This window comes from Xenopus tropicalis, chromosome 2 (assembly GCF_000004195.4).
Source record: "Xenopus tropicalis strain Nigerian chromosome 2, UCB_Xtro_10.0, whole genome shotgun sequence".
NCBI classification, from domain to species: Eukaryota; Metazoa; Chordata; class Amphibia; order Anura; family Pipidae; genus Xenopus; species Xenopus tropicalis.
The window spans coordinates 67,022,696-67,094,784 of record NC_030678.2 but is presented as its reverse complement, the minus strand read 5'-3'; the positions used below and the strand labels follow the sequence as shown (position 1 = coordinate 67,094,784).

The window sequence follows — 72,089 nt, the reverse complement described above, 5'->3', positions numbered from 1 at the left end:
TATTCTGGGTTTGGAATTTTTCCATATAAATTTTGAAAGTTTCGTTTTAATTTTAGTAAAAAATATACCTGGGATGTGAATCGGTATACATTGTAAGATATAAAGGATTTTAGGGAGAATTAGCATTTTTACTATGTTAATTCGCCCTATCCATGATATACAGATGTTTGAACACTTTTGTGTATCTTTATCTATCATTTCAAATACTGGTGCATAATTCTTGGGATATAAAAGTTTTTCGTTCTGGGTTAAATATATCCCCAGGTATTTGATTGCGTCTTTGGCCCATTTAAATGAAAAAGTTTTTTTAAGATTTTGCGCTTTATATTGAGGTATGGTGATGTTTAGGATTTCCGATTTATTAAAGGGAAAGATCTTGACTTGCATGTTGTGTATTATAATAGTTGGCAAAATTATGCCAATTCTAAAGTGATTACTTTACCTCTTACTTATAGTCATGGTTTATCCCTATCAGCTGACTCAGATTCAGCTCCTGCTATAAGTAAGCTATATTCTGTCCTTAATATGGATGCTAAAGGGCAATTAAATCAGGCCCTGAGCACCCCAGTACAAGACCAAATGGAGTCTCCTGGTTCTAAAATTCCAGAACTTTTTGTTCCACAGGAGATACAAGGTTCCTCCACCCTATGGGGTGTAGAAGCACCACTTTACAGGGAGGGAAGATTTTTAAACTTAATTTCACACTCAGAAATCCCAATCCACATTGCCTTTCTAATGAAGGTTTTTGGGCAGATTTATCAGGCAGCCTTAAGTTTGCCAAATCTGTTCCCAATTTCTTTGTTACAAATGCTCAGACCAGGTATAACAACCCCATTAGAAGGAACCCTGGTAATTCTCAAAACAGTTACAGGAGAAATGTGGTTTGCTGCTTCTATTTCAGTTTATCTACTCTCCACCCTGGGCTGTGTCTGCATGAACAGTCTATCTGCACTGTTGGTTTGTGGCTTTGATAGGGAAACCACAAACTACTTACTGTATCTTTCTGCTAAAACTCCTGTCACTCTCTCTGACTCTAAAAACTGAAGTTTTACTCTCCTATATGTCTGACATATTGCACACCCCATCTTTATCTCCCTAACAAATGTGTATCTATTGAATTATATGTCTTTTCCAATGAGTACTGCTAGACTGCAGTTGCAACCCAACAAGAGGGGTGTATAGTGGGACATTTCTCTAGCACCTTTTCACCTATTGAACAAGCCTTCACTTCACGTGAACGCAATATTTGTGCCTGTGCTACAGACATTGAAAAATCGTGTGCTCATGTTACTGTCCCTAGTGTCATCATATATACCTCACATAACGTGCCAGCACTATTGAAAAGCAACACATTACATTTTGTGTCTGCATGTGTAGGGCAATACACAGCTGTGCTAAAATGAAGTCACATTTTTTCAAAGGTATGATATCTACTAATCCCTTTGCCATTCTAAAAGATTTACTATTGTTCTTAACTGAGAACCATGGCTATTTACTAAATGAGCATCTAGAAGAACAGGCCTTCAAGGGAATAATTCCTGTTACTGATTTACCATATGTAATAATCTTTAGGGTTCCTAAACAGAAATGCATTCTGGCTTTGCTGTTTGCCAAGTAAACACTAACAGCCCCACTAGTACATTGAAAAGATTTAGGTAGCCCACCAACTAATGAAGATTAATCTCTTTAGGGCACCTGTTGTTATCACTTCTTTCCTTTGTATTACAGGTTGATGATCTGATCCATAGATGAAACTTTACCCACAGTTGAAATCTTCCAATGAATGCTGGTCCTTTCCACACTAAACAAACTTTTGCCTGCTACTACTCTATTAAATGGACATTCACATGGATGCAATTGGAGGACTGTTTACAATCTCTACACTTGGCTTCTTTACTTTTGCCCAATCCCAACAACAGCATTGTGGGCTAACTATGAACTCTTACACCTACATAAAACTACAGCAATAGCTGAGAATCAAAGTGACTGTTGGGGATGTTTTTGAATCTCAATTCATAGTCTTTGTACTCTGTATAATCTATTCAAATGGTTGGGAAATGTGGGAAGTGAGGAGTAATTTTCTTGGAAATCCATACTATTGTTTGTTGCTTTTGTTATCGGTATATACCTACCCATAAGAATATTACTATGTACCAAAAGATGCTGTACCTCCTATGCTTTAGCAATAATTTGAGTTAATATAGCATAGTTAAAGGAGGATTGTAGAACTGTCTAGCCTTGCAATATTGATGAAACTACCAGTATATCTGCATACATGTTAAATGTCTCTTTATCACTAATAGGTGCTAATGATAAATTGCTTCTATAATTCAACCTGATATAATATGCTTAAGATGCAAGTTATGTAATAACTTCTGTGTGTCTCTGTGGATAAGCTGATAAAAGGTATGGGGGGCAGAACTTAAGACCCTAGTGTTGCTGTTACAGTAGGGGTACTGTATATTGATAAAGCTAGTCACCATTGTCAGAATGTCCTTACCCTAACATCTAATTTTAGATTGCTTATGTTTATTGCTATACCACACCTAATTTCTATATGCTCCTTTGTCTCCGGGGGTTCCCAATCCATATGATAATGTAAGCTGTTTCACAGCTTAAGAGGGGATGTTGAGACACTCACTAAGACGGGTAAGTTCTGTATAAAGGGACACATAAAATCCCCCAGTGTCCCCTATAAAGACAACCCAAGGCAGGTGAGGTAGGAGATAAAGGTATATAAATATACTATATATGCAAGGTATAAAAGAATATAAAAGCCTAGTATACCATCTTATAAAATCACAAGGGCCAGACATGATAGTGCTGACTAGCTAAGACCCTACATGCACTTTGCTATTTGCACAGCTATGACCACAGAGCACACAGACAGTTGTAAAAAGGGAATCATATACTTTTTAGATAAGGCATGTTCTCCTCTATAAATGGCTAAGACTTTCAGGGTCTCATTTGAAGCTGTTAGTGACACATTTCAGTTACTGTTCTGTGTTGCTGATAGCTTCCACAAGACTCTGTGTTTGATTAATAAAGAAATACTTTGATATATTGAGAACCTTGTCTCAGGGTCTTGTTGTATAATAAGGTTCTGGTTGGTTAAAATTACCAACAATCCCAAATGGGAAAAATTCGGATTGGATACGATAATTTCTTTAGATCGCAAATATCATGAAAATGCTTGAAAAAATCGTATTAGTCAGGATGATATTGTATTGGCGATCCGAAAGTCACGGAATTTTTGTACCAAACGATTGTAAACATCGGCAGAACCTTTCCGAATTATTCGCGCAAGCATACAAAAAAGTCGCGCGGGCATACGAAAAAGTTTCGCAAGCATGAAAAAATCGGCGAAAATACGCTCTGAGCATTCGTGTCTTAATAAATCTCCCCCATAGTGTTCTTTAGCATCAAACATGATATTTCATTGTGGTTTCAAATAAGCATTTAAACTGCACTTTGGATGGTAGAGCCCAATTGAAACCAACATAGCTTCTCTCTGCTAAGATCCAAATCTTGCAGTTGTATGTTGATCACCCCCAGAACGATATTTTCCCGGAATCCTTCTTCACTAAGAACAGATAGCCTTATTTCACGTTGATGGAGGTCTCCTTTAGGAATACCATTGTATATTAGCTGTAAAAACAGCAATAGGAGAAGGTAATCATTGTGAATTGCTATTGACAACCATTATAACAAATATAATCTAGATCAGTGCTGTCCAACTTCTGTTGTACCGAGGGCCGGAATTTTTCCAACCTACGTGGTGGAGGGCCGATAATGAAAGCCAGTTTTGACCACTCCCCTTTTTGAAACCGCACCCACTTGAAACCACACCCATGTTATCACATGACCATACCTATATTAATAGTTGTAGTACAGCAAAAACCTGCCATACTCTGCCTGCCCTACCCTGCCTGTGTGTGCCATACTCTGCCTTCCCTACCCTGCCTGTGTGTGCCATACTCTGCCTTCCCTACCCTGCCTGTGTGTGCCATACTCTGCCTTCCCTACCCTGCCTGTGTGCCATACTCTGCCTTCCCTACCCTGCCTGTGTGCCATACTCTGCCTTCCCTACCCTGCCTGCGTGTGCCATACTTTCACTGTGTTTGCCATTCTTGGCTGGTTTGTGCCATACTTGGCCTGTGTGTGCCATACTCTGCCTGCCCTATGCTGCCTGTGTGTGCCATACTCTGCCTTCCCTACCCTGCCTGTGTGTGCCATACTCTGCCTGCCCTATGCTGCCTGTGTGTGCCATACTCTGCCTTCCCTACCCTGCCTGTGTGTGCCATACTCTGCCTTCCCTACCCTGCCTGTGTGTGCCATACTCTGCTTGCCCTACCCTGCCTGTGTGTGCCATACTCTGCCTGCCCTATGCTGCCTGTGTGTGCCATACTCTGCTTGCCCTACCCTGCCTGTGTGTGTATGGCACACACAGGCAGCCTACAGTGACACAATGCTGGCACTGCTCCTACAGTCTGCACAATAACTAAATATTAAAAAACGTTTTAATTGTAGTACCACCTCAGTATATGTTCTTTTTGTAGAGTGCAGGGATTATTTGTGGGTTTCTACTGCTCCTGAGGTGTGAACAGGGGAACAATGTGGGTGATTACAGCCTGAGCAGGAGGTGTGAACACTGCAGGGGGTAAACAACGCAAGGATTAAAAGGTGTGAACAACACAGAGGATTACCTATTTAAACTATACAGGGGGATTACAGCCTGAATCTGAGGTGAGAACCATGCAGGGGGGGGGGGGGGGGGCAGTTAATCACAGTACTGATACCATTTAAAGCTTACACAAGAGTAAGCCATCAAAGCAGCCAGACAGGTGGGGGGCCACACAGAGGGGGCCGCCAGTTGGACAGCACTGACCATGCAGGGGGGGGGGGCAGTTAATCACAGTACTGATACCATTTAAAGCTTACACAAGAGTAAGCCATCAAAGCAGCCAGACAGGTGGGGGGCCACACAGAGCGGGCCGCCAGTTGGACAGCACTGATCTAGATTATAGGGTTAAAAACATTTTAACGATGTGAAATCTCTCAAAAAAACGTGTAATCTCTCAGTCAACAGACATGAATGTTTTTGCAATAATGTTGTAGTTCACCTTCAAATTACTTTTAGTATGTTAGAGAAAGTCTTCATTTTTTTTTAATAGTTTTTTAATTATTTGCCTTGTTCCTAAGACTCTTTCCAGCTTTAAATAGACACTGACAAATGCACTGTGTAACTGCAATTATATTGTTACTTCTACTTCTTTTCATTTTCTTCTATTCATATTCCAATCACTTATACCACTGCTTGGTTTCTAGGGTAACCTGGACCCTAGCAACCAGATAGTTGCTGAAATTTCAAACTGGAGTGCTGCTGAACAAAAAGTTAAATAACCAAAAAAAACATAAAAAAATGAAGACCAATTGCAAATTGTCTCAGAATATCATTTTATACATATATCATACTAAAATATATATATATATATATATATATACACATCATACTAAAAGTTTATTTAACCTTTTTTCTGCAAACGACGTATGAGATACGTCGTGGCAGAAAAAGGCTTTAACTGCCAACGTGTCTCATACGTTTGTTGGCAGATAAAGGCATCCTGGGCAACGAGCCAGGGAGGCTGTCATGTCGGTCCTGCAACGCGATCGTCGTAGGACCATCCCAGAAACAGCAGATGCAATCACATTGCGTCTGCTGCTTCCTGCTTCCCCCAGCGCCGCCGCCCATTTGCCATTCCTGCAGCGTGGTGGACACAGCCAAGCGATTGGTGCTTCAGGACAGGTAAGGTGTTTCTTTTTTTGTACTTACACACTTACACGCACACTTACATACATTTATACACACTAACATACATTTACACACACTTACAGCACACAATTTAACAGGTTTTTTTTCATTTTGCACACTTATGTACACTTATATACACACTTAAACACACTTACACACTATCACACAACTTTTACATATGTACGCACATGTATACACAAACACTTTTTTTTTAATTTTACCACTTTGTTTTTAGTTTCTTTTCCATAAAAACTGTTTATTTTGACAGCGTGACTATTGGATCAGATATTCTGACCACTAATTGACATCTAATTAGTCGTGTGACTTATTTTGTTGTTTCATTGATTTGCACAATTTTTGTGGTTTTATTGCATTTTTATCCCTGTATAAGTGTTCCTGATCTGTTTTTAGCATAGCTTTGCCATGTGTAACTTTGTACAAAAATAACTTTACCTAATTTGAATTCATCATAATGCGTACTTTACAAAAATATATGGTTTTCTGGGGGTCTCTGTATAGTTAGGGGGTGTTACGGCACACAGTATGCTGACAGGGGGCTCTGTGTGCAACAGCTGAGTTGGCAGGCGAGAAATCCATATGCGCTATTTTCATTTTGGGGTCAGTATACACCACAGACCTTCGTATATATATGCATATTGGGCATCAAACTATTCAGTAGACCTTAGGTGTTCCTAATAGGGGTGATGTGCCTTTGTATGCAAGAAATTGTGTGAGATAAATGCGGCAAACTGCAACATTTGTAGGCGATTTTCTGAAATGTCATAAAAAACAATAAATTTAGGAAAGCTTTGCAGATTGGTACTTTGGTGTAGAAAGGACTCTTTACGCATGTTGGATTTGTCAGAATGTGTACTTTCCAAAACGATATGGTTTTCTGGGGGTCTCTGTATAGTTAGGGAGTGTTACAGCACATAATACGCTGACGGGGGCTCTGTATGCAAAAGCTGAGTTGGCAGGCGAAAAAAAACATATGCGCTATTTTCATTTTGGGGTCAGTACACACCACAGACTTTGGTATATCTATGCATATTGGGCATACAACTGTTCAGTAGACCTTATGTGTTCCTATTTGGGGTGATTTGCCTTTGTACGCAAGAAATTGTGTGAGATAAATTGCGGCAAACTGCAACATTTTTAGGCGATTTTCTGAAATATCATACAAAGCTTTATGGCTTTGTACTTTGGAGCAAAAAGAAATGTGTACCTATTATAGATTTGGGGGAATGTGTACTTTCCAAAAATATATGGCTTTCTGGGGTGAGTGTACTTTTTGGAGCATTATCCCACATAAAGGATTTGTGTTTGCAGGAGCTGAAATGATAGATCATATGGGGGTATGTTCCCATTGGGGCCCCTACATGCCACATACTTAGGTAAACCTATACATATTGGGCATAAAACTGTTCAGTGGACCCCTGGCATTCAAATTTAGGGTGTTTTATCTTGGTACCTAATGATACAAGGGGGATAAGATACTTCAAAGTGGAAGCTTTGAGGGGATTTTTGGAAATGTTATCGAAATTGCCAATTTTAGGAATGCTTTACAGCTTGGTACGTTGGAGTAGAAAGGCATGGGTACCCATTTTAGATTCGGGGGAATGTGTACTTTCCAAAAATATATGACTTTCTGGGGTGACCATACTTTTTACTAGCTTTATCTCACATATAATGATGTAAATGTGTTGATTTTGCTGGAGCTGAAATGACAGAAATGATAGATCATATGGGGGTATGTTGACATTGGGGCCCATACATGCCACATACTAAGGTAAACCTATACATATTAGGCATCAAACTGTTCAGTGGACCCCCGGCGTCCAAATTTAGGGTGTTTTATCTTGGTACCTAATACTATGTTGGAGATAAGATGCTGCAAATGGAAGCTTTGAGGGGATTTTTGGAAATGTCATCAAAATCGCCAACTTTAGAAAAGCTGTGTGGCTTGGTACTTTGGAGTAGAAAGACATGGATACCCATTTTAGATTCAAGGGAATGTGTACATTCCAAAAATATATGGCTTTCTGGGGTGAGCGTACTTTTGTAGCTTTCTCCCACATATAATGATGAAAATGTGTTGATTTTGCAGGATCTGAAATGACAGAAATGATTAATCATATGGGGTTATGTTCACATTGGGGCCCCTACAGGCCACATACTTAGGTAAACCTATACATATTGGGCATCAAACTATTCAGTAGACCCCTGGCATTCATATTTAGGGTGTTTTATTTGGTTACTTTATGACTTGTAGGAGATAAGATACTATAGACTGGAAGCTTTGAAGCGATTTTTTAAAAAATTCAAAGATTTTGATAAAAACCAATAACTTTAGGAAAGCATTGCGACTTGATAGTTTGGAGTAGACAGACAGTTCTACCTATTCTGGATTCCCCAGAATCTGTTCCAAAAATGTACAATTTTCTGGGATAAACCTTCTGTTAGTGGAATTTTTGGCCTTGAAATCTAAAGTATGCAGCTTTCTGAAGCAGTGCTTTGGAAATTTAGTAGTGTACTGCTGGGAGTTTTTGACCAATACAAGTGAGAAATCTCCATAAAACCATATATATTTGGTATTGCCACGTTCAGGAGACATGGGACTTTCCAAGTCAGTTGTATATTCGTGCATAAAATAATTTATTCTAAATTAGACATTTAGAAGCCTATATCTTGTTACAGAATTGGAATTACACCAAAATTCTACCATATTTTGAAAGCTTAGGTTGTCCTGAAAAAAACAATATATTGTTTTCCTGGGTAAACTAAAAGTCCCCCTGTCACGATTACGCCACTTCAGACGCACGTGACTTTAGGCGTGGCTGTCTAGAGGGTCCCCTGCTCAGTCTCACACACCTGACACACAGGTCAGACTAGCATCACAGCACCCCAAGGACCAACCAACGCTCACAAACTCATACACAACTTGCTGCCACCACTCTCATACTTCTTACACTGGCGATGAGAGATGCCAAGCACACTGGTAGAGAAAGGGTTAATGTAAAGAACCGACACACACACTCTCCTTACCAGCAGTCAAAGGGTTAATCAGCATACAGTTACACACTCGGAGGTTAGGTACGTTTTAGAGCATCAAGGACAAACTTATTAAATTTTATATTTAATATTATAAAAAGTATAACAGTGCAAGTTAAAACAAGATGTTACAAAAAAAAGGACATACAATAAAACAAGTACAAACAGTTTTAAAATAAAAGGGAAAAATATAGAAGTCCTATACTATACCTAGCAAAGTCCTTCTAGTCCTGGAGGCAAGGGGAAACCACAGGATAAACTTCCAATAGAAATTGGTCCTCCACAGAATATCAGCGTATAGTCAGAAGAGCTGACTATTTATCCCAGTTTGCAGGGGATCAGGTAACTGGACACTCCCCCCTCCCTCAGGAATGCAAGGGGTGTCACCATTAGCAGGACACAGTGTGAGTTTTACGGCCTCCTGTGTATGGACTGAGTGTATGGACTGGTCCAATGATACCAATGTCCATAACTCCTTGTGGGAACATAATAGAAAGATGAAATTAGATTCATCAATTCTAAATGATTCCACCGGTCCCATACAGACTAAAAATCACCACTGTGTGACCTGCCCCTACCCAGATACTCCTATCTGACAAACCGAGAACCCAAATCCAGTCATGTTTGGACCCGTATGAAAGGCCACCTTAAATGAAACATATACTCAGGTTTTGGTACCTCTAGTATAAATAGTATGGGTTCTGGGACAATAAATGTTTGTGAGTTTGGGTTATGGTGTGACCTCCACATCACCTATGATGGGTCCCATGGTGAACTCTAATTCACCCCCATGTGGGCTTTCACTCCCCCATATGGCATGGCTCTTATCAGCCAGGGATTAGAGTTGGGCATTCCAGGATGTGAGGCCTTTACACATGGCTGGTTCCAGACCCTAGTGACCAGAGGCCTGTTATACATCTGTTTCTGTCACATGGGGGAAGATTTTTGTGATACCTTGGCCTGCTTGAGTAACCCTTACAGGCCTATATCATGACACCCCCCAAAGAAAGGCTCTTAAAGTGAAAAAACTGTCTGGCAATAAAAGTTCCGCTTTGACCAAAACAGCTGGCAGTGAAAGGTGAAAACCCCTTTTAAATGTATGTTATGATAAGCATCATCAACATTTCCTCAGCTTTCCTCTGGAACAACAGAAGGTAAAAGTTAATGACGTGTTTGATTTTTTTTACTGCAAAGAAACTGATGAGTGCTGTTAGAGGTAGCACGCCATTAAATTAACTTTTAGTATGATGTGGTGAGTGCAATTCTGAGACAATTTGCAGTTGGTCTTCATTTTCTTCTGTGGTTTTTGAATTATATGTATTATTATATATATGTTTTTTCTACAGTTTGACAGCTATCTGGTAGCTGGTAGTTTGACTGAAAAATTAATAGGGAAGGGCCTGAACAGACTAAAATAAAAGTAACATTAGCATTGCAACCTCACAGAACAGTAGATGCCATGGTCAGTGACCACCAATTTCAAAAGCTCTAAAGAGGCAGAAGAGGAAGGCAAACTATTATAAACTATTAAAAATGAAGGCAAACTAAAAAGTTGCTAAGAGTAGGTTATTCTATAACATACAAAAAGTCAACATAAAGGTGAACTAATGTTAACTTTTACTAATAATGAACAGCAAATTAAATAATCCATAAAATACTATTGTGTGTCTTTTAACATGCTTTTTACGCAGTTAACTTTATAATTATTATTTACAATAAATTAGTTTTAATTATTTACAAATCCATTTATTTGTATTTACAACTACAAACACATTTCCAGCAATTCCTTGAATACTCTTAATGTTTTGTTTTAGTTAATTTCCTTTTTACCATTTCATTGTAAGTTGGGTTGCAGGTTTTCCGAGCCACCTTAGTTTTCCTCTTGGTTGCTTTCTGTGAGTCAGGCAGAAGATAAGTCTTTACATATGGATTAGGTTCATTGTTATTGTGAAGATTCTGTCCAAATGGGATTTAGAGAAAATGAAAAGAAAATAATGAATGATTTATGCTCACAATAGCAAAAAGACACATTTCCTTCTGTTCCCATATGTCCTTTTAATTGCTGGCCCCTTTTCTGAAACAGGGCATCCTGTTTCCTCTATAATCCCCTCTTCTCTAGCAGCCCCACTGGCATTTTACTTTAAACTTAAACTTATTGTGTTAGCCTTCCAGTACCATTATTACAGATAACAATGCAGACCTATCTATACACTCTAGGGATGCACCAAATCCAGAATTTGGGTCGGAATTTGACCAAGATTCTGCCTTTTTCAGCAGAATTTGGGTTAGGCCGAATCCAAGCTCCTGGCCAAACTGTATCTGAATCTTTTAAATCACATGACTTTTTGTCACATAAACACAGAAATCAAAATTTTTTTGACCCTGTTTTTTTTTACCCTCTGTTCCCATATGTCCCTTTAAGTGCTAGTCCCTTTTCTGAAACAGGGCACTTTAAACTTAAACTTACTGTGTTAACCATTATTACAGATAACAATGCAGACCTATCTATACACTCTAGGGATGCACCAAATCCAGGATTTGGGTCGGGATTCGACCAAGATTCTGCCTTTTTCAGCAGGATTCAGGTTAGGCCGAATCCAAGCTCCTGGCCGAACTGTATCTGAATCCTTAAAATCACATGACTTTTTGTCACATAAACACAAAATGTTTTTTTTTTTTTTACCCTTCCATATCCTAATTTACTTACTGGTATGCAAATTAGATTTGGATTCGGTATTTGTCTGAATCTTTTACAAATAATTTGGGGGTTCGCCCGAATCAAAAAAAATAGTGGATTCAGTGCATCCTTAATACACTCACACACATAACTGTTGATTTTAAATCCCAATAGTCTTCAATATTACGCTTGTTCAAGAAATAATCCAAACCACTAGTATTAATAGAATCTGATGTCAGAACATCACACACAATAGAGCATTACACAACCTCACTGCCAAGAACCATCTTTATTTCCTTAAAGGATATGTAAACCCCACACACAAAAATTTAATCGTTGAACATCCTCCTTGAAATCTTTTAATACCTGCTACACTGGTTGTCCAGAGGTTAATAGTAAGGCTGTAACATCCCCTTAATCACTTAGATTTGCTTTTCCTCCTGTAACCCACTTGGCCCCCTCCCTCAGGAATTTGCTTTGGCTGTTGGCTTGTGGGCATGCTCAGTTGTTCTAAGCTCAGATTGCTAAACACGCCCTCCAGTCTAATAGCCAATAAAGAGATGGCATTGCTGGTTCCCATAGAAACTCAGCTCTAGCGGTCTGCTTCAATTTTTTTCTCCCAACCAACTCTCCTGAGCTCAGCTCAAACAAAGCAGAACTTTTATCAGAGACAGTTGTGCCTGTGTGAGCTTGTATTCTTGATGAATTGTATGCTGAATAAGGGTCTCTGTGTGTGTATGCTGTTTGCAGATTTAAATGTATCCAATTATGTATCAGAGGAAAAATGGCCACCAGGTGAAAGTTGCTATTTGGTTTAGGAAAATGTGATGGCAAACGGGGGAGATATATGCAGTACAAATGATGCCATTTGTGTGGGGAGACGTGCCCAACTGATATACATTGTAGGCAAATGTAGGCTTTACATGTCCTTTAAGTCTAAAGGGGTGGCTTCTGGTTTGTTTATCCCCCACTATCTGTTTGTAATGTCCTCTAGTGTACTTGTAATCATGTCCCCTCACAAGTGCCTTTTCTCCAAAGAAAAAAACCCCAATCATTAATTTTTTCCTCATAGTTTAATATTTCCATTCTCTTTACCGAACTAGTTGCAGTTCTCTGCAATCTTTTCAGCCCATTTATATCTTTCGTAAGCAATGGAGGCTAAAACTGCACTGTATATTCAAAGTAAGGCCTTACCAAGAACCTATAAAATTATGTTTCCATCTCTTGAATTAAGGCTCTTTTTTCTGCAAGACGGTACTTTATTTGTTTTATTAGTCACTAAATGACTTTGCCTTGAATTACAAATAATAATAAAATAAAAAAACAACAAAACACAAATACAAGATTATTGTAGAAATGATACCTATATTGGCTAACAATAAAAATACATTGCAAGCTTTCGGAGCTCTAAGGCCCCTTCATCAGGCAAAATACAAATGAGAACTGAAATGGCACAACATTTATACTGATACATCAGAGAGAAGTGTTTACAAGCATTAAATTAGGAAGTTACAGATAGATAGAGATAACTTGTGAAGATAGTGAAAGTAATTAAGGTTTATTAGGGTGGGTTGTAAATAGTCCAGGGCTCTGGATTCAGTCAGATCAGATAGTGTGACATGAAACCTGACCCCAAATTAAGGCCCTGTCTATGTGTTAAATAACTCCATACATTTGAATTCATAGATCTTCCTTTCTCGTTCAGATCCAAAGTTCCCTTTTAGAATTAACACCTTCATGTCCTGAAGTATTTGTGTTTTGTTGTTTTTTTTTTTTTTTATTATTATTTTTGACACTGGCTAACACGGTACTACAGTTTTTGTTCCTTGAATTACACAGCTTGTTATCCACAAAACTCCTCAGATCTTTCTTAGGCACCCCTAATGACTTTAATCGCTTACCTCGTACCCCAGGCTGGTGCCCCTGTTAGGAGAAAACAGCACCAGCCCGGGGTACCTGGAACGACGCGATTCCTCCTTCCGGCTTCGCTTCGCTGCGACTACACAATAGGCGCATGCGCAGTAGAGTGAAAAGCCGACTTCTCTGTTAAAGTTCGGCTATTCACTCTATTGCGCATGTGCGCACACGCGAGCGATACAGGAAGAAGGAAGCGCTACAGGTACGGGCTGGTGCTGTTCTCTCTGAACAGGGGCACCAGCCCGGGGGAAAAGGTATGCGATTCAAGTCACTTGGGGGTGCCTAACATGGGCGCGACGGATGGACGGATCCCATACCTGTACTGAAAATTATGATTTGGTGACCTGGTGTGGTGACACATGCAACTGGGCTGTGAATTTAAATTGTTACAAAGGGACAAAGGTATTAAAAAGAGTGGAGGGGTTTGTCTTTATGTAAAGCCAGATTTAAAGCCATGTGCTAAAGAAATTGCCAGAGACAGCGATGGGGAGGGTGCAGAATTCCTTTGTAATTTTCTTTCTTTTTAAGCTGTGCTGAAATTTCTACCCAAAGAAAATTATCATTGGTGTACACTACCCAATATAAGCAAGGAGGATGAGGCCCAGCTGCAATTGCAAATGGAGGAGGCCTCACAACTAGGTCAAATTGTTATTATGGGGGACTTTAATTTTCCAGACATTGACTGGAGAAATGGGGTGGTCAGGTCAGTATTTCAGCCTAGTAGGCATGATTCTCTTTTGTACCTGGTGATATCTAATAACTCTCTAATGAACTCTACCTATTATTTGTGTGGGTGAGCATTTAGGGAACAGTGATCATAACATGGTTTCTTTTGAGTTAATTTTGCAGAGACAGCTCTATAAGGGGTTAACCAAAACACTACATTTTAGACATACAGACTTTGCCAGTATAAGTGCATCTCTGCAATTTATCAACTGGGAGAGGGTTTTCTTGGGGCTAAACACAAGGAAAATGGAATATCTTCCATTCCATATCAGGTCAGTATATTCCCCTTGTAAGCAAGGAAAGACATTGCAAAGCCAAACCTTTATGGTTGAATAAAAGTGTTAGTGTTGAGGTTGGTAACTTTAATCAGATGAAAAGGGGTATTGCTGCAAGGAGTAAAAGGAATCCAAATTTATTTTTTTAAATTTGTAAATAGAAAAAATGAAGCAAGAAGGGGTCCCTCATTATCGCAGGGCATAACAGATCTTGCCAGACTGATTTAATTGCCTTTTATGAGAAGGTGAGCAGGAACCTCAATACTGAAATGGCAGTAGATGTCATCTACTTGGACTTTGCTAAAGCATTTGATACAGTACGGCACAGAAAGTTCAAGATAAAATTGAGGAATATTGGCCTGGAACATAGTATTTGTACTTGGATAGAGAACTGGCTGAAGGATAGATTACAGAAAGTGGTGGTAAATGGAACATTTTCTAATTGGGCCAGTGTTGTTAGTGGAGTACCACATGGGTCAGACATTGGTCCTTTGCTTTTTAACATAGAAAGTCCTGTTTCTATTTTTGCTGACAATACTAGTTCCATGCAGGATGCTGCCACTTTGCAGAGCTATTTGACAAAATTGAAAAACTTGGCAGCAATATGGAAAATGGTTCAATGTTGAAAAGTGCAAAGTTATGCACTTTGGTAGAAATAATATAAATGCAAGTTATACACTATCCTTAATTGAAAAGGATCTGGGGATTCTTGTAGACAAGTTGTCTAATTCCAGGTAGTGTCATTCAGTTACTACTAAAGCAAATAAAGTGCTGTCTGAGGGCAGTGAGGTTGTAGAATGCCCTTCCATGTGGTGTTGTGATGGTAGATTCTGTTAATGCCTTTAAGAGGGGCTTGGATGATTTCTTGCATAAGCATAGTATCCAATGTGTCTATGAAGATTTTCATTCATCCAGGTCATGGTACCATGACCTGGATGAATAAAAATCTTCATAGACATATTGCCATTCATTTTGGAGAGAATACTCTAAAACTGGTTCGGGAATATGAAAGAACAGCAAGAAAACTCGCAGACTATCGGAACCATCTACGCTTCAATCTCAGATGCAGACATCAGGGACTCACTCCTTGTAGCCTACGCCTGGGTTCCACTGTAAAAGGTCACAGAGCCAGCAATATCTTACAGAAGGCCCATAGTATCCAATGCTATTGCCATACTAAAATCTACAGTTAGTATTGATGTTGGTATATATTGTTTATGTATGTGAGTGTATACCGTGTTTCCCCGAAAATAAGACACTGTCTTATACTTTTTTTAAGCTCCAAAATATGCACTAGGTCTTATTTTCAGGGGATGTCTTATTTTTCCATGAAGAAGAATACAGTACACATTTATTCCATCGTTTGGGTGAGATTTATCGCCCAGCCCTAGGTGGGTGTCTTATTTTCGGGGGGTGCCTTATTTTCCGAGGGGGGTGAAAAATCGGGGGGGTGTCTTACTTTCGGAGGATGTCCTATTTTCGGGGAAACAGGGTAGATAGGTCAGAATAGGTTTGTGTGTGTGCTAGGGTTGAACTTGATGGCCTTTTTTCAACCCTGTGTAACTATGGTCAGTCTAATTAGAAGACAATTAACCTTCCTTTGTGTTTCTGGAGTGTGGGGGAGAACACAGTACCTGGAGAAAAATCAAGCAGCCAAAGGAAGAATATATAAGTTTGTGGCTAGACCTGAAATTAGGAGCCTAAGCAAATCAATGAATAAGAAATCATTTCAATATCAATGAAATTATTTTATGGAGTATTTACCAAGCCACGGATGTGCATCACCATAATCAAAAGCTTGTCATTCTTGTAAGATATGGAGAGTTTGACCTCTCCTCCAACTGCCCCTAGGGATACTGACCATGTGGCATCTGCAAATCAAACACATTAAAAATGGGGTGTTTTATAAAATAACTCTAGTACTGAAATTTTTACAATGAATACATATTATTATATTTAAGGACATGTAAACCCCACACACAAAAATATAATCAGTGAACAGCCTCTTTGAAATCAATACCTGCCACACTGGTTGTCCAGAGGTTAATAGTAAGGCTGCAACATCTCCTTAATCACTTAGATTTCCTTCTCCTCCTGTAACCCATTCACCCCCCCCCCCACCCCTCAGGAATTTGCTTTGATTCCTGGCTTGCCAGACATACTCAGCTGTTTTAAGCTCAGATTACTAAACACACCCTCCAGTCTAGCAGCCAGTAAAAAGATGGCATTGCTGGTTTCCCATACGTCATTGGCAGTAAAAGAGTTAAATATGTATCAGAGGAAAAATGGCCACCGGGTGAAAGCTGCTATTTGCTTTAGGAAAATGTGATGGTGCTAGCAAGCTGAGGGGATATATTCAGTACAAATAATGCCATTTGGGTGTGGAAGACGTGCCCAACTGATATACATTGTAGGGAAATGCAAGCTTTACATGTCCTTTAGTAGGGTTTGTGCTAAACATATTTTTCCTATTAAATAGGAAATATGTAAGGTTATTTATTTTTTGTATTAAACAGGGCATACATTGATAATGAAACTAAAGATATGTTTTACTTCCTGATCCCTAGAAGTACAGGTATAGGATCTGTTATCCGGAAATCCCAAACTTGGCTGACCACATTCATGGTTAGAACAAGTGGGCGGAGCCACCAACAGCCAATCCATTTCCACCCATTAAATTTTATTGGTTTATATTTAAACAGATGCCATTATTTAAGTATTAATTCCAGGGTTGTTAAACTTTCCAGAGTTAGTCACTGGGTATTTGCTGTTCAAAGTTAGAAAAAAAGTGGGCGGAGCCACCAACAGTCCCCAAACTTTGCAAAGTTGGTCACTGGGGACTGCAGTTCAAAAATAGGAAAAGTTGGTTGGGCCACTAACAGCCGATCAGATTTCATCCATTGAATTTTATTGGTTTAAATTTAAACTGCTGCCGTTCTTTAACTATTAATCCTAGGGTCCCTAAACTTTGCAGAGTTAGTCACTGGGTTACTGCAGTTCCAGGTTAGAAAAAGGGGTGGAGCCACCAACCGCCAATCAGATGTCACTCGTTGACTTTCAGTGGGGAAATTTAAATTGCTGCCATTCAGACACTGTTAAAACCAGGGTTCCCAAACTTTGCAAAGTGGTTTTTACTATATAACTGTGGTCCAAAGTTAGAAAAAGTGGGCGGAGCCAACAACAGATCAGATTTCATTCAGTGACTTCACGTCTTTCAACCCAACATGAAGTTTGTTCTCAAAATTCTCTTTCTAGTTATTCATGAAATTATTCCTGTGGGCAGTGTTTAAACATATGTTACTATGTGATGTATTTCTACACCTCTAAACCAAAACACCTTTGTATAGACACTGTTATAGTTGTACAGTATTGCACTGTTCATGAAACTATCTCTGTGGACAGTGTTTGGACATTTGTCAATTATTTGTTCACCTATCATTTCATTCACCCGTAGATTGTGTCAGAAGTGGAAATAATGATTTGTAAATTTTATGAAAAATTAAACTTTATTGAGGTATATAACCTCTCTTTTAGAATACATAGTTAATTGTAAGGGATTTCTGTTATAGCCCCCTGGGAATGCTTAGTAATGAACAAAACCTATGATAACTAACTTGGGAAGCTGTCCCAAAAAGAGATTTTCTTGGTTGCAAACCTGACTACTTGCCGGTATGCTGAAAACATTCATGCTGGCGCGGTTAATAACATATTTTGCATTGTTGCTTAAAAGCCCCAGTGTGTGAGCAGGTATGACCTATACTCACAGCAGGCAGGTATTTGAATCTTAGAGGGTTCAGCCTCTGTCGACATTAAACAGAAAAGATCCTTATTTGTTCCTAATAGAATACATTTGTATATAGTTGTCCTTTGAATTCTATGGCCCAACCATATTCAGTGAGACGTGCATTTTGTGAAACCTTCATTATGGCCATCTAGAACTCGCATATTATGATGCCCCACTGTGTCCTTATGGTAATAATGTATGATATTGATAATACATCTGAGCTATAATTAAGAATAGTCTCGACGTAAGCCCTATAGGTATACAGGGCCGGATTTCTACTTGGGACGCCCCAAGGCCGCCCCCATTCGGCGCCCCCGCCGCCGCGAATGCGCATGCGCATGCGCCTAACTTGCGCATGCACGAACAAGCCCCCCCCGCCGCGACCGCTAATGCGCAAGCGCCAAACGTAGACCTTCCATACGGAGCAGTGGGGAGCAAAATGTTAAAATTTGCTTGCGGCGGGGCGGCATGCCGCCCCTGTGTATGTGCCGCCCTAGGCCCGGGCCTTTTACATGGGTGAAACTGTAGTTTCACAATAGCTTTCCAATAATTAAATGACAAATTTATCTTCTTATCATGATTTATATCTACTGTAATGTGGGCAAAACTGCTGAGTGACCATTTCATTGTTGCTACCTAATAAAAGCACTCGTCAAAGAAGCGTGTTATAGAAATCACCAATCTTCTATGGTCTGATGACTGTGTATACACAGTAATCTTCAGACCATAGAAGATTGGTGATTTCTATAACACGCTTCTTTGAACAGTGTCTGTATTAGGTGTAAAATCCGGCTTTTATATCCATGAATAATCGTCCATTGACACTTTTATTAAACTGGTTAAAATCAATACCTAAAATAGCACTCAATTTATTACTAGCTAAGAAGGTGTGTGTCCCTTTTACAGATATTGTTCTTTCTATCTAGTCATATCTCAGCTTCACATCAAACACCAGTGTCTTTTGACTTTCAGTTTTATCATTTATAGTTTTTACCAAGATCTTTATTAGTGCTGTACTGTTTCATATTTAACTCTTTCAGGGGGCCTCCAGGAAATCCAACATAGACTAGACCTTCGTCTGCCTCAATAGTATGGGTATGTGACTATTATATTTCTGCCAAATTCCCACTCACCTTTCAGCATCAAGGGTTTAGATAATTTCACAGTGTAGCTGGATATTTTATTTTGCAGGTAAGTGATAAACAAAACCTTACTGGGTAGTGTTAAATAAAAATCTCCTTCCTCCATTGTTGCTAAAATTTAAAAAAGAGTTACGGTAGTTGTCGCTTCTCAATCCAACTATTAAATTTTGCAAGATATCCCAACCATTTGCTGCAGTAAAGAATCTGGGCTCTGACAATTTTCTGGTTTAATATCTTCAATTCCATAGACGTGGCTCTAATTTTTAGGTATCTTCTGTGCTTTTTTTTTTTTGTAGACCAGTCTCATGCTATTAGTGTTTAAATCTTTATTTTGAAATCCTCATGTAATCACTGATTTTAAAGTTAAGCTTAATTTTTTTACATTTAAAATAACAGGCATATATATTTTTCCAGTGAGTGAGTCTGTGTTACATCCACAGGCCTGGTATACTGTGTTTGATGGATAGTATGATTGTAACTGTAGACTAAATCCTTTAATATGTCTGTTTAACGATATATATTGTTTTTGGTAAAATAACTCCAAATGTCCTATTAAATTGTTTCACAACTGTGGCTTATACAGTAGTTAGTTACAAAACGATGTACAACATGCTTTTTAAATAATTTTTAATGTAAACATTCTTTACCTTGATTAGTCTATGAGGTATACTGACACTGAAAAATATAGTTTCAAGACCATTTGTAACAAGTTTGCCTGTTTTATCATACAATATAACAGCCCATATGTAATTTGACAACTATGACAGTTAGTAAGTATTTGACACCCTTGTTGTACTTAACAAAATCCGTCATAGACACCAAGGGGCTGATTTACTAAGACACGATTTCGAATCCGAATTGGAAAAATTCCGATTGGAAACGAACATTTTGCGTTTTTTTCGTATTTTTTGCAATTTTTTCGGCGTCTTTATGATTTTTGTGTAAAAACGCGAGTTTTTCGGCGTCTTTACGATTTTTGCATAAAAACGCAAGTTTTTCGTAGCCATTACAAAAGTTGCGCAAAGTCGCGATTTTTTCGTAGCGTTAACACTTGCGCGCAAAGGCGCGCCTTTTTCGACGTTTCGCGCAAGTTTTAACGCTACGGAAAAATCGCGACTTTTTGCAACTTTCGTAATGGCTACGAAAAACTCACGTTTTTACGCAAAAATCGGTAAGACGCTGAAAAACTTGCGTTTTTACGCAAAAATCGCAAAGACGCCGAAAAACTCGCGTTTTTACGCAAAAATCGTAAAGACGCCGAAAAAATCGCAAAATTACCGATCATTACGAAAAAAACGCAATCGGACGCATTCGGCCCGTTCGTGGGTTAGTAAATGTGCCCCTAAGTCTGTCTGCCATTGTATGTAAACACAAATTCTATTTATTTCTTCCACACTGATTTGTGCTGTGTATGTGGATCTTGCATGATCAACCTCTGCTTTACAGTAAATCCTTTACTTTTAAAACTCTGATATAAGTTTTGAATGCCACCAACACTACCTGAGATTTTATGTTGAGTATTATGTTTTCTTTAACATATCATCTGTGCATTTAAAAAATGGCAATATTTCTGGAAAGTTCACAACTTCCGAGCTTTGAAATGTGTCAGTTCAATCATCACCACAAAAATTATTGTTAAAAGAATTCAGCAGCAAAGGACATCAGGGCTCTCAGAATCAGGTGTAGGGGACCTCATCCGGCTTAGCTGCAGACTGGGGAGGGACCCGATTGGCTGGATGCCCCAGTGCACGTCTGGGAGAGGTGTGCCTAAGGTTTGGAGCCAAAAATGTAGGGGCGGGCCCAGGGTTGGACTGGGCCGCCGGGGCACCAGGAAAAATCCCTAGTGGGCCCCAGCGGCCCAGTCCGACCTTTGCCTTCGCTCCCCCTTCTGACTGTTCCTCCCCTGACGCGTTCAATTTATACGCGCTCGGGGAGGACGTCAGGTGGGGGCCCTGCGAGGGGGTTAGGGGGGGCCCTGCGGGGAGGGTTTGGGGGGGCCCTGGGGGGGTAGGGGACACGGCTGGCTGGGACACCTCAGGGCCCCTGGGGCGGGAGCCCCGGTGGGCCCTGCACCCCCAAGTCCGACCCTGGGCGGGCCCAGCAGTTTATAAAGGGAGCCCCTGCTGTTTTTTGCCAGTGTTTAAAAAGAGATCCAGAGTGAGCAGCCAGTACAAAGTGTTGTGAGTTTAGACTGCAAAGATAAAAGTCTGCTGGGCTGCCAGAGAGTAGAAGTCCTCTGTGGTATCTCTGTGTGTCCCCTGGAGTGAACAGGTATTGTTTGTTTGCCTGCTACGTGGGAGCAGCCACCTTTTCAAAGGGGAAGGTACTCTGGGGCAGGTAGCGCTACCTAGGGGGAATTAAGAGCTCTTGGGGAAGGGACTGAACTGATTTAAAGGAGAAGGAAAGGCAAAGTCACTTGGGGGTGCCAAAATGTTAGGCACCCCCAAATGACTTTAATCGCTTACCTCGTACCCCGGGCTGGTGCCCCTGTATGGAGAAAACAGCACCAGCCCGGGGTACCTGGAGCGCAGCGCTTCCTCGTTCCTGCTTCCTTTCTGAAAATGCCAGCAGTCGGCGCATGCGCAGTAGAGTTAAAAGCATACTTTTCTGTTAAAAGTTCGGCTTTTTACTCTACTGCGCATGTGCGCGCAGGGAACCCAGACGGAGGAAGCGATCGCTGCTACCCCGGGCTGCTGCGGTTTTCTCCGTACAGGGGCACCAGCCCGTGGTATGGGGTAAGAGATTAAAGTCACTTAGGGGTGCCTAATATTTTGGCACCCGCAAGTGACTTTACCTTTCTTTCTCCTTTAAGGGTTGGGGTCTATCCAGATCCAAGTTGGGGCTGGGCAAGTACAGAGACTGTGCCAGCAGTGGATAGACTACACAAGTTCCTCGGGACAGGATTATCAGTTATCCCTAAAGCTGTTCTACCTTCTATTTCCAAAGTTATATAAAGTTTGATATTGCTGCAAACCGTGTGTGATTATTTCCTAGTGGAAATCCCCTTGAGGTGTGCTCCTCAGTGTCCACTAGGTGGAGGCACTGCGCTACATCCCAGTTCCCCGTATCTATTATTCAAGAGAACAACAAATCTCCTGTTTTTCTAAGCCTATACACAGCCAAATTTAGTGAGTGTGCCAAGAAAGGGCTACACAGGCAAAGTAATATTTGTGTTTATTTTTGTCTGCATCAGAGAGACAAGCATGCATCAATGGTTGTCGGTCTATACATAACATGCTAGGCTTTTTATAGTCTCAGTACATAAACACTCCCATATTTCCACCCACAAAGACCCTGTATTTGTTAGTTTATTGGGGTCTTTACTGGATGTCACATTCTTATATGGACAGAGAGTTGGTACTTTCCAAATGTCAGTATCTAGAATTATGTTTGTTATCTTAATAGCGGTCAGCAGAGTCTGAGAAAACAAGAAGTAACTTCTTACCACATTTCATAACATTTCAGCACATTATTTTTCTGTACATTATGCATACTTCAATTATTACCTCTTAATTTTCCTTACATCTCCACCCTTTTAATACTTATGGATGCATTATATGTTACAGAAAAATATCAGTTATTAGAACTAGCATTGCTTTTCATCCTAGACTTCAAATACCTGTTTCACAAACATTTGCACTATCATCAGGGTGAGTGTAAAGTGAACATACATAGTTTCTGTAAGTGCAGTATCAATAAGACATTGCAAAAGGCCACGAATACAAGGGATGCGACAGCACCCACAAGTGACCAAAACAGCGGTACTTACAGCAATTCTACTCCACTCCATTGTTAAACCAGTCCTGCAAAAAGTCAACAAAAGGATTAGAGACACCAGAGTTCTCGGCAAGTTCATTCGATAGCATTGTTAGTTATTGAAGAGCTTTGGTGATGCTGCCATCAGTTGCGGTGTTATTTGGGATGAAAGTGCAACACAGGTTGCCAAACATTTTGCATACTCCTACTTTCTCGGCCAACAGCATATCAAGGGCAATTCCATTCTGCCATGCGACTAAGGATGCCAAGTTGGCTGGCAACTCCTTTGAAGCCGTCTCTAATGAAGTTCACAAGCCTTTGCTGGTTGTAGTAGGTATAGTTGATCCAGACAACGTTCTTATTTATGGTTTACCACCAAGCAAATAGAGATTTGAATCCGGCAGTGATCTGATTTCTTGCTTTGAATTCATCTGGGACTCCACAAGGTACTCCAATACTATCAATATAAACAGAATTATCAAACGACCCTTTAGGTGCATTGGTGTCTCGCTTAATTCGAAGTTGGAGTGTGACCTTTGTTATCTGTAAGGTAGATTGCAATAGGAAAGTATAAAATGGTAGTATTAGCTAACTGAAACAGCAACTCCTGATCCGTTTGGGAGGGAGCTGTATTGGAAATTTATTACTGTACATACATCAATTTTAACGCTGGTATCTAGGCTGTCAGGAACTTTAACTATCAAGGGTTTTGTAACTTGATATGTAGAAGTAACAGGTGTATACAATAAGGAGCACTTATGTCTTATGTGGGAGCTGTTATGTGCTATTATTATTTTATTTTTTATTAATTTTATTTATTTTTATGTATGGGGCAGAGAGTTTCCACTCACCCCAGGGTAGTAAGAATATCATGATTATGACAGTAAAGAAAATGGAAAGTATTGCAACCTCATACCTAGAACTATTATTATACATACTACTATACATGCTATAGTAATCTTTTCTTTCCCTGTCTTTCTTAGTACCCCCGAACAAACCCATGGTTCTTCCGCTGATGTTGAGACGAACCCTTCTAGAATGGTCCCCCTTTGTAGTCAGACTTCTCCCAAGGGGTTATTCAGGTTCCCTACATTCTGTCCCTTCCTGAAAAGGTTTTACCAGGTTGCAATTGGCTTGTGTGTATGCAGGAAATTCTGCTATTGTAACAGCTGTTGGTGTTAGGTTATATAGAATATTAATATTTGTGGCAAAAGTTTTATGGACTGACATGTAGATACCATTATACTATAAGCCAGTCACAATAAGAAATGGTAAACCTCAGAAATTAAATACCGTATATACTCGAGTATAAGCCGAGGTACCTAATTTTACCTAAGAAAACTGGAAAAACTTATTGACTCGAGTATAAGCCTAGGGTGGGAAATACAGCCGCTACTGCTAAGTTTCAATAATCAAATTATTTAATAAAAGGACACTCACAAGTGCTTACATGACTACCATATTAATAAACACAAGGTATGGGCTGGAAAATGAGGCGCATCCAACATAAGATAACCACATGCAAGGTTGTACAGGTTAATATCTCAATTTAATTGCTACATTTTTGCACACAGGCACCCAGCACCACACACAACTACACACAGGCACCCGGCACCACACACACACACACGACAACACACAGGCACCCGGTATAACCCACAGTATAGCTCACAGTATAACAATTTGAGTTAACTGGATAATTAAATAATCCTAGTTTTTAATTAATTTGCTGCAAATCCATGCCTGCCAAAACATTTCACCCATCACTATAGAGGAGTTCTGTCTCCACTAAAGGGATCTTTGTCCTAGGTCAAATAGTGTATTTAAGCAGCCCTGGTATTAGTATTTACACAAGAGTAAGAGCTATAATGGCCTTCCTCTTTAGCGCACCAAGTTAAACAATGTCCTCATGTGGCCAAATAATCTTTTGTAGAATGCTGGCTTAGCATTACTGAATCATTCGTTTTAAGCACAGCAAGACACTAATACTGTTAGGGTCATGGCACACGTCTTCTTTACTCCCCTGCTGCTTGTCACTTGCTACAGAACTCTGTATGACATTTTTGGTACCTGTACAAGAGAATTTCCATTGTAGGCAATGATAGGCAGCATGGCAGGGTTCAGGCATTTTTCCATGGAGGAGAAACAGCCATGTGTGCCATGAGCCTTAGCTTAATAAATCATTGGGATGCTTGAATACATAACTTGCCTGCACTGATCTCTTATCAAAAATCAGCCACATCATCTCCTACACATGTTAATCCTTGAGAAGCACTGGACAAAATGTCCTTAAAATGTTATTGTAATTTTTTTAAAGGGTCAAACATAAAGTATATGATATATATATGAGCTGTGATTTTGGCGCCACTCCTGAAGTTGTATCTGGCAGTAGTCAAAATGCACAGTGCTCTTTGACTGATCACTGGTTCATTCTGTCACAGAAGTCAAGGAAAACAAAGCAAGAGGAAAATAACTAGCATTCACCTAGCATTGACCGCACCACCGCACGTCACACGTAGCGCCACCGGACCCTGCCCGGGCACTTCATGACTACTCGTCACAACAGAGGATCCGTAGATCCGTAGCCCAAGCGCGCCGCGCGCACTCCTCCCATTGCACGAACGAGACGTGCCGCGTGTGCGCGCTTGCCCGAGGCAGGGGGGGGTGCGCATATCGACGGATCCGCCGCTGTGACGAGTAGTCCTGCAGTGCCTGGGCGGGGTCCGGCGCTACGTGTGACGTACGGGGCGGGGGCGGTGCAACATGCTTGTGTGTCTGCCTGCTACATGGTATGATCATTTTGATTTCACAAAATTAGTTGCCTCGAGTATAAGCCCAGGATTCCTTTTTTAGCACATTTTGAGTGCTGGAAAACTTCTGCTTATACTCGAGTATTTATGGTAACCTATCAGTATAGCTTATCAACAGAGTGTACTCCTTTTTGATCTATTATTTACCATACTTTTCTTATAATACTGCACATGCTATGAGAATAAGTATATATGTATATTAATCAGTTATAAATATAAACCAAAAATGTCCATGAATAACAGGACTTGATATGGATCTCCCCAACCTGTAATCTGTTCTTTCTTTAGATTATTTTAACCGAAACCATTTTCCAAATTTCACAACTTTCTCGGGAATAAAGTAGGAGATAAAAGGTCTCTTTTTTGTTAAGCATTTTGCACATGTACTTAGCAAGTGTTTGGTCTGCTTCATCTCTGAATGTGAGGAATTCTGTACAATTAATCATACAATATTTCCAAGGGGTGAAAACTCTTTGTCATCCATTGACTATCTAAGCTTACTTTTTACATATTTTACAAAGTCCTTTTATATATTTCATGATATGAACAAGACGGAGTACAGGAAATAAAATGGTTCCGGTTTCTTGTGCTGTTCCTCCGTGTTGTTCATAGCTGAATGCAAACACAAATTTTTCTTTCCCAGACCTCTTCCCTGCTCATGTACCTCTTAACAGCACATGAGTTACATATCTGGCAGTACAGAGTTACATATCTGGGTTCCCATTCAAATCAGTGGTCTCCTCCTCATCCTACTCAAACAGGAATGGGATCCTTCTGGGGATAAAGTTGGCCAAAGCACAGAGGCCGCTGACTAGAAGAAGAATGTATACCTCTTATTCAGGTTCTACCTATCTATCTATCTACCTACCTATCTAGTAAAGACATCTACAATTAAAAGACATTATTTCCTATTTACGCATTTAATCAGATAAAATCTATGCATTTTGTTTGAAAACAATATTGGGCTGTGGGAAAGCGACTTTGTTCGGGGCATAAGGCCCTTTGGGCATTAAATGTATTATGCATATAACCTGCTAAACAAAATTTTTTTTACAATAATAATGTGAAAATCCATATGTTGTGTTAGTTTCATTTAAGTTAACATTATAAGGTTTACCATTCCTCCCATTGAGACATAGCTATGCCTATGAATGCCTATGACTCAATATAGCAGCATACCTGAACAAGGTAGATGGAAGAGGATAGGTTGATTATAACTGTACATGTATATATGTTCTTTATTTCTTTTATTTGTATTAATATCATTGTATTACTTTAAGTTACTATATGTTACCCTTCCCCCTGTTGAGACATAGTTAAACCTATGGCTCAAAAATAATTTTATAATGAAATAAATAGTGGGTAACATGGATTTACTTTTACCTTCAAAACATATGTTATAACCTGTACTGTTAAAAGTCACAAAGCTGGAATGCCTTTAAATGGGAAAGAAAAGAGAAAATTACAAAAAGAATTATTTTTTAGAAATTGTTATAGACACAGACTCAAACAATCATTTAATGGTATAGCGCATTGTAAGGTGACTGGCAGAAAGTTATCCGAGTTACAAGCAAACAGTTAACCGTTGTGTAATAGCTACATGATAACTTGAAACTAAAACAACCTACGCGAAGGGAGAGACTTAAGAGCTATAAATATCAACAATAGTTTACTAATATTATTGCTGTAAAACAGCGGTAGAAAACAGCTTGATGTAGCCAGATTAATTGCTTTTGAATTGTGCACAGGTATCATAAGTATACAAGAACCCTGTTAATGTTGGAGGCTATGTATGAACTTGTACATATTTCAAGAATAGATAACACTTTTGTTATAGAGGTCGAATACGAATTTATTTATTACGCACTTTTGCTGCTATGATAACACCCACTGAAGGGGTAGGGCATGTAAACAGATGGGCATACTTGGTAACACACTAGCAATGGAGGCAGGATAGCTTAAACAACAGAGTTGGGTGTGGTGAGTGGCACTGGCACCATTTTGATTCAATACTTTAGAATACAACTTATCAACATTAATATAACAATTTGTATTTAATAATTCCATACCCTAGTTAATATGTCATACATTATCCATATTGCCAACTTTTATCAATACATATAACAATTGTCATTTGTAAACAGAAATAATTTACTAAAACATTATTAATTCTTATTAACAAAATCATCATCAACCTTTCATAACCTATCAAATTAAGATATAACTTATAATTCAAAAAGAACCAAGGGTGTCTTCACTGGGTTGCGGGCATCCCCACAGTTAAGTTTCCCAATTAAGTTTCTTGTTTAAAAACATCTATTTCTTTAAGTTCAGTTATGGTCTTAAAGGACATGTAAACCCCACACACAAAAATTTAATCAGTGAACAGCCTATTTGAAATCTTTCAATACATGCCACACTGGTTGTCCAGGGGTTAATAGTAAGGCTGCAACATCTCCTTAATCACTTAGATTTCCTTCTCTTCCTATAACCCACTCAGCCCCCACCCTCAGGAATTTGCTTTGGCTGTTGGCTTGTGGGCATGCTCAGTTGTTCTAAGCTCATATTACTAAACATGCCTTCCAGTCTAGCAGCCAGTGAAGAGATGGCATTGCTGGTTCCCATAGTTTTTTCTCCCAACCAACTCTCCTGAGCTCAGCTCAAACAAAGCAGAACTTTTATCAGACAGTTGTGCCTGTGTGAGCCTGTATTCTTGATGAAATGTATGCTGAATAAGGGTCTGTGTGTGTATGCTGTTTGCAGATTTAAATGTATCTGATTATGTATCAGAGAAAAATGGCCAAAGCTGCTATTTGCTTTAGGAAAATGTGATGGCACTAGCAAGTGAAGGGGATATATTCAGTACAAATAATGCCATTTGGGTGTGGGAAACATGCCCAACTGATATACATTGTAGGCAAATGTAGGCTTTACATGTCCTTTAAGGCGCCACTGGGACACAAGGTCTCCCAGATTTATTCACTTACATGTTTTTATTTTTGGAGAGTGTGACATGTGGTGGTGCTATGAAGGACCTGTGAAATTATCTGAATATAATGAGTAGCCTACAGGTGGCAACGCAATCTCCTAGCTCAGGGGTCAGGAACCTTTTTGGGTGAGAGAGCCATAAACACCACATGTTTTAAAATGTAATTCCGTGAGAGCCATACAATATGTTTGGCCGCGGATGCTGTGGGGCAAGGTAGGGTGGATCCCAAGGATGCCGGATGCGGAGGAGGGCGTGGCCTGTGCTTGGCGGATAGAAGACATGTTCTAAGGCTTAGAACATGTCTGCTATCCGCCGAGCACAGGGGCAAAGTAGGGTGGGTACCAAGGATCCCGGATGCAAAGCGGAGGAGGGCGTCTTCAATCCGCCGAGCGCAGGCCACGCCCCCTGTTATTTTTTTATTAAAGATTTGGCAGTGAGCCAGATGCAGCCATCAAAAGAGCCACATCTGGCTCCCGAGCCATAGGTTCCCTACCCCTGTCCTAGCTTATTATAATGAACAGTCTTTTACAAAACTTACAAACTATGATTCACAATAGAAGTTTATACATCTTTTACACATTTTCCATGCAGTTACATCAAATACCTTAAATCAAATCATGTTGCTTCTAATCTAGTTAATTTTTAAACAGGAGATGCTAAAGATCTACTAAATTGCACACATGTTTAAGGATTGCTAACGTTTTGGTCTAGCTGGGGTTGTATGAGCTATGAACAAATAAGAGACCTTGAACAAAACTGAGAAGTACTGTATTACAGTACGGCACGTCTTGAAAAAAATATGTCTAAAATTATGTGTGTTCCACGGGTTATGTTGCTTATGTGTTATGATACAGAGTAGAATTTTAGTGTTTTTTTTTTTTTTTTTGGCAGGGGCTGTTTCTCTCTATTGGAGTTGTCAGCACTGCGGCCTTTCTATTCTTGTTATCTAGTCACAAATCATAATTCAATCTAATACTTAGTTCACTCTCTGATTGACAAGCTTATATATAATAACTTACTTTTTCCTTCTTTAGAACATTCATATATCTATCTTTTACTACCAATATCTTTCTCATTAGCCTCTACGTTATCCTCTGCCTCTACTCGCACATCTGCAGCTTTTCTGTTCAACAGCACACACCTCTAAACTTTTAACAACAACAAACACTTGCATTTTCCTTTCCAAACACTTGCATTTTCTTTCATTATTCGTAAAATGTCTCTCTACATACCTTGCATGTTCCAATAGTAATTTGTTCACACGTTAATGTAGGTTTTGTTGTAATGCGACCAGTTATTTTGTTTAAGATGGGAACTAACTCTGACAAATATGCTTTACGCAGGAAAAACTTCTGCATCTTTTAAGAAGATGTAGTCTTTTTTTTTTTTAACTTTTTTATTGAAAATGATAATTGTATAACAATTTTGTCACCATTGTGTAGTATTACATTTGGTACATCAATAAACTGTTCATTTGTTAACTATACATATTTGGTATGCTTCATTCTTTAAATGGGGAAGGGGGCATGGGGGGTGGGGAGGAAGGGAAAAGGTAAGGGAGGGGGGTGAGAGGTGGGCAAGTCGGGATCTTGCTTTTTCAGGGTCCCGGCTTGCTGGGAAGTGAAAGGTGGAAAACAAAACTTGGAATGGTGGGGAAAAAACTGGTGTTATAACAAAACATTATATCAAGTTGATCCTGTTGGGAGGCTTCTGTATTCTTCTCACCGAGATCCGGGTACTACCTATAGGTTTTCTTTACTCATGTGTCTCTTGGGACTTTTCAGTAGATTTCCCCCATCATACAAGTTTCCTACTATCTTATATTGGAAGTGAGGGCATGGTTCAGCTCAGAGAGATAGAATATTGTAGCCATGGAGCCCATATTTTTTGAAACTGTTCTTGCCTATCTGTGAGAATACTAGTTAATTTTTCGTTAACTAGTATCCAGTTAATCTTATTTTTTAATTGTGGTATGGGCAGAAGTGGGGATTTCCACGCTTTGGCTATGGTTAATTTAGCTGCTGTGAAAATTTGATTTATTAACGTTCTTGCGTTTTTATTTATGTTGGGGATTTTCATTCCCAATAGTGCATGCTCTGGTGATTTGGGCAAATTTATACCTGTAACAGAATATATCATTTGGTATACTCTGGTCCAGAATCTCTGCACTCTAGAACATTGCCACCATATATGGTGAACCGTGCCTTCACTTCCGCATTTTCTAAAACATTGTGGGTCACATTGGTTGTTAATTTTATGGAGTCTGGATGGGACCAAATACCAGCGTAGCAGAACCTTGTAACCTGCCTCAAGCAGGGAGGTATTAATTGAGTTATGTGCAGTTTGATCCCATATTACAAACCAGTCTTTTTCCTCTAGTGTTTGACCCAGGTCTCTTTCCCAGGCTCTTACGTAGGGCAAGGTTGGTGGGAGGCTGGTCTCCGATAAGAGACTATATAACTTTGAAAGTACTCCTTTTGAATAAGGATATTTTGTGCATACGATTTCCAGGTATGTGGAAGGTGGTACCTGTATGCCTTTAAATTTAGATTTCAGGTAATGTTGCACCTGCATGAACCTGAAAAGTTCTCCCGGGGGAGGGGAGTATAGTTGTTGGAATCTGTCCCAGTTCAGGGGGCCAGCAATTCCATACATGTGTCTCAATACAGTCAAACCTTTGGCCTCCCACCATTGGAAAGATACCTTGTTCAGTCCTGGCTGGAATTCGGGATTTCCTATTATGGGGACTGCTGGGTAATGGGGAGAGAATAGTTTCGCTTTGTGTTTTACCTTATCCCAGACACCTAATATATGTTCTAACATGGGGGTTAAACCATCTGGTCTATGAACATAAGGTGTCCATAGGGTTGCTATTAGCTTTACCGGGTGGATAAGCGTTTCCTCCATGGTAACCCATTTTGGAGGAGGGTTAGCATACATCAGAGGGATGGATGCTAATTGGGCTGCCTGGAAATATTTCCCCATATTTGGGGCACCTAAACCTCCCTTTTGTCTTGGTGCAAGCACTGTCGCTTTAGAAACCCTGGGAGGTTTAAAGTTCCATATAAATTTCATTACCTGTTGTTGTAGCTTTTCAAGGTCTGCATTTGGTATAGGAATTGGTAAAGTTCTAAAATAGTATAGTACTTGCGGTAGGATGACCATTTTAACTGCATGTATTCGGCCGATCCAGGAAATATCCTGTCTTCGGCTACCTTTTTCCATAGGGGGGGGTAGTTAGTCTTATAAAGGTCTCGTATATTTGGGGTTATTTTGACCCCTAGGTATTTTAAATATGTTGTTTGCCATTGAAAGTCAAAATTCAATTTAAGAAGCTTAATTTGTGGAGGAGGGAGATTAATGTTAATTGCACAGGTTTTGGTATAGTTTATCTTGAGCCCTGAAAGTCCTGTAAATTTGTTAAATGTATCTATCAGATTAGGTAGAGTAATTAATGGTCTAGTTATTAGCATAAGAATATCGTCCGCAAAGAGACATAGTTTGTGGTGGGTTGAGTCTACGTTTAGCCCCGTTATATTTATATTGTTTCGGATTTGTGCAGCCAGTGGTTCTAGGGCCAAGATAAACAGTATCGGAGATAAGGGGCATCCTTGCCTTGTGCCTCCTGATAGTTGAAAGGGATCTGTAAAGTAAGGGCCCCATCTGACATATGCCTGAGGGTTATTGTATAGAGCTTTAATAACGTGTCGAAATTTCTGTTTAAAGCCCCATCTCTCTAAAATGTAGTGTAGGTATGGCCATGACACTGAGTCGAAGGCTTTACTTAAATCAATAGATACGAGTAACCCAGGTATAGCCTTAGATTGTATTGTGTGTATAAAAGTTAAGGCCCTTCTTATGTTATCCGATGCCTGGCGTTTGGGGACAAAGCCTACTTGGTCGCTGTCAATTATAGTGGGTAAAAAGGTGTTTAGGCGTTCGGCTAGGATTTTTGATAAAATTTTTACGTCTATATTCATTATTGAAATTGGCCTGTAATTGGCACATTGTAATGGGTCTGTGTCTGGTTTTGGTATGGGAGTGATCTGGGCTAGGAGGGAGTCTCTCCCCCAGGATCCTCCATCCATAATTTCGTTTAGAGTATTCGTTAAGTAGGGAATTAATATTTTGGCATATTTTTTGTAGTATAAGGCTGTAAAGCCATCTGGGCCCGGTGCTTTTGATATTTTTAATTGTTTTATCGCCTTCCGTACTTCCTCTTGGGTTATTGTACTTTCTAATAAATTGGACTGGATATCCGTTAGGCATGGAAGGCCTGCTGATTCTAGAAATTTGTCTGCTTTTACCTTGGAAAACTGTGTGCTTGTGGAGAATAATGTTTTGTAGAATTTGTTAAATTCCTCTATGATTTTACTTGGGTTCCCTGAGACCTCTCCCTGAGAAGTTCTAATTTTATATAAGGCTGTGTTGGGTTTTGATGGTTTTTTTAATTGTTTAGCTAGCAATGTGGTAGGTTTATTGCTTAGTGAGTAATATTTTTGAGATCTCCATTGCAGTGTGGAGGCTGCTTTAACTGTTAAATGTAAATCTAATTCGGTCCTTAATTTGGTCAGTTGCGCTCTCAGTAGTGGGGTGGAGGTCTCTTTGTTTTGTTTCTCTAAGTCTTCCAGTTTGGCTTGCATTTGAGCTGTTTGCTGATTAGCTTGTTTGATCTTATGGGAGATAACATTTATTATATGCCCTCTTAATACTGCTTTGTGTGCTTCCCATAAACTAACCTTGGAGTTGACACTGTTCTCGTTTTCTTTGAAGTATTGTTCAAGATGATTTTGTATAGCTTCTTGGGTTTGCGGGATTTTTAAGAATGTGTCGTTGAGTCTCCATTTCCTAGTTGTAGGTGTTTGGTGAAGATCTCTTAGGGTTAGGGAGAGTGGTGAATGGTCTGACCATACTGTTGTATGTATTTTGGACGATATAATGTTTGGTAATAGAATTTGTTGTGCCCAGATATGATCTATGCGGGAATATGTTAGGTGTGGGTTAGAGTAGAAGGTGTAGTCTTTTTTCTTAGGGTTCATCTCCCTCCATACATCTACCAGTTGCATAGAGGATAGTGTTTTCTTAAGAAGAGATAAATTCTTGTGAGTTGGTGGATTGTTTTGTTGGGGCGGTTTTGGGAGCTTTTCGGGTTCTGATGGGTTATATCTATCTAATGACGGGTCCATGCTTAGGTTGGAGTCACCTGCCATGAGGAGAATACCTTCTTTATATTTTTGGACTGTATGGAGCAGGTCTACTAGGAATGTTACCTGATCTGTGTTTGGAGCATAATAATTTACTATGGTAATTTTTTGGTCCTGAAGGTCCCCTATTAAGATCAGGTATCTCCCTTCCTGATCTTTAATCTCGCTCCGGATTGTTAGTGGGAAACCCTTTCTGACACATATTGCTATTCCTTTTGTCTTATTTGGGCCATTTGCAGTGTAGAAATTGGGAAAGAAGGGAGAGAGGAATTTAGGGATCGATGTGTTTGAAAAGTGAGTTTCCTGTAACAATAGGACATCAGCTCTAGTTGAGTGGTAGTATTTGAATGCTTTAGTCCTTTTGTTAGGGGAATTAAAACCTTGTACATTGTGAGAAATGAATTTCAGTTGGGATGCCATTATCATTTATTAAATAAGGGTATTGTGACAGTGTGGAATCCATTTCTGTAAAGTAGGAATAGTTGGAGGATGGTTCGGCTTTCCCTTTTTAAACCATTGTTTCCCTATGGTTTCCGTGTCTATGTTAAGAGAATGTGTGGATAGAAGTACCTTTATGTAACTCACGTTTTGTTGTTTGTTACGTCGGACTATTACCTTGACTATTCGGCCTATGGTTCCCGGATCTCGGATCATTGAAGATTGGGTATTTGAAGGGCAGAGGGTATCCAACAGGAGTACAAAAAAAAGAAACATTGTTATTACATCTATACAAATCAAAAACATTTCCGGCCTTACGGCCAACTCTGAAGTTAAGCTAGAAACTTTTTAACTTTTTACAAGTCTTAGGTTAAGCTAGAGGGTGTGTAGCTTTTTCGAGGGGCAGCCATGCTAACACACCGGTGCATACGTAAGCGTGTTGTCTGTCCATACTGGTTTAACGTTTCCCGTCCATTATATTATTACGTTCGATCCCATTTGTAGGTGGTGGTTTCAGGTTTCCAGGGGGGGTTTCCCTCGTTCACGTGGTGTACGTTGAATTTTGGACCATATAGGCGATAAGGTAACTGATTGGGAAGGGCTCTGTGAAGGTGGTGGTGACTGCCTTGTTGGTTCCGTGAGATGGAGGTGTTGTAAAACTTCCATGGTGTCACCCACTGTAGATGGAGAGTATTGCTTGCCGTTATAAAAGAAATTAAGACGTAGTGGAAAGGACCATCGGTACTTTATGTTTTTTGCCTGGAGAATAGTCAAGGCTGGCTTGAACGTGCGTCGCCTTTGGATGGTTTGTGGGGCCAGATCTGTAAAGATTTGAATAGTGTGGCCCTCATGTTGTAGTGGAATCGTTTCTCTAGCCGCTTTCATGATCGCTTCTTTTGTTTGGTAGTAATGAAATTTGGCGATAACATCCCGTGGTTGATTTGGCTGTGCAGGTTTCCCCAGCGATCTATGGACTCTGTCCAGTTCCAATTTGGCCTGGGGTAGGTGTGGTGCTAGATTAGTTAATAATGTTCCAATGTCCTTTTCCAGGTTTTTATAAGATTCTGGAAGGCCCCTTATACGAATATTTTCTCTTCTTGAGCGATTTTCTTGGTCTTCCAGCTTTTCTTGTAGATCCATTATTTGTCTTTTCATATTGTTTATATCCATATCGTGTCCATCCAGGACAGTAATTGCATCGTCCATCTTTTTTTCCAGGAGATCAGTGCGTTGGCCCAGTTCCCTTATTTCTTTGGTTAACGTTTTGGTAATTTTCACTGAGGTTGCCTCCAGCTCGGTTCGTAACAAGAAGATGTAGTCTTTTAACATTGGGACCTTGCAACATTTAACTTCAATTATCTACACTGTCATCTTTTATTAACACATACAACAACCCTCAATTATCAACAGAATTCACTTAACAAAAACATCATTAAACTTATTTTTAATTCACTCCACAACACAACAAACTATACATGATAATTCACAAAAATATGTTAGATCAAATTATATTGCTTCTTGTACAAGCGGACGTTAATGCTATTAGTTCAGCTGCTTGTTTTAAATAATCGGAAGGTAGTGTTTCGAGAGCGGTTTTTGTTGTCGTCCTCATACTAGCAGTCTCTTGCAAGGTGCCCCAGTTTCCCACACTCATATCATTTATATGTTTTTCTACGTCTACCTTGTCTTTTTCTGTTTCTGTAATGTTCCTGGAGCCTTTTTGGTACTCGTTTTCTATCTCTCCCTCTCTCTCTTGTCTTTCTACATACACATCTTTTCCTCCTATTACTAGGACTTGCATTTTCCTTTTTTCTTGTTCTGAAAATGTCTTTTAGCATGTTTGGTATATTCCAAGACTGATACTAAATACACAAATTTTGTCACAGGAATAGCAGGTGATTGTACATATAGTTACATAGTTACATAGGGTTGAAAAAAGACCAGTGTCCATCAAGTTCAACCCATCCAAGTAAACCCAGCACACTTAACCCACACCTACCAATCTATACACTCACATACATACACTATATATACAACCACTAGTACTAACTGTAGATATTAGTATCACAATAGCCTTGGATATTCTGATTGATCAAGAACTCATCCAGGCCCCTCTTAAAGGCATTAACAGAATCTGCCATTACCACATCACTAGGAAGGGCATTCCATAACCTCACTGCCCTCACCGTGAAAAACCACCTATGCTGCTTCAAATGGAAGCTCCTTTCCTCTAATCTAAAGGGGTGACCTCTGGTGCGCTGATTGTTTTTATGGGAAAAAAGAACATCCCCCATATGTAGAATCTTACCCCCAAATCAGGAGTGCTCATGCCCCAGACCTTCAGCTTAGGGAGCCATACAGGAATACACAAGCATATCCACGATGTATCAAAAAGTCATAGGAAGCAGCTAATCGTATTCATAAAAAAGTCAAAGTTAATTTAATCCATAAAAGAACCGACAAAAGCCTTACGCGTTTCGTACCTGGGGGTACTTAATCATAGACTGCTTTATCATCAAAAGACACACACTATTTAAAGACATAATGGCCAATAGGAAGATTCCAGAAAAATGGACCAATCACGTTATACAAGTCGTTAGTCTAAATAGCCAGTTTGTGAAGGATCATTATAAGCCTATCACATTGCACATAAGCTTTTAAACAGATTGTAAAGGAATCCCTATGGGCCAATCACATTATACAGTTCATAAACTCTAAATAAATCATTGTAAAAAGCTAGAAAAAAGTTTTTATAGGATTAAAGGTATAATCTCTAATTAGAGAGAGAAAAATTACCATTAAGCTTATACATCAAAAATTTTATATTGAACATGTTTGTACAGAAGAATGTGTTTTTAAACATAGCAAGTGACATCATATTCATAGTTTAGACCGTTCGGTTGTCTGGTCTGCAAGAAAAAAATCCATTTTGTTTCTTTTTTAATGAGGACCTGAGTAATATCTTCTCCACGAAAGTTAGGAGTAGCTTTGTCTATACTGATAAGAAAGACAATGATCTGTTGCAACATTCCGAAAAGTGTTTAGCTACGGTGGTTTTACAATTTTCATTTGAAATATTCAGGATATGCTCACGAATTCTATCCTTCAACTTTCTGCTGGTTTGACCAATATAATGTATATTGCATTTTTTGCAGGTAAGTAAATAGATTACATTTTTTGTGTTACAGTAATGTAGTGATTAATTAATTATTTTTTTTTTTTCAATATAAATTTTTATTGATTTTAGTAAAAAATGGGGAGAAAAAAGAAGGGGGATACATATCTACTTCTTACAGGTTGGGTTCATTTGAGTTATATAATGCTTGTAACCATGAGGAGGGGGGATGGGAAGGGACGCAAGGAGGGGAGGAGGAGGGGGGGAAGGGGTATCCCTCTGGCGGGCTAGCTTGTAGATTGTTTGTAGAAGTCTGATTCTTTAAAGGTTAGCCAGTGGAACCAGGTTGTGCTGTAGGCATTGTAGTGCTCTGGAGATGAGATAGACATTTCTTCGAATTTATGTATTTCTTCTACTTTCTTGTACCAGTCCTGTAGTGTTGGAATATCGGTTTGTTTCCATCTTTGTGGTATCAGTAATTTAGCTGCGTTTAGTAGATGCGGTTCAAGTGAGTTTTTAAAGGTAGACAATGGTTTATCAATGTGGAATAGCAGGATATATTCAGGGGTGTTGGGTATGTCAATATTTATGATATGATATATTGCTTTTCTGATGTTCTCCCAATAGGTTTGGATAAGTGGACACATCCAGAATATGTGTAGCAGTGAGCCTTTTTCTTTGTTGCATCTCCAGCAGATATCGCTGGTATGCTTATAGATTATTTTCAGTTTAGATGGGGTATAGTACCATCTTGTGGCAATTTTGTAGTTTGTTTCTTGAATTTTGCTGCATCTGGAGCTTTTGAGTAATTTGTTCATTAAATTGCTGAATTGTTTTTCCTGGAACTGTATGCCAGTATCTTTAGACCAAGATTCAAGAAACACAGGTTTTGCGTACGTATAGGATTGTCTGAGAGTTTTGTATAGTTGGGAGATGATATGTGTGGGTGGTAGTGTCGTGGCAGTTAATGTTTCAAAGGAGGATAGAGGTCTACCCAATGTAGGTGTACCTCCCAGGCTTTGATAGTAATGTTTTATCTGTGCGTATTTCAGATGGTCTATAGTTGAAAATTGTTTGGTTGTTTGTAATTTCTGTTTATCTATGAATTCTCCTTTGTCAATAAAGTGGATCAGTTGCAGGTTTTCTTCTATCAGCCAGTGGGCAAAGTAATTTGGTTGTTGACAAGCGGGAAAGGCTGGATTATTGATTAGTGGCAGGAGGGGAGATGGAAATTGCGTGAGTTTATATTTTAGGCGGCATTTATCCCAGATTGCAAGAGTATTCATTAGTAAGGGATGGTCTGTATATCTGATTCTTCTGTATCTTTTATCTAGCCAAGGAAGGTGTATTAAGTAGCTATGTGTTGATTGTTGTTCTATTGCAGTCCATAGCTTGGTGTCTGCATGATGGGACCAGTCAATGATTCGTCCCAGTACAGAGGCTAAGTAATATGTTCTACAGTCGGGTAGCGATACACCTCCTTGCGTTTTGTCTTTTGTTAGTGTTTTGTAGCGAAGTCTGGGTTTTTTGCCCTGCCATATAAATTTAGTGATAGTGGCTTGGATTGAATCTAATATAGATTCTGGGATGTGTAGAGGGAGGGTTTTAAATATGTATAGAATCCTAGGTATTATGTTCATTTTAATAACATGTTAGGAGGCTTTTTAAAATGTTCAGTGCCCAGTTTTCATAGTCTTTAGACATTTTTATGCCTAAATATGTTAAGGTGTGGGAGGCCCATTTGTATGGGAAGTTTTGAGATAGGGCCTGTATGGTCTGTGGTGTGAGTGATATATTTAAGGCCATGGATTTTGTCAAGTTTATTTTGAAGTTGCTAAGGCATCCAAAATTTATTAGTAGTTGATTAAGCACCGGGATGGATATAATGGGTTGGGTGATGAAGAATAGCAGGTCGTCTGCGTATGCTGCTATTTTATGGTGGCGGTTGGCTATGGTTATGCCTCGTATATCAGGGTTTGAGCGGACGTGACATAGAAGTGGTTCTAATGCTATAATGAATAATGTTGGGGATAACGGGCATCCTTGTCGCGTGCCGTTTTGGATCTTTATATAGTTAGACAGAGTTCCATTTACTCGTATTCGAGCGGATGGGTTGTTGTATAGTGCTTGTATCCATTTTATTATTTTGGGGCCAAGTCCAATGTGTCATAGGCATGTGAACATGTATGTCCAATTTACCCTATCAAAAGCTTTTTCTGCGTCTGTTGATAGCAGCATTAGTTTGGTGTTTTGTTTTTTTAGCCATGTGTAGGATGTTTATTAGTCTATTGGTGTTGTCTCTCCCTTCTCTTCCTGGTGTGAAACCCACTTGTTCCGGATCTTTTATTCTGTGTAGTATATTTGTTAGTCTATTGGAGAGGATTTTTGCGAGTAGTTTGACGTCTCCATTTATTAAGGAGATGGGTCTGTAGCTTTCAGGATTTTGGGGGCTTTTCCCAGGTTTTAGTATTAGGCTAATATGGGCTTCTAGTGATTGACTATTAAACCGGGATCCTTTTTGTATGTCTTGAAAGGCTTTGAGCATGTGTGGGAGTAGTTTATCTTTGAATGTTTTGTAATAGAGGGTGGTGTATCCATCCGGTCCTGGTGATTTGCTTGTAGGGGTTGTTTTTAGAGCTGTTTCAAGTTCTTCTAAGGTTATATTGGATTCTAATGTTTCTTTGTCTATTGTTTGTATATGTCTGAGGTGGGATGATTGGAGAAACTCTGTGAGACGTTTCTTATAATCGGAACGGGCGTTAGTGGATTCATCTGGTAACTGATATAAGTTGCTATAGAATGTTTCAAAAGTTTTGGTAATTTGTTCTGTGATGTTGGCAGTTGTTCCATTTTTTAGTTTTATAGAAGGTATATAGTTTTGATTTTGTTTTTGTTTTAGGACTCGGGCGAGTAGTCTGCCACATTTGTCTCCGTGCTCATATAGTTTATGTCGGAAAACTGTAATGGCTTTCTGTGTAAAATAGTTCAGGTTGTTGGCCAATAGTTTCCTCGCTTCTGTTAGTTGTTGGAGTGTGTGATCAGAATGAGTGTTTTTGTGCATGTTTTCTAGGTGTTGGATCTGTTTTATCAGGTCTAATCTCACTTTTTCTTTTTCTTTTTTACGTCTAGCTCCATGTTTAATGAAGTGTCCTCTTATTACACATTTATGGGCCTCCCAGCATGTTAGGGGGGTTGTATCTAGGTTGGTATTTTCTTTGAAATAGTTTTCGATTTGATTTGTTAAGTCTTTCCTAATATCTTCCTCCTTTAGGAGGGTTTCATTAAGACGCCAGGTATTGTGTTTTGTATTTGGATAAGGGGTTTGTAGTTCAAGGACGATCATTGAGTGGTCTGACCATGTCCTAGTTAGTATTTTGCTGTTTGTCACTTCGTGTAAGTAGTTATGCGATATGAGGATGTAGTCGATCCTTGAGTATAGGTTATGTCTGTTTGAATAAAATGAATAATCTTTCTCTCTGGGGTAAAGTATACGCCAAGGATCTATTAATTGTATAGAGTGGAGAAGTTGTTTACAGTGTGTTAATTGTTTAGAAGGGATGCTGGAGTGGCCAGTAGAGCAGTCTAGTTTTGGGTCGAAAGGTAGGTTAAAATCCCCTCCTGCCACTAACGTGCCTTCTGTGAATGTTTGTAAGGAATCAATAATTTTGGTAAGCTCTAGCGCTTGTTCAGTGTTAGGTAGATAGATATTAGCGAAAGTGTATGTTTGCCCCATATATGTGCCTTTTATGAAAATGTATCTCCCAAGGATGTCACTTTTTTTGTGGACTTTGTGGAAGGTTGTGGTTTACTGAAATATATATCTGGGAGGTATCCATTGTTCCATCTGGGGGTTGAACCATCTTTAAAATGTGTTTCTTGAATAAAGGCCACATTGGCTTTTTGTTTCTGTAGGTCTGATGAAAGGAGGATGCGTTTTTGTGGGGAATTGAGGCCATTTGCGTTAATGCTTACAATTCTGAACGTGTCCACTTTATTCCTAGGTTTCACTGTAAACGACATTGCAATTGTTTTGATAGGTTGTATGGATAGCCCGACCAGAGGGGGTGAGTGTTAGGCTGGTTGAGGGGGTTGTTTTTGGAAGGGGTGGGTTAGGTAAGGATAGGTTGGGTAACCAAAGATCTGCGGTAGCCAAACATATTATAGAGCAGCATGATGGGAAAGCCCGTTTCACTTTTCAGATAATTGATAAACCACCTTATTCAGTTAGAAAGGGAGATATGGAAAGGAGGCTTTTAAAAAAAGAAGCCTTTTGGATTTTCAATCTAAACTCCCTGGATATTAAGGGGGGTATGAACAGGGAATGGGAACTTTCCTGTTTCTATTGAAGTACATTTATATATATATATATATATATATTTCCGGTTCCTGGGTACTAGACTTATGAACTATGAGGGCTTTACATTATTGAATTTCTGATTTTATGTAACTGTTTTTTGGCTATGTTTTGTTAATTGGTGGGATGTCAATGGGTTAATGATTTCGATGTGTTTTGTTTTAATGTGGGGAGGGAAAGGGTTACTTGTTATCTATGTATAACGGGGTGTGGCCATCTGTGGTTATATAATCCCTCCCCAATATGGACTCTAGGGGCTTCTGAGGAAGTAGCGGGAAGCTACGAAACGCGTTAAGCACTAGGTCCTTGCAGGAGATGTATTCAAGGTTTATTAAGATGGAATAAAGATTTTTTGATTTTTAATCAGTGGTGCTCCGCTATATGTATTTTTTGGTATAGGTTGGGTGGTAGGTAAGGGTTACAGTTACGTCACTACTTAGTGTAGGCCGCAAGCACTACACTGGTAGAACCTGCTCCGGCGTTCCAGTATGGGGGGGTCTGGTGTTAGGTCCAAGGGGGCTCCGGGGGGCTCCTGCTCCCGGGGGCGGTGGGTATTTTATCTAGTTCATTCTTGGGGTGGTGTATCTAGGCATATGCATTGCCGGCTGTCGTAAGGTTAGTGAGGGCGGTCCCATTATGAAGATTTAGGCTATGGTATCTTACTAGGGGTGGGTGAAACCTTGTACCGCTGACCAGAGCTATACGCATAACAATCAGTAACATTTTTCAGTAATTGCACATATTCTTATTATAATGCACATTTATTTAAACAGTTATATACTTTTGTTTCTCCTAGAGCTTTTGTACATCTATATATATTTATATAATAATAAGGGGGGAAAAAAAAGGGGGGGGGAGGGAAGGATATTCGATTGGGTGAGCATCCTATTTTTGTGGTTTAAGCAAGGGTTATCTATACTCTTATCTTTACAGGGTTTTGCTTTCTAGTACTTTTCTTTTTTTCCCATTACCTCTCTCCTCTCCTTCTATAGAGCAATAGTATGCATGGAGGCATTATAGGTAGCATTCAGTGGGCCTATTTAGGAACAGTTGTATCTTGTCAGATGCTATTTGCATTTATATTTTTATGTGGGCGCGGGAGGGGGGTAAGTATGTAAACACTTCTAGTACTTTTTTCTTTTTCTATTTCCTCCTCTGTCTCCTTCCATTGACCATTATTGTACGCGATAACATTGTTCAGTACATTCAATGAGCCCACATGTTAGTATCTTATCGATCATCATTTGGTTTTATATTTTTGTATATATAGGGGGGAGCATATAGATACTTCTAGTGCTTTTCCCTTTCTTATTTCTTCTTTTCTCCCCTTCTGTTGGTTAATAGTAAACATGCAGTATTGTAAATAGCATTCAGTAAACCATTTAGAACATTAGTAACTTATCTAACGTTAGTCACATATAAATTTTCACATATATGGGGGGGGAGCTTATAAACATTTCTGGTATATTTCCATTGTTCTATTTCCTCTTACCTCCCCTTTAATTAATCCTTTAGTGTACCTGGAGCGTTGCAAGTAACATTCAATAGGCCTGGGGTTAATAGTATACATGCAGTATTGTAAATAGCATTCAGTAAACCATTTAGAACATTAGTAACTTATCTAACATTAGTCACATATAAATCTTTACATATACGAGGGGGGAGCATATAGACATTTCTGGTATATTTCCATTGTTCTATTTTCTCTCATCTCCCCTTTAATTAACCTTTTAGTGTACCTGGAGCGTTGCAAGTAACATTCAATAGGCCTGGGGAGGCCGGCAGGTTTTTAGGTGGAGTGAAAAGAAAATAGATGAGAAAAAAATGGGAGAGAAAAAAAAAGGGGTGGGGGGGATAGTTTGTGCTGGGGGTAGGTTTTCCTTCTGCTTAATGATATTATGCAGCGTTCCGAGAATATGTTTGGGGGGTTTCTCTCAGAAGTAGGTTCGTGCTAGATAATAACTTTGGAACGTAAGTGAAACTCTGTAAAAGTAGAAACTTTATAATGCGACAACATGTCGGTAAACCTTTGTGTCTGCAGGCGGGTATCTTTTCTGAAGTAGTTTCCCCAGTAGTAGATGGGTCCCTGTGGTCGCGTTTGTTGTCGGTCTTCGGGTCTACTTCGGGCCCGTGCTGATCTCCCATTAGCGAAGCTGTTGCTTGGTAGTAGTTTAGACTGGGTCTGTAGTTTCGGGTACAGGAGAGGGTGGTTCCGTTCTCGGAATCTGTTGTCTAGGTGGGAAATCCATGCTGGGATCGTCTGAGTACACAAATTTGCTCCAGTCTTGGATGTCCAAAAGTGGGAGGTCAAGGCCGCGGGAGAAGAGTGTGGCATCCGATGGTTCTTTAACAGCATATGTTTTCCCTGCTTTGTGTGCCAGTAAAGCGAAGGGGAAGCCCCATTTATAGGGGATGTTTCTTTCGCGTAGAAGCAGTAGTACTTTGCGAAGCATTCTCCGCTGTAGTACTGTGGTGTATGATAGGTCTTGGTAGATTTCAATTCTTTCTCCATTTATATGTAGTTCTTTAGTTTCCCGTGCCTTTTGTAATACCATTTCTTTAGTTGTGAAGCTGTGAAATGTGCATAGAACATCTTTGGGTTTGTTCGGGCGCCCAGCAGCTACTCTGTAATTAGTTTCCCAATTAGTTGGTTAAACATTTCTGTTAAAGCTTGTCGCAAATCAGTATTTGCGACATCGATTGGAACACCTCTAATGTGGAGATTGCAACGGCGACTCCTGTTTTCTGCGTCTTCTAAGAGACGGCGTAGGTTAAATATATGTCGCCCTTGTGTGGTAAGTCTCTGTGAGTTTTCTGTTACTGTCTGGGTAAGATTGATGTGTCGTTCCTCGAGGTCAGCCACTTTTGTGCTTAGTGTTTGTATTTCGGCTTGAATTACCTGGGTTTCGAGCTGCTGGCTTTGTTGAATGTCGGACAGCAATTTCGCCAGGTCTGCTTTCTGTGGTAGGGCGGTGATCAAGCTCAGTAGGTCAGCGCTGTTTATGGAGGTGGTGGTGGGAACATCCACTGAGTCTAGAGAGTGTTCTGACTCCGGGATCTCGTCCGCCATTTTGGATTCTTCGTCTGTTTCAGGTGATGGAGGGTTTTTGTTGAAAAAGTGACCTATTTCTTTGTCCTTTTTCGTATTGTTTGTTTTTGGGGGTGCAGAGGAGCCAGAGGATTTCTGCGTTTTCCCCATTGTGCGAAAGGAAAGTCAATGTATCGACAATACAAATCCCGAGAGCAGGAGCCCGTTCAGAACACGTCAGTCTCAGGCGGCCATCAAACCACGCCCCGTAGTGATTCATTTTATAAGTTTTTGTTGTGATAGAAGACGTAAAGGATTGGGTTTTTAGCACAAAATTGAATGTAATGCATTGTCGGGAACCACACTTGTACATCCCTTTAGTACAGTGCTGTCCAACTTCTGTTGTACCGAGGGCCGGAATTTTTCCGACCTACGTAGTGGAGGGCCGATAATGGAAGCCAGTTTTGACCACTCCCCTTTTTGAAACCGCACCCACTTGAAACCACACCCATATTATCACATGACCATACCCATATTAATGGTTGTAGTACAGCAAAAACCTGCCATACTCTGCCTTCCCTACCCTGCCTGTGTGTGCCATACTCTGCCTTCCCTACCCTGCCTGTGTGTGCCATACTCTGCCTTCCCTACCCTGCCTGTGTGTGCCATACTCTGCCTGCCCTACCCTGCCTGTGTGTGCCATAATCTGCCTTCCCTACCCTGCCTGTGTGTGCCATACTCTGCCTTCCCTACCCTGCCTGTGTGTGCCATACTCTGCCTTCCCTACCCTGCCTGTGTGTGCCATACTCTGCCTGCCCTACCCTACCTGTGTGTGCCATACTCTGCCTTCCCTACCCTGCCTGTGTGTGCCATACTCTGCCTTCCCTACCCTGCCTGTGTGTGCCATACTTTCACTGTGTGTGCCATTCTTGGCTGGTTTGTGCCATACTTGGCCTGTGTGTGCCATACTCTGCCTGCCCTACCCTGCCTGTGTGTGCCATACTCTGCCTTCCCTACCCTGCCTGTGTGCCATACTTTCACTGTGTGTGCCATTCTTGGCTGGTTTGTGCCATACTTGGCCTGTGTGTGCCATACTCTGCCTTCCTTACCCTGCCTGTGTGTGCCATACTCTGCCTTCCCTACCCTGCCTGTGTGTGCCATACTCTGCCTTCCCTATCCTGCCTGTGTGTGCCATACTCTGCCTTCCCTACCCTGTCTGTGTGTGCCATACTCTGCCTTCCCTACCCTGCCTGTGTGTGCCATACTCTGCCTTCCCTACCCTGCCTGTGTGTGCCATACGCTGCCTTCCCTACCCTGCCTGTGTGTGCCATACTCTGCCTGCCCTACCCTGCCTGTGTGTGCCATACTCTGCCTTCCCTACCCTGCCTGTGTGTGCCATACGCTGCCTTCCCTACCCTGCCTGTGTGTGCCATACTCTGCCTGCCCTACCCTGCCTGCGTGTGCCATACTCTGCCTTCCCTACCCTGCCTGCGTGTGCCATACTTTCACTGTGTTTGCCATTCTTGGCTGGTTTGTGCCATACTTGGCCTGTGTGTACCATACTCTGCCTGTGTGTGCCATACTCTGCTTGCCCTATGATGCCTGTGTGTATGGCACACACAGGCAGCCTACAGTGACACAATGCTGGCACTGCTCCTACAGTCTGCACAATAACTATATATTAAAAAACTTTTTAATTGAAGTACCACCTCAGTATATGTTCTTTTTGTAGCGTGCAGGGATTATTTGTGGGTTTCTACTGCTCCTGAGGTGTGAACAGGGGAACAATATGGGTGATTACAGCCTGAGCCTGAGGTGTGAACACTGCAGGGGGTGAACAATGCAGAGATTAAAAGGTGTGAACAGTACAGGGGATTACATATTTAAACAATACAGGGGGATTACAGCCTGAATCTGAGGTGAGAACCATGCAGGGGGGCCAGTTAATCTCAGTACTGATACCATTTAAAGCTTACACAAGAGTAAGCCATCAAAGCAGCCAGGCAGGTGGGGGGCCACACAGGGGGGGGGTGGACAGCACTGCTTTAGTAGATTGGCTGGTGCTAGTAAATTTATTTTGTTGGATGAGACTCAGAGACAATTTATCTTTTAATGTTTCAGTTCTCCTTGTCAGGAATCTACAGCCATCATCTAAGATTTGTCTTAATATTGGATCAGTTTTAGATAGCATAGATAAAATAGATGAAAAAAGTGAAGGGAATTTGGTAACCAAACTTCTACGATTGGAATCTAAATGGATATTTACGCTGGAAACTGTAATACCAAAAGGAATGAATACAAAGTTTGAGCTAAAACCTTTCCTTATATCACCTTGGAATTAAGATAAATAGGAGATGTTATAATGTTGAACCGAATAAAACTGAAAAAATTGTTTAAAGAAATTGTATACATTGTATGAATTGTTATTATGTTAAACTGAAAAAATAATATTAAGTCAACTGGTCTGGGTCATCATAGTTATGAAAAAATCATGGTTATGATAATTAGAAAAAAATCATATTAATATTTTGTAATATGTAGTTTTATATTGCATATATTTATTGGTTTTATTATCTGTATTGAGCACTAGTGTACACTTAGGATGTTGATGCATCTTGGAGGTTTCAGGGTTTTTATGTTTAATATGTAACATCTATAATAAAGGTATATGATATGAGGTTAAAGTGATTAACTACTGTTATGGTCATATGGCTATAATACTAGCCTTTGGCATTTAGGGAATCTCCAGGATGCAACAACATTAAGTGTTTTCTAAGTATTGTTGGAATAGAATCCTATGCACAACTATGCACAATTATGCACTTTAATATGTGGGATCAATTAAGATATTTGCCTTTATAGGCTCTTTGAGCCGTAGATTTATTGATTTATTTATTTAATTAATTATGTGATCACAATTTTGGTTTTGTTTTGTGGTTTTTTTGTGTTTTTGAATTTATTGGTGTGTTTCTAATATAATGATATAATATGTGCTATATACAGGGCTACCTGAAAGCCCATGGCTATGTATGTCTTAGAAATTTGATATGCTATTAGCTTGGTATGGGGTGTTTAGGTAGCCCTGCACACTGTATATTTAATAATTAAGGGTATATAAGGGAAGTGACACAAGTAAACCACACCTTCTCTGATGAAGCGCCATATGGTGCGAAACGCGTTAGGAGATTAGGATGCACCTGGTCATTGTTTGGTATAGTATGCTTTTCATATAATTTATGTTGCTGTTAATTTGAGCCAATAAATGTTGTTGTTTTTATTCCACTGAAAATCTTTGCTATTTATTCTTATACTGATTCAGGACTTATTCAGTGGGATATAACTAGTAGATTCCCTTTCTGAAACCTATTTACTATTTACACAAGAGTAAGCCATCAAAGCAGCCAGGCAGGTGGGGGGCCACACAGGGGGGGTGGACAGCACTGCTTTAGTAGATTGGCTGGTGCTAGTAAATGTATTTTGTTGGATGAGACTCGGAGACAATTTATCTTTTAATGTTTCAGTTCTCCTTGTCAGGAATCTACAGCCATCATCTCAGATTTGTCTTAATATTGGATCAGTTTTTAGAATAGTAAGATTATTATTGATAATGTTTTTAATTTTATTATACTGTGGACTAAACGTCAGGATGCACGACAAGGGCTTTGAGTTTTTTTTTTATCTTTTTCTATCTTGTTTTGTTGCTTTTGTTTCATTATTTTTAGTTCACTCTTTTCAAAGAGAGAGAAAGTGTCTGGAATTACAGTTTTATATCTCTGAAAAAGATTCAATCTGTTTGTTTTTGCTGCTCTTTCAAAAGCTTTTTCTAAAGTCTCATGTGCATAGCCTCTGTTCTTTAGTCTTAAAAATAGATCTTTAGATTTGGACAAGAAATCTGTTTCTTCTGAGCAGATTACGTCTAAGTCTGAGGAATTGACTATAGGGGATGTTGTGTATTAGGTGCTTATGGTGACAGGATTGTGCATTTAAAACAGTATTAGCTGAACAATCTTTTCTAAAGATTGTAGTGGTAATGTGTTCATCTTTAACTGATAATGTGATATCAAGAAAGTTGATGCATTTATCATTTATTTCTGAAGTAAATTTCAGGTTATAGTCATTGGTATTGATATGGGTGATAAAATCGGTAAATTGTTCATCGGTACCGGACCATATAAGAATAATTTGTCAATGAAACGACCAAAATATTGAATATTGTGAGAGTGTGTATTTTTATCATTATATATGTGCATTTCTTCCCACCAACCTAGAAACAGGTTGGCGTATGATGGTGCAAATTTAGCTCCCATGACCGCGCCACAACATTGCAGATAATATTTACTATTAAAGTAAAAGAAATTGTGAGTTAATAGATATTGGATGGCTTTGAGGATAAATACAATAAGGTTAGGATCATATGTGCTGTAGTGCAATAAGTGATGTTCTATGGCTTTAAGACCTAAGGTGTGGGGTATGCATGAGTATAAGGAGGTTACATCGATGGAAGCCCATTTAAACAAGTCTTTTTTCCATTGGAAGTTATCTAGTACATGTATAAGATGCCTACTGTCCGTTAGGTAACTAGGGAGGCGTAGAACAAGAGGTTGCAGGAGATGGTCTATGTATTCACAGAGATTCTCTCCTAGTGAGCCTATCCCTGCAATAATGGGGCGTCCTGGAGGTGGTCTCTCTTTTTTATGCACTTTTGGTAAGTAATGAAATAAGGCCATTTTTGGGTTGTCAATTTTAAAGAAAGAGATCAATTTGTCATTTATGACTTTAAATGTAAGGGCTTCTTGTAACAGAGTATCTAGTTCAAGTGTAAAGGAAGCAGTTGGATTCTTATCTAATAATTTATAGGTTGTGGAGTCAGAAAGTTGTCTGTGTGCTTCTATAAAGTAATGATCTTTATCTAAAATGACAATTTGACCACCCTTATCAGCTCTCCTTTTAACTATATTCTCATCTTGTTCTAGGTTTTTTAAGGCTTGTATTTCTCTATGTGAAAGATTGTCTTTCTTTTTTGCAGGGAGAGATTTACGTTCTTTTTTTGTGTTATCATATAATAAAGATAATTCGAGTTCTATATTTTTTTGGAAACCTAACCTTATTGTATTTATCCTCAAAGCCATCCAATATCTATTAACACACAATTTCTTTTACTTTAATAAGAAATATTATCTGCAATGTTGTGGCGCGGCCATGGGTGCTAAATTTGTACCATCATACACGAACCTGTTTCTAGGTTTGTGGGAAGAAATGCACATATATAATGATAACAATACACACTCTCACAATATTCAATATTTTGGTTGCTTCATTGACAACATTATTCTTATATGGTCCGGTACCGATGAACAATTTACCGATTTTATCACCCATATCAATACCAATGACTATAACCTGAGATTTACTTCAGAAATAAATGATAAATGCATCAACTTTCTTGATATCACATTATCAGTTAAAGATGAACACATTACCACTACAATCTTTAGAAAAGATTGTTCAGCTAATACTATTTTAAATGCACAATCCTGTCACCCTAAGCACCTAATACACAACATCCCTTATAGCCAATTCCTCAGACTTAGACGTATCTGCTCAGAAGAAACAGATTTCTTGTCCAAATCTAAAGATCTATTTTTAAGACTAAAGAACAGAGGCTATGCACATGAAACTTTAGAAAAAGCTTTTGAAAGAGCAGCAAAAACAAACAGATTGAATCTTTTTCAGAGATATCAAACTGTAATTCCAGACACTTTCTCTCTCTTTGAAAAGAGTGAACTAAAAATAATAAAACAAAAGCAACAAAACAAGATGGTAGAAAAAAATAACTCAAAGCCCTTGTCGTGCATCCTGACGTTTAGTCCACAGTATAATAAAATTAAAAACATTATCAATAATAATCTTAATATTCTAAAAACTGATCCAATATTAAGACAAATCTTAGATAATGGCTGTAGATTCGTGACAAGGAGAACTGAAACATTAAAAGATAAATTGTCTCCGAGTCTCATCCAACAAAATACATTTACTAGCACCTGGCAATCTACCAAAGGGATGTACAAGTGTGGTTCCCGACAATGCATTACATTCAATTTTGTGCTAAAAATCCAATCCTTTACGTCTTCTATCACAACAAAAACTTATAAAATTAATCACTACATTAACTGTAACACAAAAAATGTAATCTATTTACTTACTTGCAAAAAATGCAATATACAATATATTGGTCAAACCAGCAGAAAGTTGAAGGATAGAATTCGTGAGCATATCCTGAATATTTCAAATGAAAATTGTAAAACCACCGTAGCTAAACACTTTTCGGAATGTTGCAACAGATCATTGTCTTTCTTATCAGTTATAGGCATTGACAAAGCTACTCCTAACTTTCGTGGAGAAGATATTACTCAGGTCCTCATTAAAAAAGAAACAAAATGGATTTTTTTCTTGCAGACCAGACAACCGAACGGTCTAAACTAAGAATATGATGTCACTTGCTATGTTTAAAAACACATTCTTCTGTACAAACATGTTCAATATAAAATTTCTGATGTATAAGCTTAATGGTAGATTTTTCTCTCTCTAATTAGAGATTATACCTTTAATCCTATAAACTTTTTTCTAGCTTTTTACAATGATTTATTTAGAGATGTGATTCCTTTACAATCTGTTTAAAAGCTTATGTGCAATGTGATAGGTTTATAATGATCCTTCACAAACTGGCTATTTAGACTAACGACTTGTATAATCTGATTGGTCCATTTTTCTGGAATCTTCCTATTGGCCATTATGTCTTTAAATAGTGTGTGTCTTTTGATGATAAAGCAGCCTATGATTAAGTACCCCCAAGTACGAAACGCGTAAGGCTTTTGTCGGTTCTTTTATGGATTAAATAAACTTTGACTTTTTTATGAATACGATTAGCTGCTTCCTATGACTTTTTGATACATCGTGGATACCAGAAGCGCCTGCCTGTTGTTTTTTCTTGTATATTCCGAGACTGAGTTCAGTCTCCCTGTCCTGTGATCTATCATATGTTTTGTAACAAAACTACTTATTTGGGGCAATGTTCCTTTCAGGATGGCATTCTTTAAAGGACAAGGAAAGTCAAAATCAATTAAGCACACTATTAAATAGTACTACTATTGCTGTGTAAAAACGCTATGTTTCTGGCTTGCCTAATGAAAGATTTACAGAGATACACTAACTACAAACTACATACTTGTTTTAGTGAATGGCGCCACCATCTTTAACAAGGTATGCCCATTCCCTTTCCCTCATTGTCTTTACTGCGCATGCGTCCCCAACCAGCAGGCTGCGTCTTGCTCACAACTCTCACAGCCACCCCCCCCCCCCCCTGCACGGATCCCCGCACCTGCCGGCTGCGCACACCAACTCCCAGCCCCCCCCCCCCCACACCTATCACCGCTCTGCTCTGCTTCTTGCTCACAACTCCGGCAATACTGCGCACACATCAGGAGCGCACCGGCTCACACACTAACTGCGCTGAACTTTCAGCGAGTCTCGCAGGCAGAGGTTAGAGGTTAAATGAGGAAAAGGACAGTGAAGGGAATTCACCCTCGGGTACTGAGAGAGCTAGGGGCAGAATTGCAGTGGCCCTTGTTTCTGATATTCTCAGACTCGCTTTCATCAGGTATGGTACCTAGGGATTGGAAGAAGGCGAATGTCATTCCCATATTTAAAAAGGGAGTAAGATCTCAGCCTGGCAATTATAGGCCTGTAAGTTTGACATCCGTGGTGGGCAAGTTATTTGAAGGCTTGTTAAGGGATCACATTCAAAATTATGTAGTGGAGAATGCCGTTATGAGCAGTAATCAGCATGGCTTTATGAAGGACAGGTCATGTCAGACCAATTTAATTGCTTTTTATGATGAGGTAAGTAAGAAGCTGGACAATGGGGATGCAGTAGATATAATCTATTTGGATTTTGATAAAGCATTTGATACCGTTCCCCACAAACGACTGCTTTCTAAGCTAAGGTCTATTGGTCTTAGTGAAGCCGTTTGCACATGGATAGAAAACTGGCTACAGGATCGGGTACAGAGGGTGGTTGTTAATGGTACATTCTCTACTTGGAATAAGGTCCTCAGTGGGGTCCCTCAGGGTTCTGTACTGGGTCCACTTTTGTTTAATTTGTTCATAAATGACTTAGGGGAGGGTATTATGAGTAATGTATCAGTGTTTGCAGTGTCTCCAGTGCTCAAACGGGACATTACTGAGTTAGAGAGGGTGCAGAGAAGGGCAACTAAGCTGGTAAAGGGTATGGAAAGTCTCAGTTATGAAGAAAGACTGGCCAAGTTGGGTCTGTTTACACTGGAGAAGAGGCGCTTAAGAGGTGACATGATAACTATGTATAAATATATAAAGGGATCATATAATAACCTTTCTAATGTTTTATTTACCAGTAAGTCCTTCCAACGGACACGAGGGCACCCACTCCGTTTAGAAGAAGGGAGGTTCCATTTAAACATTCGGAAAGGATTTTACAGTGAGAGCTGTGAGGTTCTGGAATTCCCTCCCCGAATCAGTCGTGCTGGCTGATACATTATATAACTTTAAGAAGGGGCTGGATGGATTCTTAGCAAGTGAGGGAATACAGGGTTATGGGAGATAGCTCTTAGTACTAGTTGATCCAGGGACTGGTCCGATTGCCATCTTGGAGTCAGGAAGGAATTTTTTCCCCTCTGTGGCAAATTAGAGAGGCTTCAGATGGGGTTTTTTGCCTTCCTCTGGATCAACTAGTAGTTAGGCAGGTTATATATAGGCATTATGGTTGAACTTGATGGACGTATGTCTTTTTTCAACCCAACTTACTATGTTACTATGTAATAGGACATAAATCTGCAGAAAGCTTTGGGTGACAAGTACATTCCTAAAACCAGGAGGCAGAGACCTGCTTAATAGCCCCCCTGCACCTGCCCGCTGCGCACACCAACTTCCAGCTGCTCACGGCTCCTGCTGCGCCCTATACTGTGTCACCATGGCAACCGGATGCTAGGGGGAGCACTCCTGATATGTGCGCAATTGCTAACTAAAGATCTGGTCGCAGTGTCGGTGCAGGAGCGTTGCATTATGGGAATCTTCTCTACCCTGCTCAGCGTTTTTTCTTCCTGTTTAGCTTCTGATCTTCTGAACAGGTGAAATATGGGGAGACTTAAGGGCACTATTGAGACAACTCAAGGTATGCCTGCAGCTTGAGATTAACTCTTTACTAGCTTTTCCTTCTCCTTTAATTGTTGTTCATATGGGGTATCATTTTCCATGCCTTCTGCAGGTGCAGCTATGCCACTATGATTATCAAACCCTTCTTTTAGTCGGCCATAATAATGGTCAATTAAGTCATCATCATTTTCGGTACATTTATTTATCTCAACCCAGTCTGGGGTTTTCTTCCACTTATTTTCTATCCTTGTTTTTAACTGAGCTATATTATTGGTTAAATCAGCAGCATCGTATGCCTTGACAGCATTGTTTGTATCTAATGCGGTCCAATTTTCACACACAAGACACCAATCTGGACCCAATATCTGTCTCTGCTCCATTCAGTCTATAACTTTTAACAAGACCATCCACCCCTTGTAGGAATTTTTGCATGTTTGTCCTATGGTGTGGTATCCCATCAGTGGCCTTTCGGACATCATCTAATGTCCAAGTTCTATAGACTAACATGGTACGTTTCGCATTAGCTTACCCATGAAGGGGATTGAGGACTTCAATCATGGGATACTGGTCTACAGATTGCATATATGGATCTTCATGGTGTTTAATTTGCCACTAGGGTATCACTGAGAAATTGATGAAAAATGCGACTGGGCCGCGAATTTAAATGGTTATACACTTTTTAGGAGGGACAGAGAGATTACAAAGGGTGGAGGGGTTTGTCTTTATGTAAAGTCACATTTAAAGCCATGTATTAAAGACAATACCAATGAAAACGTCTCTTTGGGTAGAAATTTCAGTAGGGCTGAAGGTCACAAAGAAAATGATCATTGGTGTATGCTATAAACAACCCCGTATAGATGAGGGGGATGAGACCCAGCTATTGTTGCAAATGGAGGAGGCTTCACAACTGGGTCAAGTTGTTATTATGGGGGACTTTCATTATCCAGACATTGATTGGAGTAATGGGGTGGCTAGTAGGTTTGTAAATATGCTAAATGACAACTTTTTATTTCAGGCGGTTCAAGAACCTACTACTAGGAATGACTCTATTTTGGACCTGGTAATATCTAATAATACTGAACTCATCTCTAACATTTGTGTGGGTGAGCATTTGGGGAACAGTGATCACAACATGGTCTCCTTTGAGATAATGCTGAAGAGACAGCTCTATAAGGGGGTAACTAAAAAGCTCGATTTTGGACGTGCAGACTTTGCCAGTATAAGGGCATCTCTGCAATGTGTCAACTGGGAAAGGCTTTTCATAGGGTTAGACACAGAAGGAAATTGGAACATCTTTAAAACATTGCTTTGCAAGTATATACAACAGTATATTCCCCTTGTAAGCAAGGAGAGGCATCGCAAAGCAAAACCGTTATGGCTGAATAAAAGTGTTAGTGTCGAGGTTGGTAAGAAAAAACGTGCTTTTAAAGCATTCAAGTTAGCTGGGACAGCAGAAACTTTCATCAGGTACAAGATAGCAAATAAAGCATGCAAAAAAGCTATCAGACAAGCTAAAATAGAGATGGAAAGGGATATTGCAGCTAGGAGTAAAAAGAATCCAAAATGATTTTTTAATTATGTGAATAGTAAAAAAATGAAGCAAGAAGGGGTGGGAACCTTATTATCACGGGGGGGGGGGGGGGGTGGTTGATGAGAACAGGGAAAAAGCAGAAATTTTGAACTCTTTTTCATCTGTCTATACATCTGAGGAGCCAGCTAATGAAGGCTTCCCTTTTAATATGTCCAGTTCTAGTAATTTAGCTACTGACGCATGGGTCACTCGGGAGGAAATTCAAAAGAGACTTGAACATGTAAAGGTAAACAAAGGTCCAGGACCGGATGGGATTCATCCCAGGGTATTAAATGAGCTGAGCGCTATAATTGCCAAGCCTCTTCACATAATTTTTCAGGATTTGTTGAGATCTGGCATGGTGCCGAGAGACTGGCAAATTGCTAATGTGGTGCTGTTATTTAAAAAGGGATCCCGTTCTCAGCCTGAAAACTATAGGCCTGTTAGTCTGACATCAGTAGTAGGAAAACTTTTGGAAGGGGTAATAAGGGATAGGGTACTTGAATACATTGCAGTTCACAATACTATAAGTTTGTGCCAGCATGGTTTTATGTGTAACAGATCTTGCCAGACTAATTTAGTCACCTTTTATGAGGAGGTGAGCAGGAACCTCAATGCTGGAATGGCAGTTATGTCATCTACTTGGACTTTGCTAAAGCGTTTGATATAGTACCTCACAGAAGGTTAATGATCAAACTGAGGAATATTGGCCTAGAACATAATATTTGTAATTGGATAGAGAACTGTCTGAAGGATAGATTACAAAGAGTGGTGGTAAATGGTGGTAAAACGGAGTACCGTAGGGGTTAGTCCTTGGTCCTTTGCTTTTTAACTTGTTTATTAATGACCTGGAGGTGGGCATAGACAGTACTGTTTCTATTTTTGCTGATGACACTAAATTGTGCAAAACTATAAGTTCCATGCAGGATGCTGCTGCTTTGCAGAGCGATTTGAAAAAATTGGAAAACTGGAAGCAAACTGGAAAATGAGGTTCAATGTTGATAAGTGCAAAGTTATGCACTTAGGTAGAAATAATATAAACGCAAACTACTGAATGGTAGTTTGTTGGGGGTATCCTTAATGGAGAAGGATCTAGGGGTTTTTGTAGATAACAAGTTGTCTAATTCCAGGCAGTGTCATTCTGTGGCTACTAAAGCAAATAAAGTGCTGTCTTGACTCAAGGGATGAAAACATAATTTTGCCTCTTTATAGGTCCCTGGTAAGGCCTCACCTTGAGTATGCAGTGCAGTTTTGGGCTCCAGTCCTTAAGAAGGATATTAATGGGCTGGAGAGAGTGCAGAGACGTGCAACTAAACTGGTTAAGGAGATGGAAGATTTCAACTATGAGGTTAGACTGTCAAGGTTGGGGTTGTTTTCTCTGGAAAAGAGGCCCTTGCGAGGGGACATAATGTACAAGTACAAGTACATAATCAGCGCACCAGAGGCCACCCCTTTAGATTAGAGGAACGGAGCTTCCATTTGAAGCAGCGTAGGTGGTTTTTCACAGTGAGAACAGTGAGGCTGTGGAATGCCCTTCCTAGAGATGTGGTAATGGCAGATTCTGTTGTATGTATGTACTGTATAACTTTATTTATAAAGCGCCACAAGGGTACGCAGCGCTGTACAGTCTTACAGAATACAAAATTACACACAGGGAGGACGAGTGATTTAATAAATAAATACAATAAATACATATATGTATATATATACAAGTGCCATGTGGTATGAGACACAGTAGGAAGGAGGTCCCTGCCCCGTAGAGCTTACAATCGGAGTGGTTGGGTAACATACAGGCACAAACTGGAAGGTAATGCTGTTTAAGAGGGGCCTGGATGAGTTCTTGAACAATCAAAATATCCAAGGCTATTGTGATACTAATATCTACAGTTAGTATTAGTGGTTGTATATATAGTTTATGTATGTGAGTGTATAGATTGGTAGGTGTGGGTTGTGTGTGCTGGGTTTACTTGGATGGTTTGAACTTGATGGACTCAGGTCTTTTTTCAACCCTATGTAACAATGTGGGTTCCAGGGTATTTTGAATGAAGGGATTATTAGTGCAAGACCTAGTCATGACAGGGAAGCAAGGTCGGGCCTTTAGGTGAGAAGCAAAATTTGGACCCGGAGGCATAAATGCATTATCAAAATCAGGTCCTGAAGTGGGAGACATAAAGGGGTCATCAGGACCTCTTTGTATTTGTTTAGGTTTTAATGAGGGTTGAGCAACAGATGTAGTCTGTGCAGCAGGTTCTTTTATCATTGGAGCCTGGGTAAAATGTTCTAATGCATAGACGGGAAGATCATTATCCTCAGCTCTAACATACATGGCTGAACTGGATTGTTTTGTGTCTGTCTTGTTCCTATTTTCTCTCCTAACTGCCTCCTCTAACCATCTATTGGCTACATTTAAACCCCTCTGTTTTCTAACATTAGTGTCAGCCTTTTTGATAGCCTCAACTAGAACTTTACATTCATCCATATCAAGTATGGGATCAAAAGAATGATCCATTCGCCATTTCTTCAAATACTTAACATTTTCTGGATTTTTACTATACATGAACTGAGCGTCCTCAGTCAAAACAATGGTACCTTTAAAACTAATATTTCTCATGCTTAGTAATTATATATGGAATTATCGCTTGGTGAACCAGTGCCCACAGATATGATCTCACAGCTTATCACTCGATCAAGTAAACCCCAAAAGGGGGAGTCTGCTCGCCAAAACGTTTCACCAGTCTGTACGCCCTTTACGACCTACTTGGAGAGGTGACCACGCTCTCCTTTAATTTCCCATTCACTCTCATTCGCACCACAACAATAATATTTGTGTTAGTACAATTCAAGAGATTTACAATAAAGCAACCTTAAAAAGGATAGGTATTTACAGATAAGTAAAGATTAGTACCGTTGTTCACAACACCTAATATCGCCACGATTAGGTGAACGTACGTACGTTTGTCCCTCAAATTAACGTACACATCAGTACATGTACGGGGATGTTATTGCCTGTAGCTTTCTCCCTTGGGCTATGGACTAACCGGTCCAGTCTTGTACCTATTAGACCTGGTTTCGATTACACATGTCATAATCTAAAGACTTCTAAGTCAATGGGTGGATCCTAACCTGTCATCAGCAGTGTAATATTATGTGAAATACTCCGACTACACAACCCCACAGCCAACGGCGAATATGCAATACAGGCAACCTGTGACCAATCACAGGTTTACAGTTCCACAAAAAGTTGGAGGTCTTTCTGGGAGGGGGAAATTCAGTGCCCGGTTACCCCAGTGCAGTCACTGTTGCCCTGGAAGAAGATGTTGGCTCCGGCTCGAAGGACCAAGATGTTAAAAGAATTCAACAGCAACGGACATTAGGGCTCTCGGAATCAGGCAAAGTAATATTTGTGTTTATTTTGGTCTGCAGCAGAGAGACAAGCATGCATCAATGGTTGTCTGATCTATACATAACATGCTAGGCTTTTTATAGTCTTAGTACATAAACACTCCCATAACACTGCCATATTTCCACCCACAAAGACCCTGTATTTGTTAGTTTATTGGGGACTTTGCCGGATGTCACATTCTTATATGGGCAGAGAGTTGGTACTTTCCAAATGTCCCCAAGTCTGTAACCACAAGTCAGTGTCTAGAATTATGTTTGTTATCTTAAAAGCGATCAGCAGAGTCTGAGAAAACAAGAAGTAACTTCTTACCACATTTCATAACATTTCAGCACATTATTTTTCTGTACATTATGCATACTTCAAGTATTAACTCTTAATTTTCCTTACAATTATACGTTAAATGAATTGTACAATCTGTACAGGTATGGGATCCCTTATCTGGAAAGCTCTGAATTACAGAAAACCTTTCTCTCATAGACTCCATTTTAATCAAATAATTTAGAATTTTAAAAATGATTTCCTTTTTCTCTGTAGTAATAAAACAGTACCTTGTAATTGATCCCAACTAAATAATCCTTATTGGATGCAAAACAATCTTATTGGGTTTAATTAACGTTTTATTGATTTTTTAGTAGACTTAAGACACAGAGATCCAAATTACATAAAGACCCCTTATCCGTAATACCCTTGGTCCCAAGCATTCTGGATAACAGGTTCTATACCTGTATTGTATTTTGAAATTAATCTCCCTTTAGATCAGCAGTATTCTGCATCTTTTTGACAGGCTGACTACCTAATAAACTGTACATTTCAGAAAAATTATGTAAACTGCATAGGTTTGGAATGCGAAAATACAGGTATGGGATCTGTTATCTGGAAACCCATTATCAAGAAAGCTTCGAATTATAGGAAGGCCATCTCCCATAGACTCCATTTTAATCAAATAATTTAGAATTTTAAAACTGATTTCCTTTTTCTCTCTAGTAATAAAACAATACCTTGTAATTGATCCCAAGTAAGATATAAATAATCCTTATTGGATGCAAAACAATCCAATTGGGTTTAATTCATGTTTTCTAGATTCTTATAAGTGTAAGACAGGGGTACAAGGGGAGAATAGTCGCGGAGCGAGAAATCTCCGTTGTCGTGGGCGACTAATCTCCCCGCAATGCCATCCCACCGGCTAGAATGTAAATCACTGGTGGAATGGCATTCGTGACGCTGCGATTTGCCTAAATCGGAGAGATTTCTTGCGCCGCGACTAATCTTCCCTGTGTATTCCTGCCCTAAGTTAACTTGTTTGTAATACTGCAAAGCTGTGGTTAGGGCATATTTGAACATGTTCAGACTTGCCCAGACATACCATTATTATCTCTAAAAATATTAAACATTATTTATTATGTCATGGAGTTTTCTCATAAACCTTGTGAACCGGTAACAGGTAAACAGGTGGAAGGGAGATATATTTCCCCTAGGTTCATCTCCTACTCCCTCATGTATAGCGGTGCTGAGTGGGTTAATTCCCCAAGGGAGTCACACCTGGGGAATAATTAGCAGGCTAGATATGCCTGCAGTCAGAGAGAGTGGGGGGGCTGGAGCTGAGACTGTGAACTGAACTTGCTGTGTGAGGGTCTGTGCCTGCCTAAAGCAGCTTAGAGCATTTTCTCCCAAACAGAAGGACTCTCAAAAGGTACTGTGACTCTGGGGAGTTGTGTTTTTGGTTTAGCCGGTAATCCCAGTAGGGGACCGGTAATAGAGAGGGAAAGCACCTTATGTATTAGTTAGAGCCCAGTGTGGCAAGGGTTTTGTTTACTTTTGTTTTGCTTATGCTCCTGCTGGATACCAGAGTCAGTCACTGTACATAATAAAAGGGACTGTATTCACCTAAAGGACTGTCTGTATGTCTGATCTCGCTTACATATGGTGGAGGATGCGGGCAAAGGCTATTTTTTCTTGAAAATAGTGAAGGCAAAAATTTAAAGAGACAGACACTCTTAAAGGTGAAGTTTTTTTTCTATCTCCAAAACGAAAATGGAGGAGGTATTAAAGGTGATGCTGCAAACCCAGCAGCAAGCTAATGCAAACCAACAGCAGAGTAATGCTAATCAGCAACAAACTAATCAGCTGTTGATTGCACAAATTAATGCACAAGCAGAAGCCAGTAAAGTTACTTTAGAACAACAGCAGCAAGTGAACTTGCATTTACAGCAGTGCATCCAAGCACTGGCTGAGAGGTTACAGGGTAGTACCGCCCTGGTGCAAGCACCAATAAATATCCGCAAAGCTGTGCAAAGGTCTCTGCAAAAGATGACGCCAGCGGATGATGTGGAGGCCTACCTGGCTGTGTTTGAGAGAGTTGCAGCACGGGAAAAGTTACCGCCAGAGGAATGGGCAGAGGTGGTAGCCCCTTACTTGACAGGCGAACCCCAAAAGGTGTACTATGACCTGAAGGAACAGGACTCGCATAACTATAATAAGTTGAAAGAGGAAATCCTGGTCCACCTTGGAGTCACTTTGGCGGTTCATGCCAAACGGTTCAATGAGTGGGTTTACACCAGAGGCAAGTCTGCACGGGTGCAAATGCATGACCTTTTGTATCTCACAAGAAAGTGGCTGCAGCCTGACCTCAACACGGCCGATCAAGTAGTGGAGAGGATCGTTGTGGAACGGTACCGGAAAGCTCTACCCCGGGATCTCCAGCGGTGGGTTGGCCAGGCAGACCCCCAAGATATGACCCAGATGGTGGAGCTCGTGGAGCGGTTTGTGGCTACGGAGGGTTACCTCGGAGAAGGAGTTTCCCCACAGCACCCTGGCAAGGCTCAGAGACTGCAGGAGAATCCTGGTAAGACTGTTCCATTTCTTAAAGGGGTGGTTTCCCAAAGTAACAGGGACAGAAACTCTGGTATGGCCACTGGACTTAATTCAGGCGCCAAGCCTAGAGTGGTGCCCAGTCAGCGGCAAGAGGCCTCTGATAGAGAGAGAAGGGGGGTACAATGCTTCCGATGTTGGGAGTTTGGTCATTTTGCAGCTAATTGCCCCCTAACAACAGAGCCTATGGATTGTAGCTGGGGAAGACGGAAGTCCCTGTATGCACACCCTGCATGCCTTGCTTCCCAACAGGAAGAGACTGGTAAACAATTTTGCCTGGTAGGCATAAAAGGACAGCAGGTATCGGCTCTACTGGACTCAGGGAGTTTGGTAACATTAGTTTGTGCTAGTTTGGTGGACACAACTGACTCTCTGAACTCTCGGGTTGGGGTTATGTGCATACACAGGGATACAAAGGAATACCCAACTGCTGTGGTTATGATTGAAACCCCATGTGGAAATGTTAAGTATCAGGTTGGGGTGGTTAAAAACCTAATGCATGCTGTGATACTGGGAAGAGATTTTCCATTGTTTTGGCAGCTGTGGGGTAGAGGGAGTAACACTGAAAAAGGGTCCCCAAGGGAGGCAGAGGAGCCTGACTTGTCCACAGAACCCTTTACATCCGGTGATAGTGCTGGAGAGGTTGGGGTAACCCCTGATATTTCCTCACCCCTAGAAGTGTTTGCTGGCCTGGGAGATGAAGTACAGGAGGGTGACGTGGTACCTGACTTAGAGGTGTCCCGAGACAATTTTGGTACTGCCCAAATGAGGGACCCAACTCTGTGCAAAGCCCGAGAGGGGGTAAAAGAAATAAATGGGGAACCCCAGTTTCCTGGGGCAGAATCAGTGTTCCCACGCATGGTCCTGAACCAGGATCTGTTATATCAAGTGAGCAAGATAAGGGGTGAAATTATAGAGCAACTGGTGGTGCCTCAGCAATATAGGAGGGTGGTGTTAGATATGGCACACAGACATGTGCTTGGGGGACACCTGGGAGTTGATAAAACTGCAGACAGAGTCCTCCAGAGGTTCTTTTGGCCTGGAGTAGCGGGGGATGTTAAGCGATACTGTAACTCCTGCCCGGACTGTCAGATAAATGCACCCAAGCCTCATTACAGAGGTCCGTTGGTTCCCCTTCCCATCATTGAGGTTCCCTTTTGAGAGGGTTGCCATGGATTTGGTAGGGCCCCTGCCAAAATCCGCTAGAGGGCACCAACACATACTGGTTATTCTGGATTACGCCACCCGATATCCTGAAGCAGTCCCCCTAAGAAATACTTCGTCAAAATGTATTGCCAAGGAGTTGGTACATTTGTTTTCCCGGGTGGGGATACCGAAAGAGATCCTGACAGATCAGGGTACCCCATTTATGTCCAAGGTAACCAAAGAGTTGTGTCGCCTCTTAGGTATTAAACATTTACGCATGTCAGTTTACCACCCTCAAACTGATGGGCTGGTTGAACGGTTTAATAAAACCCTAAAGGCCATGCTGAAAAAGGCTGTAGACAAAGACAGGAAAAACTGGGACTGTCTGTTACCATTTCTGTTGTTCTCCATCAGGGAGGTGCCTCAAGCCTCAACTGGGTTCTCACCATTTAAGCTACTATATGGTAGACACCCAAGGGGGCTGTTGGATATAGCCAAGGAAACTTGGGAACAGGAGGCTACCCCCTATAAGACTGTGGTAGAACACATTGCTCAAATGCAGGAGCTTATTACAGCTGTGTTACCCATAGTAAGGGAACACATGGCACAGGCACAGGAGGCCCAAAGCAGGGTTTACAATAGGTCTGCAACCGTAAGGAACTTTAATCCTGGGGACAGAGTGTTGGTACTTGTTCCCACAGTTGAGAGTAAGTTCCTGGCCAAATGGCAGGGGCCATATGAAATAGTCGAAAAGGTGGGTGAGGTGAACTATAAAGTAAGACAACCTGATAAGAGGAAACAAATTCAACTTTATCATTTGTTTTATCATTTGTATAATTTATTTGTTAAAGCCATGGAGGCAGCAAGAGGTCCTTGCATCAGAGCCAGTACCTTTGCCTCATGGAGATAATCTGGTTCCTGAAGTAAAAATCGCAGAAACCCTGTCGGTTTCACAAAAACAGGAAGTAAAAGAGTTTTTGATGAGAAACAGGGATGTCTTTTCTGACCTTCCTGGGCGAACCAATCTCATTAAACATGATGTTGTTACTGAACCCCAGGTAAAGGTAAACGTGAAGCCCTACCAGATCCCTGAAGCACGGAGACAGGCAGTCTCCGAAGAGGTGAGGAAAATGTTAGAACTGGGGGTAATTGAGGAGTCCCACAGTGATTGGTCTAGCCCCATTGTTTTGATTCCCAAGCCTGATGGAAGTCTACGGTTCTGCAACGACCTCCGTAAATTGAATGAGGTCTCAAAGTTTGATGCCTACCCCATGCCCAGGGTAGATGAACTTATAGAGAGGCTGGGCCCTGCTAGGTACCTAACCACTTTAGATCTCACTAAAGGTTATTGGCAGGTACCTTTAACTAAACAGGCTAAGGAAAAGACAGCCTTCTCTACCCCAGAGGGTTACCCTTTGGTTTACATGGGGCCCCTGCAACATTCCAAAGGTTAATGGATCGGGTCTCAGAGGCTGAGAAAGCTTTTATAGAACTTAAAAATTCCCCGTGTAGACAGCCGGTAGGTGTCAGCTCCGTGTGCTCCGTGGCGTAGATATGCGCCGGCGCGGTCGCGCGGCCGGAACGATGGCGCACATGGGCGCGCGTCTGAGCCCAGGCCTAACACACTTTGCAAAGTGATCTTTTGCCTGCAAATAGACACTAAGCGTTCCTGAATCCTCCTGACTGATCTTCTGACTTCTGATTTTGGCTCGGCTTCTGGTTATTCTCCTGATCATCCCATGGCTTGTTTTCGGACTCTGATTCTCGGTTTAACCTCGGCCTGTTTCTCGACTATCCCTGCTTCATAGTGCCTGTTTGCATTACTGCTGTGCAAAGACTGTTTATTACCGGCTTTCTCATCAACGGCACTACTGCTAATACAAAGACTGTATATTACCGGCTTTCTCATCAACGGCACTACTGCTATTCTTCAGCTGGGCCTGTTACTGTTTCCACATCCGGTGTTCAGGTCCAGTGGGAAGCGCAGGAGAGGCTACTAATCATCAGACTACCGTGATACATGATAGTATCACTTCGCCATGGAGCCTGATGAACCAGCGGCCTCTGCCTCCTTGGACATTATTTCCCAGCAGTTAACCACACTCACTCAAGCGGTTCAATACTTACAAGGAGGTTATCAGCAATTACAGGTTCAGTTTCAAGGCCTAAATGCAGTTGTCAACCCGGTTCCTGACGCGCCTGTGGCTCCTCCAGTTCCCCCTGATGCTGTACATACCGCCTCTCCAGTCATCGAACCTAAGATGCCACTGCCCGAGCGTTTTTCTGGGGACAGAAAGAAATTCCGTGCTTTCTTAAATGATTGTCGTCTGTTGTTCCTACTAAAGCCGCAGATGTATGCATCTGAACAAACCAAGGTGGGAGTGACAATCTCCTTGCTGTCCGGAGAACCAAAGACTTGGGCACACCGACTACTGGAAACCCGAAGTCCCCTATTAAGTGACTCCAATGCTTTCTTTGGTGCACTGGCTCAGCTCTATGATGATCCCAAGAGGTCTGCGACGGCTGAGGCCATGATCAGTACACTTCAGCAAGGCAAACGCCCAGTGGAGGATTATGTCACAGAGTTTCGTTCCTACGCCACCGATACAGAATGGAACGATAAAGCCTTAAGACATCAGTTCCGGTTGGGGTTGTGTGGGTCCCTGAAAGATGAGTTGGCTCGTGTGGGAATTCCTGAGACTTTGGAACAGCTTATCGATCTGACGATTCAAATTGATCGACGGTTGAGAGAGAGGCGTGCAGAAAGATCTCTTCTGGCTTCTCCTTCCTGGGTCCTTCCGAAAGCTACCTTGACTCCGCGACCTCGATCTCCCACTACTTCCATGGATCCCTCTGAGCCAATGCAGATTGGTCTTATCAGGTCTGCCATCTCAGCTGAGGAGAGGTCTCGAAGACGGCAACACAATCTGTGCCTTTATTGTGGTCTTTCGGGTCATTTTCTAAAGGACTGTCCTACCCGACCTGCGGGTAAGCCTCATAGACAATCTTTTTCTGCTACATCGAAGGAAGTTCTTTTATTAACCGTTCCTATATCCTTACAGTGGTCCCATTGACTCTGGAGCCTTAGGGTGCTTTATTGATGCTTCGTTTGTCAAGACTTACAGAATTCCCACACGTCCTAAGCAACAGTCCCTCCTTGTAAGAACTGCAGATGGTTCACAGATATCTTCTGGACCAGTGACAATGGAGACGGAGCCACTTTCTGTGACTGTTGACACTAATCATATTGAGACTCTGTCTTTTGATGTTGTTGCTTCACCTTTGTTTCCATTAATCCTTGGGTTCCCGTGGTTTAAGTTGCACAATCCTACAATAAATTGGAACACTGGTGTAATGAAATTTCCCTCCGAGTCTTGTATTTCCCATACTATTTCCAGTAGCTCTGAAACCCAGTCTTTGGCCTTATGTTCCTTACAAGATTCCCGATTGGATTCCATTCCACCTTATCTGCAAGTTTTCCTCGATGTTTTCGATGCCAAGGGGGCAGATGTTCTTCCGCCCCACCGGGTCTACGACTGCCCCATTGAGTTATTACCGGGAGCAGCTATTCCGTTTGGAAGAATTTACCCACTGTCTGAACCTGAACTCGATGTCTTGAGGAAATATATTGATGAGAACCTAGAAAAGGGGTTTATTCGTCCTCCTACGTCACCTGCAGGAGCAGGTATCTTTTTTGTAGAGAAGAAGGACCATTCTCTACGACCTTGTATTGACTATAGACATTTAAATCAAATTACAATTAAAAACCGTTACCCACTTCCTCTTGTTCCAGAGCTCTTTCAGAATCTTCGTGGAGCTAAGATTTTTTCAAAATTGGACTTACGAGGTGCGTATAACCTGGTCCGGATACGGGAAGGCGATGAATGGAAAACAGCCTTCCGCTCCTGTTATGGGCATTTCGAATATTTAGTGATGCCTTTCGGATTATGCAATGCACCAGCAACTTTCCAGCATTTTATTAATGATATCTTCAGAGACTTTTTGGACCAATTCCTTATCGTTTATCTAGATGATATACTAATTTTCTCTACATCCGAGGCAGAACACCAAGTTCATATGCGAAAGGTTTTCAAGCGGTTACGGCTCCATCACTTATTCGCAAAACTGGAAAAGTGTGAATTTCATAAATCCTCCATCGAATTTTTAGGATTTATAATTTCGACCGAGGGAGTCCAAATGGATCAAAGAAAGGTATCTGCTATTATTGATTGGCCTATTCCTTCTTTCCGAAAAGCAGTACAAAGCTTTATCGGGTTTGCCAATTTCTATAGGAAATTTATCCAAGGGTTTTCCAAGGTCATTTCACCTATTACAGATTTGGCATGTACTTCCAGACCTTTCTCATGGACAACTCAAGCTCAAACGGCTTTTGACCACCTAAAGAAATTATTTGTCTCGGCACCAATTTTAAAACATGTCAATCCTGTTTTACCTTTCGTCCTTGAAGTTGATGCCTCTGAAATCGCTGTGGGGGCCATCTTGTCTCAAAGGGATACTGGTAAAGATTTTCTCCATCCAGTTGTTTTTTTCTCCAAGAAACTTACCTCTTCGGAGCAAAATTATGACGTTTCGGATAGAGAACTATTAGCTATTAAAGCAGCTTTTGAAGAATGGCGTCATCTTCTCGAGGGAGCAGCCCACCCTATTATTATTTTTTCCGATCACAGGAATTTAGAGTACCTTCGTACAGCCAAGCGCCTTAAACCTCGTCAAGCTAGGTGGGCTTTATTTTTCTCCCGCTTTAATTTTCACATCACCTACAGACCTGGATGTCAAAACAAAAAAGCTGACGCCCTGTCGAGGATGTTCTCTGAAGAAGAAAAAACTGACATTCCTGATACAATCTTACGACCACAAAATTTTTTTTTGCTTCAGAGTGAGTTAATTTCTAAGATTAAGGAGGTCTCTTCTTCTGTCCCACTCCCAGACGAATTACAAGCTCATGATGGTTTTTATTTTTTAAAGGACAAGATCTTTATACCCGAGTCTCTTAGGCTGGAGACTCTACGAATGGTCCATGATCATCCTTTGGCTGGGCATATGGGAGTTTCTAAGACTTTGGATCTTGCTAGGAGATTTTTTCATTGGCCTCGCATGGCTAAGGACTGCAAAACTTATGTTTCTTCATGTGAAACCTGTGCCCGCTCCAAAGACTCTCGTACTAAGCCCTTGGGTTTGTTACATCCTTTACCCATACCCTCTAGACTTTGGGGATCTATTTCAATAGACTTCATCGTTGATCTGCCACCTTCTCAAGGTTTCAACACTATTTTCGTTGTAGTAGATCGTCTCTCTAAAATGGCCCATTTCATTCCATTGTCTGGGACACCTTCTGCCGCTTATACAGCCGAAGTCTTCATTAAAGAAATAATTCGTCTTCATGGGGTTTCTGATGAAATTGTGTCTGATCGGGGGGTTCAATTTACATCCAAATTTTGGAGAGCTCTTTGTGACTCATTAAAGATTAAATTGGCTTTTTCTACCGCTTTTCATCCTCAGTCTAATGGTCAGACGGAAAGAACAAACCAAACCTTAGAACAATACCTTCGCTGTTTTTCGTCTTTTTTACAAGACAATTGGAGCAAGCTTTTACCTTTAGCTGAATTTTCGTACAATAATGCTTGCCATTCTTCTACCAAACAGACTCCATTTTTTGCTAATTTTGGTTGTCACCCACATATCCTCCCTAACTTTCCAAAAGAGATTCAAGTGCCAGCTGTACAAGATCGTCTTTTATTCATCTCTAAGAATGTCCAAGTTATCCAACAAGCTATGACCCAAGCTCAAAGAAATTTCAAGGTGTTTGCTGATCGTAAGTGGAGAAGGGATCCAGAGTTTCGTGTTGGAGACTTAGTATGGCTCTCTACCCGCCATATCAAACTTCCTTGTCCTTCTAAGAAGTTGGGACAAAGGTTTTTGGGTCCGTTTCCCGTTGTCCAACAGATAAATGAAGTAGCCTTCAAACTCAAGCTACCTACTTCCTACAAGATACATCCAGTATTTCATTCGGCTTTGTTAAAAACTCGCGCGGCCGGAACGATGCCGCACATGGGCGCGCGTCTGAGCGTGTGCTACGCGCAGGCGCGCGGCGCACACGGGGGCGCGAGATTACGCACGCTGCGTATTGACGCACGTCGCGTATTGACGCTGCGCGCATGCTCCCTGCGGATTTGAGGACGCCCAGGCCTAACACACTTTGCGAAGTGATCTTTTGCCTGCAAATAGACACTAAGTGTTCCTGAATCCTCCTGACTGATCTTCTGACTTCTGATTTTGGCTCGGCTTCTGGTTATTCTTCTGATCATCCCCTGGCTTGTTTTCGGACTCTGATTCTCGGTTTAACCTCGGCCTGTTTCTCGACTATCCCTGCTTCATAGTGCCTGTTTGCATTACTGCTGTGCAAAGACTGTTTATTACCGGCTTTCTCATCAACGGCACTACTGCTAATACAAAGACTGTTTATTACCGGCTTTCTCATCAACGACACTACTGCTATTCTTCAGCTGGGCCTGTTACTGTTTCCACATCCGGTGTTCAGGTCCAGTGGGAAGCGCAGGAGAGGCTACTAATCATCAGACTACCGTGATACATGATAACCCAATTTCAAGAAAGAATTTGTGGTACAGACAGACGCCTCAGATGTAGGACTGGGAGCTGTCCTCTCCCAAGTGGTAAATGGTGAGGAACACCCAGTAGTCTATTTAAGCAGAAAGCTTACACCGGCTGAGAGGAGGTACTCCATTGTAGAAAGGGAGTGCCTGGCCATTAAGTGGGCATTGGAGGCCCTGAAGTACTATTTACTGGGTCGTAAGTTTAGGTTGATCACTGACCATGCTCCCCTTAGATGGATATCAGAGAATAAGGAAAGGAATGCTCGAGTCACCAGATGGTTTCTGGCTTTACAGAACTTTAAGTTTACAGTGGAGCATAGGTCTGGGGCATTGCAAGGGAATGCAGATTCCCTCTCAAGAGTTCATTGTCAGGTGGCTCATTGTGCTCAGCCCTAAGGCCTGAAGCAGAGGGGGGGGATATGTGAACCGGTAACAGGTAAACAGGTGGAAGGGAGATATATTTCCCCTAGGTTCATCTCCTACTCCCTCATGTATAACGGTGCTGAGTGGGTTAATTCCCCAAGGGAGTCACACCTGGGGAATAATTAGCAGGCTAGATATGCCTGCAGTCAGAGAGAGTGGGGGGCTGGAGCTGAGACTGTGAACTGAACTTGCTGTGTGAGGGTCTGTGCCTGCCTAAAGCAGCTTGGAGCATTTTCTCCCAAACAGAAGGACTCTCAAAAGGTACTGTGACTCTGGGGAGTTGTGTTTTTGGTTTAGCCGGTAATCCCAGTAGGGGACCGGTAATAGAGAGGGAAAGCACCTTATGTATTAGTTAGAGCCCAGTGTGGCAAGGGTTTTGTTTACTTTTGTTTTGCTTATGCTCCTGCTGGATACCAGAGTCAGACACTGTACATAATAAAAGGGACTGTATTCACCTAAAGGACTGTCTGTATGTCTGATCTCGCTTACAACCTGTATAAAATAATCTGAACATTTCTGCCCTTGTGTATAACTGGAGCAGTCTGAATAGGTCCAGACATGTAAGAATACTTCTAAAGACCTGTTCAAAAACACAACAAAATACAAAAAAGTAAAAATGTTCTTTAGGTATTCCAGGGCAGTTATAGCCATATCCATATGACGATACTGGCATAGAGTTATTCAGTGTTTTGCTATACAATGTGGTTGGTAATAACAAACATTACCACATTATAATATAACAATATATGGTTAACAGACGGTAAGGTTTATGGTTATTATACAAAATAGCAGCTGTGCCGTGGGCAGGTCAGGCTTTGGTGCAGTGGGCATGGCCAAGACACCCATTAAAAATATGACTCTGGCATAGCTCTGCCAATTAGGGACAAACTGTAGAAATAACAATCACCCACAGCCAATGTCACCCCTAATAGGTGGAGGGTCCCACTGGGGGCAGGCCACCTGTCAAACTGAGTTTGACGAGTAAAGCAGGGACAACCTACTTCCCACATCTGAACACCCCCTGTTTAAATACCATTTTTTGAAAATCTGGCATTTGTTGCTGGCCTTTCTTGTAATATGTACCTGTCCTGCCCATGACTGACCACTGAAAATGACTAAATGAAAAATTAGCACTGCATAGTGATAACTGTAAGTAATCTTGTGGTCAAAGTATGCAGGAAGAAGCAAATTATACAATTACTGCAAAGTAGAGCACCACCACGATGTCAAAGCCTACAATTAATCAAAGAAGGTGTGCAAAATCATAATTATATGAACCTATTATTTTACAAAAGAAAAAGTATGACCATAAAGATGCACCTCCCCTTCTTGGATGTCAAAAACAAAGTTCCTCATTAAAATATAACTTTTATTCAGTATAGGTAAAATGCACACCATGAGTATGTGTAATAACAGAAAAATTGAAAAAATAAAATACAGACCCATTTTCCAGAATGTTCGGGACCAAAGGTATTCCAGATAAGGGGTCTTTCCGTAATTTGGGTCTCCATACCTTAAGTCTTCTAAAAAATCAATAAATCATTAATTAAACCCAATAGGATTGTTTTGCATCCAATAAGGATTATTTATATCTTAATTGGGATCAATTACAAGATACTGTTTTGTTACTACAGAGAAAAAGGAAATCAGTTTAAAATTCGGAATTATTTGATTAAAATGGCGTCTAAGGGAGACTTTCCATAATTCCACACCCGGTATGGTCACTTCGAGGATTTGGTAATGCCATTTGGTCTCTGCAACACCCGGCTACGTTCCAACACTT

General features: G+C 40.5%; 1 long non-coding RNA gene across 1 annotated transcript; it reads right to left on the bottom strand.

The window, feature by feature from the left end:
- Positions 1 to 22,541: 22,541 nt before the first annotated feature.
- On the bottom strand, positions 22,542 to 25,834 carry LOC105945449. The gene is made up of 2 exons (XR_001169017.3): positions 25,625 to 25,834; positions 22,542 to 23,683 (listed from the first exon to the last, which is right to left on the bottom strand). It is a non-coding gene; the product is annotated as an uncharacterized LOC105945449 (long non-coding RNA).
- Positions 25,835 to 72,089: the final 46,255 nt, after the last annotated feature.